Source organism: Lissotriton vulgaris, chromosome 5 (assembly GCF_964263255.1).
Source record: "Lissotriton vulgaris chromosome 5, aLisVul1.2, whole genome shotgun sequence".
Taxonomy (NCBI): Eukaryota; Metazoa; Chordata; class Amphibia; order Caudata; family Salamandridae; genus Lissotriton; species Lissotriton vulgaris.
The window spans coordinates 950667978-950740066 of record NC_141693.1 but is presented as its reverse complement, the minus strand read 5'-3'; positions in this window follow the sequence as shown (position 1 = coordinate 950740066).

The following is a 72089-nucleotide window of genomic DNA, read 5'->3' as shown; positions in this document are numbered from 1 at the left end:
GGGGCGCAGTGTGCAGGGAGTGTGCCAATAATTTGACAGCCCAGGGGCGGCTTGTGTGTGGGGCGGGACAGGGAGGGCTGCGGCTGATGGAAATAGAATGCACTATTCTCAAGGATATCCGGACTCACGTTAACTTATGGGATGAGCTCTTACTTTCCCCCGCATTGTTTAGTTGAGTTCAGGGGAGGGGGGGGTGGGGGTTTGGTTTTGCCACTTGGGTTCGGAGGACAGTTAATGGACAAAAAGGAATAAAAAAGCAGATGCCCGGATGGACACTATGGCCACCTTCTATGCTAGGGCGGGGCTCCGCCTAAGTGACCCGGGTGCGATGGCGATTTGTTGGCTGTTTTTTTCGCAATGTTGAGAGCAGGGGGTCTGATGGGCCTCTATCTTACCGGTGTAGACACTGATTACTGTTTGCTGGACTGTGGAGATGTATTTTTTACATGTATCTGTGCATCTGCAATAAAAATGTTTTAAAAAAAAAAAAATCACACTTCATGGGGCGATGATGACCGAATAGCGATAGCACCCAATGGGTTGATTGTCAACATCATACCCAGGATCTTTTTGGAAGACCCAGTATTTAAGAAATACTGGTGTACGGTGTCCTTGAAATGTACCAGAGACCTTCCAGTCTTGATTATCAACACCGCCCAAAGGCTAGCAGATGCCCTGCTGGCTAGGATCCAGACATCTGAGACTGCCCTCAAATCGGCATTACAATCTACCCCTACAGGTCTAAATTGGCCGAAATCAACATCGAAATCGCAGAAAATAAGGAATATTTGCTGAGCGTAAATTTACTAAGCTTCAAAAGGACATTCAGAAATTCAATAAAGTGACTATCTAGCCTTATCTCAAAGACGACTACACCACGTCCAAGAATAGATATTCGTCTGATGAGGGTACTGACAGTAGCAGAAGGGGCTCCTCTAATAGTGACTACAGCACTGACAGTAGAGGGAACAATACCCAGAAGAGAAACTACAATCGTCCAAACTACAACAATGCACCCCGATACCAAGGGCCACTGCCACCCGACATGTCTCTTTTTGGCAGTTCCCCATGTACCCGCAAGGCCAACCCCAATATTACCCCTTTGAAAAGGCAGAGGTTGGGGCAGAGGAAGAGGGCACAACAGAGGGGCGCCAAAAGGGGGGCAATGGCAGGACCAGGCAGTCCAACCAATGGAGACCAGGAGCCGCTCCAGGGGAAAAAGGTACTAAAGGAACTAGTTGTGAACATATCGCACAGGACCCTGACGGAAACTGAACTGAGAGCTTTGGAAAAAGGTCTTGGCTATGTACAAAACTACAAGGACTGATAAGTTTTGCGATATCTGAGAAATCCAGGAATTCTTCAGGAAAATCTGTTTGAAGGCATTTTTCCATGACACCCCGTTAATGGAGAATGATGCCTCAGGTTTAAGGAATCCCTCGACTTTTACACCCAATAATGGAATGGTACCACCAGAGGTCATTACTTTTGAGAAAGCAGCACTCAAGGACCTGGGTGAGATTCCATTGACCAGACCCTTCCACAATTTGTCAAAGGCTGAACAAACAGCAGCTAAATGCCTTGCCGAGGACATTAGCATTACTATTAAGCAAGCAGACAAAGGGGTGCCTCAGTGATTCAATACAGTGACGACAATGACTGTGAGTGTAGACGTCAACTGAGCAACACAAGATACTACACTCCAAACTCGGTGGATCCCACCACTAGACTCAGCAGTGAGATTAGTAGCATGGTAGTTGAGGCGGAGCTAATGGGTGGATATCAAAGAAGGAGGCTGACTTTCTGGTCACCAGGGATCCAAGAGTGCCTTACTTCTACACACTCCCTAAGATCCACAAAGGCACTACCACGGTTCCTGGGAGGCCGTTAGTATCTGGGATAGGGCCACTCTTGGAGCCCCTGTCCAGCTTCTGTGACCATTTTCTACAGACCATCATCAAGAAAACTCCCTCATATGTGCGGGACACCACAGACATATTATGTATAATAGAGGGGATACAAGACACCAAAGAAATCAATCTTCTCCTGACCCTTGACATAGAAGCACTCTACACAAACATCCCCCAACAAGAGGCACTCAGTGCAGTAGAGATGTAGCTTAGGAAGGAGGACTGCAGCTCCCCCACACCCATCTCCTTCATCATGTGATGTGCCACTATGGCATAAACTGAGAACTACTTTGAGTACCAGAAACAGTTGTTCCACCAGTCGCAAGGTACTTCCATGGGGAGTACCTTCGCTCTAAGTGTGGCCTGCTTCTACATGGCCACATTTGAGGAGAACACCATCGGAAACGCCAGCAACCCATACATCAATAACCTCACCTTATGGAGGAGGTTTATAGATGATATTTGGTGTTCTGGAAGGGCAACAGTCCCACCTGTGAAAAATTATGTGAATGGATCAATGCACAGAATCAGTACCTTAGGTTCACCCACACCATTTCTGAAACAAATATCCCGTTTCTAGATCTCAATTCACAAATGACACCAACGGGTCTGAGCACTAAATCTGTACAAAAAACCTACTGACAGGAATAGCTTACTACTGTATCAAAGCCACCATCCAAGGGCCCTTAGAGACAACCTCCCCTTTGGGCAGTTTTTGCGCCTTAGACGCAATTGTAACTCCACTAGTGATTGCAAGATGGAGGCCAAGGCACTTGAAGGCAATCTTAAACAGAGAGGCTACCCCCGCAAAACTGGTCAAGGATTCCGTTAAGAGGACTCTGAATAACCCCAGAGAAGCACTCCTGCAGAACGCACAGAAGGAACCTACAGAGTCTTTGACATGCGTTACATCATACACATCCAATTCCATGCACATAAAGGGGATCATGCAAAAGCATTGGGCCATCCTTAATACGGGCGAACTAGAGTTCACCCAACCAAGATTTGCATTCAGGAGAACGAGCAATCTGAAAAATGCAATGGTGCAAAATAGGCCCCGCAATAGACTCTCTGGGACCTCCCCTCTGTCATGGGGCATTACCCCTCTGGCAACTGTGTGGCCTGTGACCAAAAAAAGGTGGTGAAAACAATAAACCTAACTGACTCGTTCACATGGACTATGAAGAGATACACTAACTGCAATACACCTAGATGCATTTACCTGATCACCTGCCCATGTGGCAAAATGTATGTGGCCATGACAATGAGAGCTGAGAAGATTCACATTGCAGAACACAAAAGTAACATCAGATGCCTAAGGGTCACAACTAAGATGTACACACACTACGGAGAACAGGGACACAACCCAAAATCACTAAAGTGGATGGTATTAGAATATCATCCTGCAATCACCCAACGAGCACTATTCCATCAATACCTTTATTGACCACCACCTTTATTGGGGAATAGCATTGCCTTTACTACATCTCTGGTACTTGCCCCTACCTACTGGCCAATGGGGTTCAATTTGCACTCACCAACCAAGCTAACCCACTAACTAATTGTATTTAATGAACAGGGCAGTAGTTACCACACTGTATAATCCCCCTACTATGGTTCATGCTCCGCTATACTTTTTGAGAGCCTTATTCGCCCCGCATTGTTTAAGCCTGAGAACTCCCCGCTTCCTTAATTGACACCCCGCTACACATTTTTCCGAGGCTCATAACACCGGCTATGAATACTCACGAGACCCTCCTTGTCTCAACTCAACATGGCCACCGCTACGGGCCGCAAGGGTGCTCCAGTTCACTATTTTTAAGCCGCTGGTCCCGTGGTCCGTACTCCGCTCGCCCCCACCAGCCTGCACGTGACTTGGAAGCAGGTCTTCTCCCTGCTCGGAAGTCACTTTCAACAATCCCGTTGCAGTTGCAGAGGGTAGGGGAATCGCCGTGATCCAACGACGTACTTGTGAGTACTTGCTATGAGCGGCTACTGTTGCTCGGAAGACCCCCTAGATTTTTGGCACAACGCGCCGCTTTATCGTGCGTCTATTTGTCTACGTGGCTATGTGCCGCGCTGCCATATGCCGCCCCCTGACACTTGGTGGAGTTCCCAGGCGACAGTGCGAGTACGAGGGCTGCCATCCCATCCTCACTAATGGCATCACACACGCATGTTTCTTGGGGGCCGCCGGTACTTGTGGGCAGGCTCTGACAGAGGAGCAGCGTTTCCTTGTTGACAACTGCATGCATGATTAGAGGGGAAGTTCGTTTTGAGATACACGGAGGTCTATGGCTCAACACGCTACCTATTCCATGTGCGCTTTTTATGTTTTTCAATTTTATTTTAATTTGCAGGACACCATCCCCTGATGTGTCTTTCTAACTCACCGGCTAAGGCAATACTCTGACAACTCGGAGGTGAGTTTCTCCGGGGCTTACCAACGCCACCCACCACTCTGCAGGCACTTGAACCGTGGTCTCAGCATGCCTCACACCGTAGTGTCTGTTTGCTAGTTTGTGAGGATGGTTTGATTGTTGAAACTCATGAACCACGCAGCAATGACGTGTGTCCGTGACTAAGAGTTGTATCTATTGTTGTACGGTGGATCACCACCAGGATTGCCTGATGTAAGGTGGACCACCTAAATATATATTTTTTAATGTGCACTAGGGGTTCAATCATTGCCCCTTTTCCATGCTAATCATGTTGCACTTGCAGGCAGTCAGTGTCCGTGTTTGCTTTTCACTTCTTGTTTTTAAAGCATCTATTAGGAGGCCGGATGAACACATAGAGTGACCTTATAGGGATATTCACATATTGTTTGCGATAAACTGACATCCGTATTCCATCCATTTTTGTTTCTCCCTAGGTACTCATCAAGCACTACTGGAGAATCTGGAGGTAGTGCCCTTCCCTGGTGGTAGTTAGCATTTAGCAGCACCATGTAGTGTAGATAGATTTTCACTTCTTAGGTCCTGATGAATTGCCACGGTATTTCATAACCACAAGGCAAGAAACATGTTGACCACAGAGAGTTGAGCATAGCTTCAACTGAACCCTCACATCCGGGGAGCTGCCACTCCTCACACATTTTTAATAAGGCGGATAAGCAACCTGAATAAAATTATCCTTTGGAATATCCTACCCTTTTTTAAAACGCACTCTCTACACTTCACTGTATCTACATTTTCATTGGCCACACACCCCCACTTCATCAAACGGCAAAGGAACAAAAGATCTCTGATAAACAGCCCCTTTGCGGGTGCCCCTTGGGTATTGTAGCGCCGACCCAACGAGGAGCAGGTCCAGATGATGAAGCATGACACCTAGCTTGCTGGGTGTATGAGGACCCTAGTCCCACAAAAGAGGGATTCCCTGTGTTTCCCGGTACCTCCTAACATTTTCCCCCCACCTTTTTACCTTCATCGTCCTTTGATGGATGGTACAGGCCTACTGCTCAGGCTTTACGAATAGAGGAAAAGCACCAACTTTTGACATTAGGATTCACAGGTTGCAGAGTCCAGCATCTGAAGAAGAGTTGAAGGACGTCTTTGATTGCCATGAGACTTCAAGAACAGGGGGAAAGCCAACAATCCCTTGGAGAAACTTTGGGCCAAGGATGTAGCAAGCCACTCCAGACCTTCTCACTCCGAGGCAAAAAGCAGCAGCCAATACAACAAAGTAGCAAAGTGGGAGTTCTTATTACAGCACAGTAATCATCAGGCAGCAGGCCCACACAACAAATCAGTTAGCAAAGTGGCAGTCTATCCTGCAGAACAGCAGCTCTTCTTCCAGGTAGAATGTCCTTGGTTTCAGCAAAGTTCTCATTTGATGGTGTCAGGGGCCCAGTACTTATACCCAAATGTGTCTTTGATGTGGGGGAGACTTCAAAGAGACCTTTGGAGATCTCATCGCCAATGCCTTTCTTACCCTGGCTCACTGTAAGGGGGTATGCAGCTCTTTGTGTGGGAACAGGCAGCCCTATTCATGGGCAAGTGTCAGCCCCTCCCTTCCAAGCTACGCCAGGAAGGCCCATCAGCCTGGTGATGGGCCATCAGGATGTGAATTGCACCCCCAGCTCCTTTTTTGTGACTGTCTCGAGGGAATGCATGACTCCCAGCTGTCACCCAACCCAGACGTGTATTCAGAGACAGGCATAGGGACAGACTGGATAAAGTAAGAAAATGGCAACTTTTTAAAAGTGATATTTTCAGACTTACAATTTAAAACTTGACTTCACCAAAAAGTTGTAATTTTAAGTTGTATTCCAGCAACACCAAACTCCAAGCATCTATATTTTCCCAATTGGAAATTTCACTTACAAAATCACAATGTTAACATATGGGATAGATAGGCCTAGCAGTAGTGAAAAACGAATATAGCAGTTTTTCACTACCAGCACATGTAAAAGTCAAAAATACATGTCCTACTTGTAAATACACTGCACCCTGTCCATAGGGCTGTCTGGGGCCTACCTTAGGAGTCCCTTTTATGTAATAAAAGGGACAGTTTGGGCATGGCCAGCAGGCAAATGTGTCAGGTCGAAATGGCAGTTTAAAACTGCACATACAAGCTCTGCAGTGCAGGCTTCAGACATGTTGGAGGGCTACTGAAGTGAGTAGCACAATCAGTGCTGATGGCCCACTTAATTTACAGGCCCTGGGCACACATATTACACTTTACCAGGGACTTATAAGTAAATTAAATATGCAAATTGTGGATGAGCCAATGTTACCATATTTTTAGTACAGAGCATATGCACTTTAGCACTACCTAGCAGAAGTAAAGCCAGCAAAACAGGAGGCCAGAGGGAAACAAATTCAGAGGAAACCACGCCAAGGATGCCAAGTCTAACACATTCAAACAAAACAGTTGGATCCAATTAACATGGTAGCATGAAACATGGATGAAGGCATGTCTGCTGTGATTATTAGCACTGACAATTTTAATGAAACGTTTTAATCATTACGTTTTCGACTGCTGAAAAGACACAGTTAAAAAAAAAAGACATTAATATGTTGTATTTAAAATGGGGCATTTTAGAAAATAAGTATTGAAAAATTGGTAACTGCAAAAGAAATACTCAAACTTCCCAGCATGCATATCCAAAAATAAATTTCATACTAAAGCAAGGATGTTGCAAAAATTATTTTGGCAGGTTACATCATGTCTAGAGTTTTTGCAAACTATGCCTTGTGGTCAGGATACCTGTGCTCTAGAACATGAAGAGGCATCTAGCATTAGTAGTATGTCTAAGCCGTGCTGCCCAGGCTGCATTGGCAGTCCCCTCCTTGTGCATATATTGTGCAGCATAGCACACACTTAGTCAATCTTGCATGCCACTGGAGGTAAATATTAGACTACTCCCCCACTCTTGTGAAGGCAGCACAAAAGTGCACTCTAAACAGCCCTTGTTCGCTTGTGGGCGATATTGCACTATCATTAGCTTCTTGTAGGTGCTTTGCAGTATGGGTTCATTTTCCACATGTGTAGTGCCTACGCACTGTCACCTAACACAATGAAACACATGAAATATAACAATAAAACCACAACTATACAATATTGATACATTAAAATGAATGTTAAAAATCCTAAATACCTATAAGAAAATTATTCCCAAAGTCTGCTGTATATGGAACAGGGCTAGAAAACATAAGAGACATGAATGGAACATGGAATTTTTTCCAAAATGTCAGTTATTAAAGAGTTAGCATTACAAACTATAGGAAAGTTTAGGGAGTGCAGGCACATCTGATTGCTGTACAAAAACTTCAGTAGCACTCAGAGGACTAAGTAAGATATATATTCCTTCAACACAGCCTATAACCTTTGGGAAATATGCGACAGGAAAAAAATCTAATTTCGTTTGCTGCAAGTCTTGTGGAGAGCTTCGCAAAAATACATCATGAATGTTTGGAAGCTTTGCATCTAAAAGCTTACTAAAAGAACGTGAAAATGCACTTTGAGAAACCCCTTCTGCTGTAGCAACAAACTCTGATAGCTTCCGGGGGCTAAAATGTGTAGGCTGCAAGGAATCTGAATGTGTGTTGGCAGTGAAACAATTTGGTGTGTGCCCCTACACAACCAAGCGTCTAATTCAGCAATTAAATCCAAAATAACAGTGCTGCTGAGACTACACTTGTATATCTCCTCTTCAGTTTGCTGAAATGAAGTCACCCTAACTTTGAAAATGTGCTTCTGTCTTTGCATTCTCCTGTGCTGGTATGGAGCAAGCAGCCTCATCCTCCTTGCTGTGGCATACAGAGCAGTCAGTGTGAGAAAAAAAACTTCCAACCCTTTTAAAGTTTGCACCTAATTTCTACCATTCACAATTTGCAAACCAAGGGCCAGATGTATCAACCATTTTTCTACTCACAAAGTGGCCAATTCGCAGAATCGGCCCTTTTGTGATTGCAAAAAAAGCTTTTGCTCTGCATCAAACCCAATTTTGCGATGCCGTAACCTGTTACTGAATCGTAAAATGGTTTTGTGATTCACTATTTAAAAGAGGTGTGTTTAGGGTGTCCCTTCCAAATAGAAAATCCTAACGGTATGCATGAATGTTTTGTGACCGTGAATGCGGTTGTAAAGCATTCAAAATGTTACCACCTACTTCAAGTAGGTGGTAACCCATTTGCAAATGGGAAGGGGTCCTCTGGGACCCCTTTTTCTTTGTGAATGTTTGTAAAAGCATTTTTAAGAGCAATAATGTGGTCCCACGGACCACTGCCGGCTCTTAAAAATTTTTTTAAAAAACTTTTGTTTTTTGTAAAGCATCTTGTTTTCCTTTAAAAAAAGGGCTGATTTACAAAAAAAGAGATTGCTTTATTTAAAAGCAGTCACATACATGGTGGTCTGCTGATCTCAGCAGGCCACCATCCCTGTGATTTTTGCGATTCCTAGGGGGTCGCAAATAACCACCTACCTCATTAATATTCATGAGGTAGGTCATTTACGACTCGCAGAAAGTGTACTAAAACACTTTCATGCATGCCATTTTGTGATTCCCTAATTGAGACTCGCTAAGACTTGCAATTAGGGAATCGCAAAACATTTTTTTGATACAACTGGCCCCAAAGGTATATTTAAAAAAAAAATGCTAACTGATTTAGGAGTGATTAATGAATCGCAAACGGTTAGTACATCTCGCCCCTAGATAGCACTCCTGGTTAACTTAGCTTTTACATTCTGCTGCAATTACTGTTGTTAATCATTTCTTCCTGATCTACGCTGCAGGTTTCACTCCACCGTCTATTTGGAGAACCGGAGGAGCCATCAGATATTTGAAAAGGCTCATCCCCTGATGAGTTTAACTGACAAGAGAAAGAATAAAAATGCTCTCCTATGTCAGTCTCTAGTGGCTCTACTGCTTTATTTCCATCTGTTGTTGGCTCCTTACCACCAGGCACTATAATAACCTCTAAATATTGTTTATTGACATCAAGGTCTAAGGATGCCACCCCTGATATAGTCATTGTATCCTGTGATTCTTGCCCCCTCAGCCCATCAATCCCTGAGGTAATCAGTAGGGGGTTGCCCAAGAAATAATCCTGCCCCCCTTGATTCATTAGAGTCCCCACACTCTGTCCCGAGGCCCCTGAATTCCCTCAACTTACCTCTTCGGGACCTGCAGAAAACACTACCTTCTTCAAAGACTCTCCATCTTGACCCGCATTCTTGCCCCTTCTGGCCACCAGCGATCTGCTGCAGCGATTGCAAATGGTCCAGAACGTGGCGGCCAAATTTGTTTTAGACCTGCCTAGACGTGCCTCAGCCACATCCGCCAGAAAATCGCTACACTGGCTCCCCATTAAAGTCCGGATCCTCTTTAAAACATTGTGCATGACCTATGGAGCCTTGGCCAGAGGCAGCGCCACTGGGATCGGATCCATCCTGTCTGACTATTGCCCCCTGAGGAACCTTCGCTTTAGCAACAAATCCCTTTTGTCAGTGCCCCGCATCCGTAGAGGGAAATGGGGCGGCGAAGCCTTCTCTACCCTGGTACCTAAGTGGTGGAACACCCTTCCGGGGGACCTTAAGTCCCTTCCCACCATGCAGTTATTCAGAAAGGCTCTGAAAACTCGGCTTTTTGCGAAGTTATACTCGTAGTTGTGTTCTGCCTCTCCATGTTTTGATCTGTTTTGTTAGGCGCCTTGATGCCTCCGGGTTTTAGTTGCGCATTATACATTTTATTTCATTCATTCATTCAGAAAGATTGCTGGAGCAGTTAATTTCCCTGGGCCCATGGAGCTTGCCGGGCTGCCACTATCCATAGTCGCTCCACTTTGTTGTTTTGCCTGGGCGATTTTCCGGGGGTTTGGCCTAAGCGGTAGTGCCTCCTGTACCGTGGTGGTTCCACCGCTAGCGTTCTTTGGCGGTATCCTTGTCCAAGCCGCTCCACGCCAGTCCCCAGCCAAGCACCGAAAAGCTCCACGAGGGAGACGCCAGAACAGACTGGAGCCCGAGGCTCGAGAGCCATACGCCGGTGAGCAATATATCGCTAATAGATCCCAGAGCATTTCACGCTATATTTTCTCCAGCATTACATCGTCCTTTTTAATTTTTTTCCATAAACCACAGTGCAGTGCTCTTCTTACGAGGGTTTGTGGAGGAGACAGATTACGAACCCTCACTCGTCCGACAGATCGGCCGCTATCTTGTCTCTTGAGTGTGAGGAAATGCAAAGTGCTAATGTTGGAAATAGGCCACCAAGTTATGATGGTGAAACTGAGGCAGGCTCAGGTGTGAGCAGTATTTCTGTGGCTTAGCCTGCTACATCTATGAAAACTGGAAGCAAAGTTTTGAAGGACAAAGAAGGCATGACTGGTGTTTCCCACAAAGGCCAAGTAGTGGTCGTCATAGGCATAAATAGTGACATAAACTTTAGCATGACTTGATAATCGATTTCTTTTACCTTTTTTATTTAAGTTTAAAGAAGACAATTATTGGTTATAAATATAAGGTATAACAGAGGTAAAATACAATCTATAATTAGGATATAATGAAAAAATGGCATATAGAGGTAAAAGATCGAGGAAGAAAGGGAGGGTAAAAAGGGAGGGAGAAGGATACATCATTAATGAAGCCAGTCTTACAGTTAAAATGCCACAGTTGAGATACAAACATTCCTTAATAGTAACTTATGCTATGAGAAAATATGAAACAAGTTATACAACAGTTAATAGACAATAATATCAAGGAGGTTTGGGTACTTCTTCAGTGATAGGATTATGTAAGGGTAAGAATTGTGCCGACCCGTTTAAGAAATTAGTAATAGGTAGCCACAACAAATCTCGTTTGATAGCAAGTGAAATTTGGTGAACGTAAGCTCTGTCTAATCTATGATTGTAACAAACACTATACCACCAGACCTGGAATAAGACATTTGAAGCATGTTTCCATGACTTAGTGAATTGTTGGAATGCTACAGCAATAAGCAAATCAATATTGGAAGTGGAAGTAGTGGAGGAGGACCATACCTCTGAGACACCACCTAGAAAAATATGTGAAAAATAAAAAGGGATATGGGTAAGAAAAATGTTGTTAATCTGTTGCCATAATTTGATCCAAAAATTGTGATGGGTAAGTAAAAAGCATATGATTAAGATCTGCTACAGGAGTCAAGCAAGACCAACATGTAGAGGGACATTAGGGTCTATGTGATGTAATTTACCTTGAGTGATCAGAAGTCTATTATAAATGAAAAGTAAAGTGTGTGTGATGTTTGCTGCTCTAGAAGGCTTCCTTATTTTTGTCCAAATCTTGTCTCATATTAAAATGGGACAAGATTCAGCTAAATCAGTTTCCCAGTCACATTCCACTTTGAATTTGTTAAGGGTGATAGAGGTGTCATTTAATTTCTTATACATTTGGGATGCAGAAGGAGAGGTATTTAAGAATGAGAAGACTGGTAATGGTAGAAGAGGACTTGGTATATACAGAATAGGATGTGAACGTATCATAGGAAGCTTGGACGGCTGCAGTCAACAACATATATTTGGAATAATAAGAGGGAGGTAGAGAAAAGCGAGTTTAAAGTGTAGAAAAAGGAATACAGAGTTGATGAGTCCATTTAAGACCGAGATCTAACCAATCTTTTCAAAAAAGCGTCCTATTTTTCATTTTAATATATTTATTATACCAAATTGGGGATTGCATAAAACGGGAACGGTCATCAAGACCATCTAATATGAGAGGGCAAAAGACTTTACGAGTATTCTTAAGAATGGGGAGGAAAAATCTGGATGGAGTATGGGAGATAGAAACAAACTCTTCAAAGGTGAAGGGATAAAAGAAGGAAGTTTCAATTTCTACCCATACAGGAAGGGAATGAGAGTCAGTTATATTCTCGGATAATAGAGAAAAAAAGTTTCAGAAAAAATGAGGTATCATACGAAGAGAAGTCAGGAAAATTGACTCCACCCATATGTTTAGGCTGTTTAGGTTGGAAAAAGACATCCTAGCTTTTTGGATTTGCCATAAAAATTGTGATAAACTGTTGTAGATATTTTTTGGGGATATTGATTGGAAGATTAGATAAGAAAAATAAAATTATTGGAACTAACATAATTTTTATAGAATCTAATCTACCCCACCAGGATAAAAATAGAAGGTGCCAACGTGTCGTATAATTAGTCAAAGTTAATTGTAGGTTTTTTAAATTTAAAATGACAGTATATTTAATGGAAGGTGTGAACCATAGGCCTAAGTAATTGATGTTAGTTGGGTTCCAGTGGAAAGAAGAAGCCAAGAAATCAGCATGGAAACAGTGTTATTTTAGAGGAAGAATTTCACATTTATCAACATTCAGTTTATATCCTGAAACTAAAGCAAAATCTGAAACTTCTGATAAAGAAGCCGGTATAGATGCTAGAGGATTGGAAATAAATAAGAGAATGTTGTCTGCACATGCTGAGATTTTTAACTGTTTATCAGCAAATGGAGAGCCAGTAATGTCATTGTTCAAGAGAATTCTTTTCAGAAAGGGCTCTAATGCTAATATAAATATTAGTGGAGAGAGTGGACAACCTTGAACAACACCTCTGTACAGAGGAAATGAGGAAGATATCTGGCCATTAGCTAAAATAAAAGATCAGGGAAAAGAATAAAGTAACGAGCCATAGGAGAGGAATTTAGAGCCAAAACCAAACCTATCAAGTGTTGAAAAAATACATTGCAAGTTAACTCTATCGAAAGCTTTTTCAGCATCTAGTGCTACAGCTGCCAATGAATGATGATAAGTTTGGGATTTACTAGGAACATTGAAAAAGAGTCGGTATTATCAGATAAGTGACAGTGTTCTCTGACAATTATTTTCAGTAAAATATTATCTAAACGGAGGACAAGAATTTTCCCAAATATCTTATATTCTAAATTAATTAACGATATGGGTCTATAGTTCTTGCACAAAGTATGGTCAAAGAATAGCAACACCGTTACGCTTCCCTGAACCTGGTGATGCAAACACATGGCCTACCCAGTGGCATCTTAATTTGTTTATCTCAATATCAGTTTTATGAATTTCTTGCAATAAAGCAACATGCCTTTTTAGACCTAGAGATATGAAGTCTTAGTGCTCACCCCGATGTTTTATGAGGTTGGCAGACGGTGGAGCCAGAGTTCCGACTCATATGTTTGCAGTCTGGGGCCCAATAGTGAAGAAATTAACCCTGGAGGCCCTCCGGTGTCTAACGCCGTCACAGAGCTCCCCCGTTCTGCGGCCATCTCCAGAGGCTCTGAAGCCACGCCCCTCCTATTTCTTTTATCTTTAAAAAAAAGTCAAATCAACATTTTGATTGCAACCAAAAATCTAGTTGATTTCTTGTCCATCTTCTGCAAAGTCTGTGAATAAACAGAATAATGTTTGCTTACTATACATCCAATTTTGAGGTATGTTTTTATTTACATTTGTAAAAAAAACAAATGTTTATTGTTAACTCATAAATAGTTATTAGTCTGATCATCTCAATGTGCATATACCTCTGTGGTCTTGTGGTATCTGGTCTAGGAGATGGGAAGCAAGGGGGACCTCTGCATTTCCCTCTTCAGAATCATCACTTGCTGATTCAATGGTTGCAAAATATGCTGGGCGTACTCATGACTCTTTTACATTTTGAGACTGTGGACTATATGAGCAGCTATCTAGGGGACAGTTTGGAGACTCCTGACGGCCCTGGAATATAACTCCATATTTACAACCTACTACCCCTAGACAAAGAGATGTAATCCACAGTCTCAAAATATAAAAGAGTCATGAGTACGCCCAGCGTATTTTGCACCAGGGTCTGAAAACAGAGTTTTTTAAATTATATTTTACTTGTATATTTATTGGATATTGGCTTTTTTTGGTTACAATACTTATTCTATGTCTAGGGTGGGCAAATTTAAATATGAGAACTGTCTAAACAACCAGGTTCCTAGGGAAAATATACAACTGCAGAACATTTAAATTTGAAACTCTGTAACTTTACAAGGGTGTCAGGGAAACAAATGTTTTAATTTTAGACTGCATTGCCTCTACAAAATTACAGCAAATAAACAAGTTTGAGAAATGCCACCTGCAACTGCCGCAGTGCATTGGTAGCCACCAGAAGTTAGCAGCTGTAAACTAAACAATACCTGAATATGTGTAGGTATTGCTGCACTGCACTGGCTTGCCATACTTAATACAGGTTCCAAATCCTTATTCAAAGTAAAAACAACCTCTTTGGTAAACATGTATCTTTCATGCACCTCCACATCACTTGGAGCAAACAAAGTAACCCTTTAGCTGGATATGCGTTCTTTCCTCCCCTTTTGCTGAGCTCTTAGGATTCAAATCCTCCTCACTACAGCATAAACTGCAACTATGTGAAAGATCACAATGGATTCTGCGTTGGGTTCTGTTTTATACTCTGCACTTGGTTACTACCTGATTCAAATCCAGGATATGTTGCAAATGAGAAATGCAGTGCTTTAATGAATTTGCTAACTGCAAATGTTTCGTAAATCAAAATAGCGAGTAACTATGTGAAAATCGCTTGTAGTGGTTCATTAAGTATTCATTCAGATGGGTTATGAGGGAGAACAGCAATCTATACACATGTTTAGTACATTAGATAGGGTATAGCTGTTGAGATTATGATATCTAATAGTAATTCATATGCATTATCCAATTTTGCTGTTTGCAATATCGGAGAATTAATTGATAAATGACAAGGCCCTATTAACCTATGTTATTCAAGTTCAATATTATCTTTTTATATCGCACATAGCCTCTGATTTAATTAGATACTGTTTTATACATGGTTCATCTCTTACGGGAATATTATGTGGATTTCCGTCTTTGTCCCAGCCTTTCTGATTTGTATAAAGTTTGAGGTCTTGTGTTAGAGTCTGTATCATGGTAAATGTATCTCTGAGAGCTGTTGCCAGTACGGAGGAGAACTCTTAGGTATGAATGACTTCTTCACCTCTAGGTGCTTCAACACCGAAATGAGGAGACCACTCTTCCTCAGCTAAGGTAATATTATAATAATCAATCGAAAAATAATACCAAGATATTATTTGTATGGATATTTCTATATCTCCTTATGTTTGACTTTGCACATAAAAATCTGATCAGATGTATTAACATACCCATCTTGAATCTAGACCTCGACAAATGACCAGAAGCGCCTGGAGATTCTGTTGAACTATTGGAGATGCTGCTGCACTGTTTGGCAGTGCAATTGCCCAAGTCTGGTCTGACTGCATATGTCTTTTTTAATAAGGCACATTGTATGTATTATTCAGGCAATCTGGACTAAACCCATATTTTTCTTCTAACAGTCAACTCCTTGTCTGGCTTATAGTTTTGTCCCTTGCCTGCAGTTTTCTCACATTAAGCTTGGTCACTTCTTTGGGAATCTGCCTGATCAACCCTTCAGTCTATCTGAATGAATGCTATGCCCTTCTTCCTGTGGATTTCAGGAATAACGTTCATAAAAGTGACATCCAAAGGAGTCCCTGTCATATTGAGTTTCAAATTACCTAGCAGGAGATTGCCCATGTTCTTCACTGTATCATTCCAGGTTTTTCTATTCTACCCCTTCTATCAGTGGTCATCCTCTATTTCAGCCATATGTTTAAGATAAGGTTTAAGGGGTCAGGTTTGTAAGGTGTCCTTTCCAAAGGAGGTGTACACCGGAGATATTTTTGCAGGCAATTCCGCTTCTCTTTATGCCAGCCGAAAATTGTATATGCGTTTAGAGCTATCCCTCTGTAGGTTAAAAACACTGGTTCTCTATGTTCGAAAGTATTTGTTCCGCTTCTTTTACCAGTTTAAAAAGTTATGAGGGCCTCTTAACCCATGATGCTTCCAAGAAGCAGGTATTGGTGGGCTGCCCCAAGTTTTATGCTTTATTATATGTCTTGCATGATGCAGTATATGGGGGTATTGATCACCGGAAGGACTCTATTGGACCATCTGAAACACCAACCATATATGAACTCACTTTGGGCCCTGATTCCAAAGGATGCTGCTGCAGAAACATAGAACATAGTTATTACAAGAAGATTAGGTTGAAAACTATGATGTGGGCATGAAATGTATCGAGGCAGGTGAAGAGGAGAATAGATGACTCGAAATTCAATCAATAAACTCCAAAATGGGGTCCCCTATCTGTTCCTCTATATTCTGGGACAATGTTGCTAAAAGATGGAAGTAGAACAGGATTGCCAGATTGGGGGACCTTTTCTGTGTTGAACAGTTAGATTCATTCATTGAGGTGAAAGGAAAATATGGTCTTACTAGGAAGTACTTTTTTAAATATCTGCAGATCAAATATTTTATCTGTAAATTGACCAAGAAGCAAGTCTTGAATATTAAAATGCCAATTATAGATGCTATTGAAGGCGGAGCGGAGCTAGGATTGGGCAGATTTATAATCTATCAAAGTTAGGCTATGCCGGGTGATTTAAAGGCTCCGAAGTCTAAATGGAAAAAAAAGTCTGGAGGTAGAGGGGCCGAAACTCAGAAATAATTGTAGGTTTAGGAAGAGGCACTACTGACAGCTGGGTTAGGAGTCAACATTTCAAATCTGTATTCGATTCAAATTATACTCCCGGGAAATTAAGTAAGTGAAGGAGGAAACTTGATGCCAATTGTCAGCGATGTAGAGAAGATCAACTTAAGTTCTGTACATGTCTACGTCTAAACCTGTTCACTGAAGGAATAAGGGCTTTCATTAGCACAGTAGTATGTGTTCATTTAGAAACTACCCCATGGCTGGTGTTGTTAGGGGTTGATGAGGGAATTGGGTGCCTGAAAGAGCATGTATGTTTTATATTTGTGATCAGCAAAGCAGAAAGGTCTCACGATCCTTGTAGAATTTAATACACAAGAGTGCTTTAATGCTGAGACATCACAAAATATCTTAACAACTTCTCACTCTAGGTGGTTACTTTCTCTCTCTTGCTTGGGGTCAACTGCTATCTCAATACACTTTAATATAATTCATACGTCTTTCCTTCACAGCCTTGAGGAAGCCCCGGCCCAAATCGCCAATAGGGGGCGAAACACGTGTCGGCTGTCCATGTTCCATCATCAAATAATAAAGATGTTGCACTGCAATCTAAAGTAGCTCTGGTCTTGTATGACAATTGCAAAGAACGGATATTAATCCAAACAAGTACTTGTTGATTTCTTTTGGAGTACACACTCTCTTCTTTCAAACATGTTTTATATTTGTGGCTATGGCAGTGGTCCGCTGTTGCAGGGAGTCTGCACTAAAACAGAACTATGCGCTGGACTATAGAACCTTGGTGTCAGGGGACTGAGTCATCCCACCACTTTAGTATCCATGAGCCCAGGACTGACTTGCTGTAGTGTCTCACTTGCTCTCCTACTCACTCACAGAGAAGCAAATGATTAGGTACCCCAGAACACAACACTGCCAGATCTCTCAGGAATCGCAGTAACAAAACACACCCTTTCGCTGGCACTCTCGTACTCATCCACAATAAGATCTGACAGAGTCATGAAATAGTTTAAAATATTTATTTTAACTAACATGCATTAACATGCAGTATACGTGCCACAACAAGCAGGAAAATGCATAATACAAATATATTCATCATAGCAGCTAGTTCCTAAATCATGAAGAGATATGTCATTCTCCCTCCCCTTATTACAAGCAGTATTATTATATATTAGAAGATCTCTGGGTTTTGTCAACAGACCCCATACCTTAGCATATAGATGATTGATCCACATCAAAGGTACTGACTCGCTCTTCTCCCTGGAAAGGTCCCTCTCCAAGTGTGTGTCACCCGAATTGTGTACCCCACTGAAAAACTAAAGTATGTTCTCCAAACGACAGCTGCCTCAGTATGTTTTGTCTAAGGGCTAAGGTCTGGCCAGAAGAAAAAAAACAAGGAGCATTGTTGTTCAACCTTGCAAATAGTGTTCAGTCAAAATCCCAGGAACATGCAGAGAGCGAACCCACCGATGAGTTCCCATGTGAAAGCAGTCAATAAAATATTGCAAAAATAAAGAGGTGTATTAACGTGGGCAAATGCAGCAGACAAACTGCAGCGTGCTCATGCTAAGTTAGTATAAATTGACAATGCTCCCACGGGCCACGTAACACACTCCCCTTGGCCATGTCATTAGCTCTATGCTAAGACAAAATGTCTAAGAAGCAGAGGCAAAGCATATAAGTGGTATTCCAAATAGGACAGTTATGAAGCCGAATAAAAAATCGGTGCTTTGGAAAAACTTTGCCAATTAGGCACTCAAAAACCTTTGTCAATCCATTCATAGGTACTGTTCGAAGTCGAAAATACATGTAGTTTGTGAAAACCGACAATGTCCCCACAGGCCACGTGACAATGCAAGTATATTGCATTAGTCTGGCTGAGCATAGATGCTCCGTTCTTTCATGTACATCAATTTACCAACATTTCAAGGGTAGCGGAAGTGACTTCACATGGCCCTTGACCTTCAGTTTCACTCATACATGCATATGCTTACGCATACACACTCTTCCTACACATGCACACACATTCACACATACACACACTCTGTCTTACATAAACACACTCAAAACTACAAGCACTCACACAACATACATACATTTAAAAGCATTTTTTACCTATCAGCTGGCAGGTAAAGTCCTATTCAAGCTATTTAAACCCCATTTGTTATTTAACTAAAAGCCTAATAATTTAATATTATTCACTATAAGTATACTACAAAATTTACAAAAAACTAGTGAAGTCCCCACCAATGTCCATAAGGATGAGCTGCTTCTGTTCCTACTACTGATTTTGCCACTTCTGCTGCTAGGGGTCGCAAAGGTTGCCAAGGGTTACCAGGGGCATGCCAGAGGTCACATCAGTGGCACCTCATGCCCCTAAATTACATCCATGCTACTTTACCAGATTGGCCAGCTTTTATCAATGTATAATATCAAGAATAGTTTGTATGGGTGGAGGCCTCAGCACACTCAACTGATAGCTATTAAAGCTCACCATACTAAGAAAATTCAACAAGAGGCTTCAGTATATGGTGATAAACAATAGAACATTAGACCAATGTAAAAAAAAGTATAAAACGACTTAGGGGCCCATTAGGATGTCGGGCGGATTGCCTCCACCAGGGTAGCGGTGGCCACCGCCACCCTGGCAGAGGCAATCCGCACGACATCCTTCCCTGCATTCCCCCCGCCATATTACGATGGCGGAGGGGACCGCAGCGGTGGGAAACACCGCCCGCCTGTTTTCCGCCCCGGTCGCCTAGCGGCCGGGGCGGGGAACCTGTAACATGGTGGCGGTGTCTTGTAGACACCGCCCGCCATATTACAATGTGAATTTCACAATGCTTTTCCGTGGCGGCATTGCCGCCACGGAAAGGCATGCGAAGCCTCCCTGCGGGGGCCCCTTGTGGGCCCCCTGGGAGTCCGTGGCTTGGGGGGTGCACATGGGGGGTACCTATGGTACCCCCCACATTTCAGAGTGCAACATGGCAGGCACCGCGCGGTGCCTGTCATCTTGCGCGTTGACTAGTAAAACGTGCACTTTTACCATTGCAGTGGGGGGAGATTCCTGCACCGCCCGCCGCAATGGTAGACATACAGGATGCGCCCGCCTGTGTGGCGGGCGCATCCTAATACAATTGTCGGGACCCCCGCACTGTTAGCGGGTGGTCCACCTCTCCGTTAGGGTGGCGGGCCGCCCGCCATCCTAATGGACCCCTTAGTGTTATGTAAACGGTCAAGATTCAGAATACCTACGTCCTCTGCAATGGTTGAAATATGCAGCTTGAAGGAAGTCATGTGATATTGCTTCTTATGTAGTGCACAGGCAAAGAATTCTGCTCAGGGATATCTTACATGAATATACCTTATTGTTTAGAGTAATTTGCAGTCTTCAGCAATTACACAGCTTTTATGAGGTTACTAGTAGTGATGTTTGAAATTCTTTAATTAGCTTTTCTGTATTATCATGAAAGTTTGAGAAAACTACATGAAATCGTGCATACTTATGCAACATGCAGGTCCGCCATTAGCGTTACATTTCGGCAAGAAATAATTTTTGACACAGGGACATATTTTATTCTAAGAAAAGCACAAAAAACACAATTGGTTCAAACAAAAGCCACTTTCATTATTCTTGTTCAAGTTGTTTTGCTGCAAATGGTGTTACAATTACATAATATTGCATACTAGCGTACTATCAATAATTGAAAATTCCATCAATTATGCAAAATTTAAATTTCGTCCAGGCCTAATTCCTAGACTGGAATGATACCTCTCCTTGGGCTTCTAAGATCATTCATTTTGACCATATCTGGCCAAATAATTTCTTTTAGCCTAGGATTAGTTGAGAGAGGGTTCAAATTATGTGTGCCTTGAGTGTTTAAGCTTATTTTTTAAAATATAATTTGACGTGCCCATTAACCACACACACATTGTGTCATCCATTAGTGAGGCATACTACTCTTAGGGAATCAAAATTATGACACCCACTGTGCTTAGGCTTTTTTGACCGAAAAGTAGATGCTTGCACAGATATTTTTCCTGAGACATCTTTTTTGAACTAGGATAGAGATGTTTGCTAGGGACCTGGGATACATGTTTAATTTTTCCTTTGAGCTTGATGATTGCAAGCTGACCTTGAATTTCTTTCACCTTTTGATTCAGTTGTATTCAATATAGGTTACTGGGATACAGTAGTCTGCATTTAATGTAATTAAGAGGGTAGTAACCTCTGTAACTCCTTTGGAACCTCTTGATCTCTTTTTCCTGGGGATATACTAATGTCTGAGAGATTTTTAGGAAAGAACTAAGAGTATAACTTTAGGTATAGGTATAGCAAAGGGTTGTTCCTTGTTCTTAGAGGATTTCCGCACATTTCAATGGATAAGCCTTAAAGAAGTGAGATAGTAGGGTCTGATCCTATAACTTGATAGCTGGTAGATCCCTCCACATGGGTTGGCCTCTAAGGAGGATAACAGATATTTATCAGGATGTTACCATAATAGTGTTCTATCCTCTTAAAACTCTTCATTTCTCCATCATCCTGTGACCTTTTTCTAGGAGCAGATGAATTCTTTATTTACTTCTCTGAGGCGACTCTTTCAAGTAATATAAAAAACCTAAAACATTTATACAGCACCATCATCTTGGTGTTCTTGGTTTGAACAGGTTATTCTGCTCGATATGTACAGTCCTCACATTTACCTCCATTTTAATAATAAGACCCAAATAATAAGACCCCAGACAGATAGTTCCTATCTTCTTTATTTGGAATGTTTTGAAGCAGCAAGCTCAGGACCATTCTTTTGTGTCTTCCCTACCCACCTTCTGGTGGATTGATCAAGCATATCATTAATCTTTATCTGCCTTCTTTTCTTGTTTGAAAGGGTTAGTTTCTTGGTGGTGGAGACAATGTGTGGTGGGGGCAGAGGAAGCCTAGCACTTCATTGGATGTTTATTCCTCACAATATAAGGTCTCCAGAGTTAATTCTAAAATTGGTCCCAGCAGAGCAGATTTTGGTGATGGAATTTGAGTAAGAGAACAAAGTGTGTATCTTTACAGCTGATTTATCTTCCATGACTATAACTGAATTATCCAGAAGCCTAATCCTGTTGTACTTCCATCAACATATTAGGTGCAATCAGAGAACAGTGAGAACATTCAAGAATGGAATAGTAGGCAAGAGCAAGCAGGAAGTTAGCCTGCAAGCACAGCTACATGACACTTCGTACATGAAAGAAAGCAAACACATCCTACGTCCTCATGCACCCACTATCCTACTCAAATGTGAAGGTATACTGGAAAGGAAACACTTTGGTAATTTAAGGGCTATCAGCACCCAGTTCTCTTCCTCTTACGTATCAAAGGACAGCATATATCTATACTGTTCCCAGCTACTTAATTTGCTAACAGCCAGTCTAAAGCTCCAACAAACATTCTAACAAGTCAGAAAATACAACTTCCTATGTAGGGCTCCATAATTGCTGTGAGGTGGCATCATAAATGCCACCCTTTCGGAGAGTAAGTGCTTTATAGCCATCCCTGGGACTATCTCTGCCAGTTTTGGCCGGGTCTTAAGGATCTCTTAAAATCCTGAACTGTCTTACTCCAATCCCAATCTCTTTCAAGTCAATTGAAACATGGAGCAACAGAGCAGTTCAGATATCCAGTTCACCAGCAACCTGTCGCCACATGCATGCACACCTGTACATTTGACTAAGAGGCCGAAGAAACATGTTGAGTGGCCCTTGGTATGGAATCCCTGGTATATGCTACATTGAAAGTCATTGAAGAACTACCAGAGAGGTGGTTTTCTATATAAATCAGCTGAGATCTCTTTTCTAGAAAAGAGATGAGCAAACTCAGAACTTCTCTGTACAATCCCATGTGCTGAGATAAATTAGTTATTCATAATCATGTGCAGCAGAAGCAGATGAAAGACTGAGTATGTTGTGAAGACACAGACCCTGCTATTGAAAATATGTTCTAATTGCAAAAACTGGGAAACCACCAAGTGATCCGAATTCGTATAGGCCTATTTCGCTGTTAAATTGCGATTATAAAGTATTTGCAAAGATAATGGCGGATAGAGTTAGTCTGGTTATTCCTAAACTAGTGCAGGAAGATCAGAAGGGCTTTATTAAAGGTAGGTTCCTAAAGGAACTTACTTTTTCTCTAATAGGTACAATAGATTTGGCCTCTACACATAAATTTCCATTAGCAGTAATAGCACTTGACGCCGCTAAGGCTTTGACTGAGTAAATTGGATATTTCTAAAAGCACTTTTGACCCATTTAGACCTGGGTTTATTTTTTACTCATACACTTTTATCACTGTACAATTCTCCCACCTCTAGAGTATTGATTAATGGGATTCTAACTAATTCAATTAAAGTAATGCGGGGCACCAGGCAGGGTTGTCCCTCATCCCCTTTATTGTTCGATCTGTATATAGAGCCTTTGGCCTGTAAGATTAGGGGTTCTGAGAAGATCCTCCCTTTCTCGGTAGAAGCTTGGTCCAAGAAAATAGGTCTATACGCTGACGATATTATATTTTATACTTCTAACCCTCAGCAGACATTGGAGAATATATCTGTAATAACTAAAGAATTTGGAGCTGTCTCAGGGTACAAAATAAACGAGGATAAAACGGAAATTATGAGTTGGAATTTGGATCCGGGCCCTATAAAATGCAAATCAGAAATGAGGTATCTGGGGGTCAGGATTACTCAGAACTTGGATGACCTAGCAAAAATTAATTTTGTAAGAGTTAAGAGAGAAATAGGAGGAATGCTTCGAGGATGGAGTCATTTGTGTCTTAATCTGTATGGCCGTACAAATCTGATAAAAATGATGGTTCTTCCAAAACTAACTTTTCTATTTGAGACAATCCCTCTTGCATTCGAAAGAGAATGGTTGAAGAAGCTTCAGAGCGAAGTCAGTACATTTATATGGGCCTCAAAAGGATCTCGTCTCTCATGAAAGACTGAGTATGTTGTGAAGACACAGACCCTGCTATTGAAAATATGATAGGTATACATTGTCTAAAATGTTTAGAAAGGCCATCTCTGTTCTTTAACCGAAAGCCAAATCAATAGTTAGCAAGCTTTGAGTCTCTAATCCTTAAAACCACATGTAGTAATTCTATATTAATTATTTTGTTTCGCCAGTCCTGTTCACCATTAATCTAAAGCTAGAGTCAAGTGACCAAAGTAAGTAGCTTCTTTATTTAACTGGGTGAAGTAGTGTTTTAACCATGGGACTTTAGTAGGAAATGACAATACTCACACAAGGCACTGCCTAATATGCACTTGGTGACACTTGGCCCCATGAAAAAAGCCTCATAACATCTACAGCTCGCAAAATTAAAATATGTTGCTGATCCAGAAATGCCTTCTCTACACCTTTAAAACCTATCCACTACATCTTTCAGTTTTGTGATTTGCGAAAGGGGTACTTCCTTCGTTTGATTGAGGTATTATGATATATGTACAAGGGAACACTTTTGCCTGCGATACTGTGATGTTTTACAGATGAGGGACAAAAATGCGATGGCTAAATGCTTGAGGTAATCTCAGCCACTGGTCCTTTCTTGGGGTTGCATCCCAGTCAAATGTTTTGTTGCTAACTGTGCCTCCTCAGAAAGAATCAGCTATATGGGAATCAGTCTTGATCCTGCTTCAGTAGGAACAGGCATTTTAATTCCTGTGTGACTCCTCTGAAGGCATTCAACGTTTGCTGAGTGGCGGTCATGGTTCATGCTGTCGCTCATGAAGCATATTTGCTGTACAATAGCAAACTCCCACAGCAGGAGTTTGTTTTTGTAAAGCAAAAAATAAATGACCCCGACACCCTAGGAGTTTTCTCCTAGGGTGTGGGGGTAATTTTTCTTTTCTCATCTTGGAACTGGCAAGCTTTTCCTGGCGGTCTTGAAGAGAAATAGTACATCAGATCTTCTGCACTAAATAGGGCAGCCTGGTTTGCTTGAACCAATGCCCCCAAGTCTATCAGTGAATTGTTTCTGCTGGCAGGGCCAATGAGGGCTCCCCAGCAGAAACATGGTAGTTTTCTGGACTCTAAATAAAGGGAGATGACCATCAATTCACATTTGTGGCGAAGTAACCATTACATCAAACCCTAAAATAGGCCCATAACCAAGGAAGATCTTGGGGGGGTGAATCACGTGTGCCAGCTAGAAAGTCTGTATTGTAGTAGGAGGCTCAATAGTAATTCCCGTGAATATGCATTTTGGTTAGTACACATGACTCAAATAACATGCTCCATATCGCCATATTCAAATATCTTACTCGTAATTCTTACAATGCTGTTCTGCTCGTCCTACTTTATTTTAAAATATTAATTTCTCCTACACTAAAGTTAACAGCAAAATATTTGTAGATTTTCCTCTTAATCAGTCAGACTGTTTTTTTATTTGTTGAGCTAGGAAGCATCATTCTTTTCTGAATGTTTGTGATATAATACCCGTGTGAGAACTTTAATTGCTGCATTATGTCAAGAACTAGAGGTAATTATTGGCACCTTTGATATTCTTTACCTATAATTGCTCCAAAGCAAAACAGTGTATTCAAGCAAATAAGTTCAGAGTGAAATTCACTAACTCAGACTTTGCTTGTAAGAGGGAATGGAATCATTGCGCCAAAGACAGAAGCTAAACATATCAAGGTCATGCATTATTTAAGGATGTCAGCACACAGTTTTATAGAAAAAAAAAGTCAAAATTGATTCAACCATTTTACGGAAAAAACTCCCACAAATCTTTATCAGAGAGAACTATAGAAAACGATTTGGATTTTAAAAGTTCTGTTCTTACAACCGCAATATAGGCTTGTTCGACAGGATGTGTTACTGCGTCAGTTTTAAGAATGACAATTCAATCAAAACAAATACATTGGGCCTGATTAGAATGGCGAGATTGGGACCGCTCAACATAGTGTCGCGGTCCCACATGCCCACTTTCAATTCGACCACCACTGTGGCGGTCGCATTGTGTATGTTTTTCTTTGCAGAAGGTGCTGTTGGTTGCAGCACCCACCACAATGGAAAAAATGCAGGTTTTGTATTTCCCTTAACTAAGTAGCAGGCACTTTGCGGTGTCTGCCACATAGTGAAAGGGAAATGTAGGGGGCACCATAGGTACCCTCCAAGTGCAAAACTAAAGTGACCATGGTCAAGGGGGTCCCGAAAAGTCCATCTCCACCAGCCTTTCAACGGCAGATGAACCGCCCTAGAAAGGCTGCCGGGGATCCAGCATCTCAATCTGGCGGACGGTGCCTGCTAGGCACTGCCAACATTTTGAGGGTGCGGGTGGGTCTGAGAGGCAATCGTAAGAATTGCCTCTGTCGGACCCATGACGGATGCGATTTTTGCCCACCGGCACCCCGCCTGCCATTCTAATCTGGTGGGTGATAATAGGCCGCATGATGGTGGTGAGCTTGCCACTGGCAGCCTGCCGGTGGCAGGTGCACCACCATCATAAACACCCCATAGTGTTGATGATGAGGTTAAAAGTTGAATGGGCTCACCATGTCAATCCCCACTTTAACCCATGATCTATCTGGGAATTGAATCAGTTTTAATGAGAGTAGACCTATTTCTGAATTGCCACAAACAGCACACTCCCTGACACCTGAGTCAATCTCTATGTCCATAAAGGGCGGCTATAATGAGCTCTTAGCCTTCAGTTGGTAAACTGCTTCATCGACCCACCACTTTATCCTCATCACTAGCACTCTTCAGCTATACTTCAAATCAAGCTTTCCAATTTAAAACATCAATAAATACTATGAAACCATTTTCATCAGCAACATCATCTAAATCATTGTTTCGCAAACTGTGGGTCGCAACCCACTAGTGGATCGCCAGCCAATATTTGGGGGGTTGAGAAAGTCTTAGCAATAAATAAAGATGCCTTCAAATTCTGTGCTTATCTTTCACATTTGGTGCTTCAGAGACAGAGGTCTTCTGACATTGATGCTTATGGAATTTATGTTTACTTTTCTTTCTCTAATAAAGTGTCACTCCCTGTCAACATGGCCTGGAAATTAAATGCTATTAGCGGGCTTGAAGCACTGATTGTGTCACCCACTTACGTAGTACTTTAAACATTTGCAGCTGGTGTGTGCAGTTTTAAGCTGCCATTTTGGCCTGGCAGAATTAACCTTTTGCTAGGCCTAAACCTTCCTTTTTAATACATAAGTCTCCCCCTAGTTTAGGCTTTGGAAAGCCTAGAGGGCAGGGAGCACTGTATTTAAAAAGTTGGACATGCACTTTTCAGGTTTATATGTCCTGGTAGTGAAACAATTTTATATTTGTTTTTCACTAATGGAAGGACTATCTCTCTTATAGGATAACATGGGAGTTACCTTATTACATTGAACACATGATCATTTCTGAATGGGAGCAGGTGACTGGAGCATGTTTGATGTCTTTGGAAGAGTAATAAAATGTTCTCTCTCATGATGAAGTCAGATTTTAAATTACAATTTGAAAATACCACTTTTAGAACGTAATGAAACAAAACCTAGAAAGATGTCCTAGACATCAGGTGCACTACAAAAGGGTCACTCTACGTGAGTGTTAGCACAATGTAAGACAAATAGTTCTCAAATTTAATAAACCAATAAACTGTGTTTAACGTGGTGACACATCAACAATGATCAAAGTCCATCATATGAAACTAAACAAAGCTTGAAATATTGATTGTTCAGATATTTATTGAACTGGTGAAAACTTCAAAATTCTTGCATGGATAGACGATAAATATTCCTTCGATGTAACTCCCAATGCATTTTAGGCTTCAAAGCACAGCCCTTTTTCAGGGGAATCTATAGCCAGTAAAATGTACTGTCACTATACATACTATGCGATGCTATAACTACATGCAACATGAATAGCCGTGAGAGGAAGTGTAAAGAAATAGTTAGGGATACAGGCTCCTTGCAACTATAATGTTAAAAGTCATACTGGTAGAAGAAACAAAAAGCCATGAAAGCAGAGGATATGAAAGGACATGCAAAGCACAGAGTTCCCTGATAAACCATTGCACCTCACTACTTTTGGTGTATATGGTTGATTTTGTTTACTATTATTACACACAAGTGCATCAGGCTGTATTGTTTATATACACTTTTAGGAAGTAAGCATTTTCCTGCCTTAGCCATTTAGGGCCAGCAGCCTGTCTCTAGGTTACATAACTTAGTGTAGCAAACAGTCATGCTTTGTGTATTTCCTATTAACAGCCACACACAATAGAAATTTTTGGGTGGGCCTGTCTGGACCATTAGTGGCCGAATGGCAGGGTGGAACCATACAATCACTTCAATAAGCTGTGTCCTGGCACCAGACAAAGGACCATATACCCCACGTAGTTCATCTGGAGCCACAGCAGGGTAGGTAGAATGCCTGTGAACTTAAAAAGGAAACCTCTAGAAGCTTCTCACATTTCAAAGGAAGATCCAGGTGTAAATATAGGACCTTAGACTTTACTTCTTTAGTACACTTCAAGACCTGTGGGTACTCTGCTAAGAAGAAGGAGAGCTGTGCTGCTGAAAGGACTAACACTCTGCTGGACTGCTGATCTGATGGACTGCTGCCCTGCTGTACAGACCTGCTGCCATCTTACCTGGGTGTTGAACCAAAGACCCCCAAGTGACTCCAAGTGCTAGCTGGCTGGCCTCCTAACTAGAGCCTCAGGTATATTAGAATCAAACAACCTTGAACCCAGCACCTGGACTCTGCCATGTGCGTTGACTGTATCTTTTGAAAACATGTGATGTGGGCTTAACTTTTGACTTCTAGCCTAATAGATAATGGGACTTTGGGCAATATGCCTGTATATGCATTTATTCAGAAATCATGTTTGAAACCTGTTTTTTGTATCACCTGCATGTGATATTCTGGGTGCCACCTTAGCATAAGTTAAGGTGAAGTAATAGGACTAACAGTTTTTAGGGGACCCCAGTGAGTGTGTTTGTGAATAATGTAACACCGGTATCTGCACCGGTTTACATACACATTTTAGGGTGAATATATTTGACCCCATTTGTGATCGGTACCACGAGTAGTATTCATACTGTTCTTAAAGTATAGATTCCCTGATTGGTGGTTGTGAGTCATGCCATGGATGATTATATGGGATGGAGATGCCGAGTTGAGTCACAACCAGCATGGTGCACGAGTTGAATATTCCTTCTCTTTGTTGAGTGAAAAATAATACCCGTGAGGGAAAGCACATCTGATTTTTAGCAAAAGGATAGCCCATTGCATCCAGAGTTTTGAATTGGTGAAGATGTGGTAAAAATAAAGAGTCTTCAAGGAACTCAGTCCTGCCCATACTTTGCAGTAAAGAAATTTATACTGACAAAGTTAAGGGAGCCTCGTAGGCAGTAACATAAACAAGTCCAGTGGCAGGAAAGCCTAAAACTCTTGGAGTAAACAAGCTGGAGCGGCTGCTCCAACTCTAGAAAACAGAATATCCGGTCCATTTATATGAAGCCTTGATGATAGTCCCAGTACTATTCGCCTGGGTCTTGAAACGCGTTGGCCTTTTGGGAGGCACTCAGTTAATTCTGAATGCAGCGAGTGCTGAAAGAAACTATTGGATAAAGGATTGATACACAATTCAGATACTCTTTTGACGCTGGAGCTGGAACTGACATTGTGTGAAGCTTCACCATCGCATGTCCTTGCATCACATATCTCTCATCGATGGCAGTCTCATCAACGATACAGGTTCTCACATCGCAACTCTGCAGCTCTTTGCAAATGACGGATTGCATTGCCTCGGCTGTCCATGATGCACAATTTCAATCACAAGCCCTTCTCAACAGAATCCTTGATAACAAAGCAGGACCTCGCATCACAGCTACTCATAACCGAAGCATGGCCTCAGCTGTGCAAGTATCCTTGTCATGGGACCTCGCAATATTCTATATTACGGACGGCCTGAACCTGTGACTTTGGGCCATATGTATCAACACATTTCCCCATAGACACAGAATGGGCAAAACCCTTTGATACATCTGGCCCTTTGTCCGGCGTGTCCAAATGTTCACAGTTGGCACTTTGCACTATATGGGACTATATTCACAGAAATCTTCTGTTCTACTGATCCGATGTTTGTTGTTTTGATCTTGATTTATTTACAAATATGTACCCTTTTTTTCAAAATTAGTGTGGAATTTTTCTTTTGTTGTGTTTTCACTTTACTACTGTTTGAAATGCTGCATAAATTCTTTACACATTTCCTCTGAGTTAAAAATGACGGTTCTGTGCCAAGCTACCAGAGCATTGAGTACAGTTTAATTTTAAGTTTGCTTGTGCCACATGTTGGCAAGGATTGTCATTGCTGCTTGAGAAGGGTTTCACCACCTTAAATCAGTAACCCAATTTCTCATATGAATTATGAGAAAATCTTGGTGGAGTACTGAAAAGTGTGATGTCCTTTTGTGAAACACAAAACAAAATGTAGATACCTGTAAATGAACCGTATTGATTCATCAGTTAGGAAAAACAAAAACTAACCACCATTTTTGTCAAATAGAGATTTTGATAGGAAAATCAAATCAAGACAATTTAATTGGTGATGCACAAATCATAAATATTCACAGCTACCCAATTCCCACACACTAGCATATGTATGATTATAGTTTTATTAGTAAAACAGTATTTCTGTGCAAAGTTAGGGGCTACTTCAAAATAAAATCTGTTGTCTATATATGACAGTGTGCAGCTACACATTGCTTTAGTTACATTCAAAAATGACCCCTCTTCATGTCCCTTAAAGTTAAGTGGGTCACAAAAGTTTATCTGTCTAAAAAGTTGGTCATGGTTCTAAAAATTTGGGAGACACTAATCTAGATATAATGCCTCCAAGTTGTCTAATGGCAACCTCGTCAAAAATCGGCTGTAGTATTAACTTCTCATGGTTATTGTGCAATATTGCAGAAGCTTAGTAGTAAAACAAGCGTTGCTTGGAGGAACTTGGTTGATATTAGCACCATTCAAAATATATATCAGAGGTTTATGATCTGTCTGGAGAGCAAACCTTTTCCCCCACACATAACATCTAATCCTCTCTATGGGCCAAAAGCAAGCTAAAAGCTCCTTTTCTAGAACACAGGAGATTTCAACTCTGGTTCTCTCTGAACCCTGGAAGGAAAGCTAAAAGTGACCTCACATTTGTCTGTTTTGTTGCGTAAGTACAGCACCTAATCCATACTTGCTGGCATCTACAGTAGAAAAACACAGACAATTAGGCAACTACACAAGTTGAGGGGCACAGTTCATTGAAATATAAAAGTCCAACTACTTGGAATTATATAATGCTCAAGCATGTTTCATACATCTTTTATAGACACTTGTTGTACATGTGAGACAGCAAAACCAGTCCAAGTGGTTGGATTTTTATATTTCAAGGTACTGTGCTCCTCAACTTCTGTAGTTGTATATATTGTTAAATTGAGGTTCTATAACGGTAGACATGAAGAGAGAGCGCTACTTAGATGCTTAGGACAAACAGTGTGCAGGTGAATTTTAAGCCACAACCATTTTGCTATATTTACACAGCAAATTAGGGTTGCATGACATTTGTGTCACGGTGCTCAAGTTTCAGCAGGAACGTCAGGCAAGGATGATAGGTCCAAACCTCCAGAGACCACTGGATTGCCCAAGAAAGTCAAAGCAAAACAGTGAAATCTGGGGAAGAAGGGAAATAGGAAAAAGACACAAATAAACATCCCTTGTCATAACCCCTTCAAGGACAGGACCACACAATCAGGAAAGCCCTAAATAAAATAGGAACAAATCAGTGGAAGTACTAATACTACACAGACGCTATGTGTAGTTACTATATCATGTTGTAAATGAATCATAAGTACCTATGTATTCTTCTTCCGCTAAGTAAAAATAACTTGTGTAAATGACGCACCAGTATAAATCTGAAAGAACAACAGGAAACTAGGTAAGAGCGTAATCCTCTTGATAGAACCTAGTATTAAGTCTAGACAGGTCTCCTTATACCCACCTAACACTAATAGTCTTTAGCTTTTTAAATAACAAATGAAGATAATGCCCCCAAACACCTATGTAACTATAGGAACATATCCTTATAGCAAGGTGGTGATTCATGACATCAGGAACACCATGGGGCAATCAAGAAACGCCAAAAAAGAAGGACGAATCTCCATGGACATGTCGTCACACCAATGAACAAATGAAGAGGCGGAGTGAGGGCACCGAGGGAATATGCCTAAAGGAACTATCTCCATGTAAATAAAAGAAGCGGAGACGTTATATATTTGAGGCAAAAAAAGAATGCACCTACTGAGGATTCACTTTACCCCCAGGACTGCGGGGAACCCACGCAATGCCAATCTGAACCTCGGTGAATGCAGTAAAGAAATATGGACGCCAACAATCAGCACAGCCTCGAACAGGAACAGTCTCAGGAGGACGAGGAGGTCAAGAGCAGCGACCTCGAGCCGGAATTGGAGCAGGGAGACAAGGACGCCAGGAGCAATAGGGGCCCAAGTGATTCAGGAACAGGAAGCCCGACGGTGAACCAGATGTTCTATGAGGGACCCGGAAGTAAGGTAAGGCCTACACGCTAAAATGCGAAGCGGTCTAGTGCGGAGTCGGAGGGATTTTATAGTTCTCTGTCTCTGTTTACACCCGCAAACTCAGACAGACCTGACAGTATGTATGTATGTATGTATGTATGTATTGGCATACTTGTATAGCGCAATCGCTGTCACCCAACGGGCATCCTGGCGCTCAGACTGTTATAACACATACATGATGTTTCCAGCTGCCGATCCATTTACATTATTCTAGGGAAAAGGTATGTTTTGAAGGCTTTCTTAAAGGAGGGGAGGTCACCCAAACCCCTCAAACCCAAGGGAAGGGAGTTCCACAGTCTCGCTGTGGTGAACCTGAAAGACCGACCACCCATCCGGGACCTCAGAATCTTGGGCACTATTACCAAGTAAGCCGAGGCCGAACGGAGTGATCTGGACGGGGTGTACCAGGAGAACAAGTCCTGCAATGGAGACGGACCTTGTCCGTGAAGAGCCCTGAATACCAAGCACAAAGCTGTAAAGTCAATCCGCTGAGGGACTGGCAGCCAGTGAAGGTCCCTGAGTGATGTGGCAGAAGAATCAGAAAGTCGGCGCGAAAGTGCTAGTTTGGCGGCAAAATTCTGTACGCGCTGCAATTTTCCCACCAAGGTCGCAGGCGCCCCCAGAAGTAGCGCGTTACAGTAGTCAAGCCTACTTAAAATTATGCTCTGCACTACCTCTGGTCTAACCTGCACAGGGAGCATGGGTAGAATCTTCCGCAGCGAACAAAGCAGTGCCATACAAGTGGCCACCGTTTTATTCACAGATACGTCTAGCTGCAGGCTGGAGCTAAACATCACCCCCAGGTTTCAAACAGATTCAGCAGGCAAGCTGGTACCCTTAAAGTCAGGAGGCCAAAAATCCTCTGGAAGAGGCCTAGGGGTACGATCCATAGAGCAGTGCAGCACCTCGGTTTTGGAGCTGTTAAATTGCAAGGAATTGTGGCTCAACCATTCGGCCATGGTGATCATGCAGCAGTGGAAGATTTCCTGTGACACAGCCTCCTTACCCTCAAACGAGAAGATGAGTTGGGTGTCGTCGGCATAATTGGTGACTGCTATGCAAAAGGATTTTATCAGCTTGATCAGGGGGCGGAGGTGAAAGATTGAATAGGATGGGGTTAATGTCCGACCCCTGAGGCACGCCCTGTCCAACCCTCCTGATATTAGATTTAAAGGGTGGCAGGGCTACCACCTGGTGCCTGTTATTAAGATAAGAAACCAGCCAATCAAGGGCCCAGCCAGATACCCCAACCTCCTCCAGTCTCCTGATCAAGATCGCATGGCTGACCGTATCGAACGCGGCCGACATATCGAGCAGCACTAAAAAGGCTGCTCGACCCTGGTCGGCACGCGTCCGAAGATCATCAAGAACAGTCACCAATGCCGACTCTGTCCCATGGGCTGGTCTAATGCCAAATTGGGCCACGTCCATGCAATCAGTGGTCTCAAGGAAGTTGGAAAGATGTTTGTGGCCAGTTTCTCAAGAATTTTAATTGGAAATGGCAGTAGAGAAATAGGCCTATAGTTAGCTGGGCAAGTGGGATCCAGGTTTTCCTTCTTTAGCAGTGGGGAGACCACAGCCAGCTTCCAGCAATCCGGGACCCGTGCCGACCTGAGGGACTAACAGCAAATGGAGAAAAGTGGGGGGAAGAGCTCTTCCCGGAACAGTTTCCAGAATTTGGGTGGAAGAGGATCATGTGGTGAGCCCGAGGAAACACCGTCAGCCAATACACAGAAGTCCTCAAAGGACGGCAGAGGAAAGTTGTTCAGCCAGGCTAGCTTGGCACCATCCTCCATGGTCTCAGTCGAAATGGGATTGAGCACGGATTGAGGGACAGGGCCTGATGAAGAGGCGAGATTGTTCAAGATGGTGGCGATCTTGTCCTCAAAGGCCTGTGCCAACGAGTCACAAAGAGCTTGGAGGCAGGGATGTCATTTGTAGTACAGGCAGGATGCGCAAGGTCTAAATAGGGCCTGAGACTTGTTTGCAGCTGCCATCAGCGATTCTTCTAGAAATCTAGCTTTAGCAAGCTTAATCTGGACTTTATAGGTCGCCAATGCCTGTTTAAAAAGGACTCTGTCTGATTCAAGGTACTGCTTTCTCCAGGCACGCTCAGCCCGTTTACACTGGAGTTTGAGCTGCCGAAGTTCTCCTGAGTACCGTGGCATAGCAAGATTAGTCCTGGCTCTAATTTTTCGCAGCGGGACCAAAGAGTCCAGAGAAGCTAGAATTCGCTGGCAAAGGGTCTCGTAGCTCACGTCCACACTGTCTCCCAAGGTGAAGCCATCCAAGAGCAATGTAGGTAGGGTTGATTGTTTAAGGAGTTTAGACCATTGTCTACCCACCTTAGTGACTCCCGCGCTGCCTTTCTTTACTGTAGCGGCTGTAAGTGAGAGAGAGAAAAGGATGAGCGCATGGTCCGTCCAGCACTGGGGTAGGACATTCCGCAAGGTCGCTTGACATACGTCAGCGAAGATCAAATCAAGGATGTGACCCTTTGAATGGGTTTGGGAGAGTACTAGCTGCTGTAACTCAATGTTACGGCAGGCCTGGACCAGCTCTACAAATGCAGAGTCCGTCGGTCCATCCGGCCATAGATTGAAATCCCCTAGCACCATAAGCCTTGTGTGAGAGTAAGATAGATCGTAGATTAGGTCTATAAGCTCAGACATGGCAGATAGCGTGTTAGCCGGGGGTCTGTAACATAGCAGCCCAGTGTGTAACACACCACCCTGACTCTTAAGGGAAAAGCCCAGCAGTTCACAGCCAGGAATAGCCTTAATGTCGAGCTGGGAGAAATCTAATGTCTCCCTAAAGATTAGCCCGACTCCACCTCCTCTGGCCCCCACCGAGGATTGTGTGTTATTTTAAAGCCGGGGGGGCAAGCTATCCCCAATTCCACCATGCTATTCGCTCTGGTCCAAGTCTCTGTCATGAAGAGTACGTGTAGATCATAAGACTCAATGAGTAACGCAATTTCTTCACACTGCTTGCTGAGAGATCTCACGTTCAGCAAGCCACAGGACAAGGATTCTAGGTGCCAACAGATGGTATTAGGCTTACAACTGGGAATGGTGCCGAGATTCAGGCTTACAAGTTCATCACAGGAATATGATAAAGCGGCTCGATGCAGAGAGGCAATATTTCCGGCACCCGGCGCATCCTGTGCGCGAACGGGTGCAAACGGGCTTACCTCTGGTGCACAGTACACCCCCCTAAAGCCCCCCCCCCATAGGTCTAGGCTTCTCAGGGTAACATCTGTGGAAAAGGTGCAACAAACGCAGGGTGTGTAAATGACTAGCTGGTTCCCAAATGCGTTCCTCTACACCATACCCTTTCCAATAGATTAGGTATTGTAATTTACGTCGCACTCTTCGTAAATCAATGATAGCTGCCACCTCATATTCAGGTTTGTTATCAGTTAATACAGGTTCGGGGGTGGCTGTCACATCAGTACCAGGCACCAACGGTTTCAATAAAGAAACATGAAAGCCAGGGTGTATTCTCATAGATGTTGGAAGGTCGAGCTTGATGGCAACAGGATTAATGACCTTACAAATAAGGGTGGGCATGAAATTCCATTCCGTTCGTGGAATTGGCAATATTTTGGCATTTTCTCGTTCTGCGACATAGCGGAGATTTTTTTCATGTTCGCGCTTTGAAAATGCATTCTCGCATGCCTGGTTGACTTACCGGGATCCATGCATTTGCTGGCGAGTTTTTCGATCCGTTCGCGTGCTTCACGAGATGTTTGGTATCCAGTCGCGCTCTCCCGCCAGAGTTTGCTATCACAGTCACGTCATTCGCCGCGCCATCAGACAATGCGAGAGCTTGAGATCACGAACACGTCATTCACCATGCGAGAGAGAGAGTGAGATCGCGAACACATCATTTGGATGTGCCATCCGACATCCGGCGGTAGTGTGGTAAAGCTCGCGATCCGGAGCACGTGAAATTTACAATCTGGAGAAAAATAATATCTCTAGCAGCATAAAACCTTCTGTAAATGATGATTTGGATAAACAAAAAACTCCTCAGATTGACATTTGGCTGTCCTTTTTTGTGCAAGGAATCCTTTATTTTTTAATGAAAAATCTTTTTGGGGGGAGAGGGAGGAAGTGCCACAGAGCCTCCAACTTCCTGTTCCTGTCCAGCAGGCTCCTCCCAGTGCTTTGTCCATCTCCTTTTCATTCTGCCTTTGGATTTTGAGCTGGAAGGATCACTCTTTGTGTCTGCTGCATCATTATCATTGGATTTATTTTGAGGACTTTTGAATTTGATATTTTGCTAGTAAGTTGGTGTTGTTGTTTGTTGAATTGGGGCATTGCAGTTGCTGCAACTACAAATTTTGTACTTATCATTATTTTATTTTTAAATTGCTGTGGGTAGCCAGTAGGCCCAGAGCTAGTCATGGGTGGGTGCATGATGAAGCAACTGTTCCTTTGGTGTGTGTTGAATTTATTTCAAACATCATTTAGGGCATGGATTGCATTGGATTGAATTGCAAAATGTGTTTTTTGAAGGCATTTCTGTTTTTGGGTGTGTGTTAAATAAATGCCTTTGTTGTGTATGTGGTGTGATGTTGTGTACCTTGTAGCCCTATGCATTTATTGCATTAAAAAGGCAAAGCAGTGTGGTTTAGCATGCATCCTTTGCCTGGCTATTATAGGCCTTTTGTCAGTACATTGTTTTCCAGGCCTCCTGCTTGTTGCTTGTGATTTGTGAGTGTCCATGTGGCTGGTGGCCATTTCTGGTGGGAGCTATTAGTGTGATGCCTTTGCCATATAGGCCTGCATGGTTTTCCTTTTGGCTTACTGCTTCCATCCACTACCTTTGCCAGCAGCAGCTCCCTGAATGATGTGATGAGAAAATAGATTAATGCCAAACAGGGTCCACTTCTAATATATTTGTATTTTTGTTGTTGTTCTTCTTCTTTCCTATCCTTCCTGAGAGTGTAATGAGTACACAGTATACCATGAAAACCCTTGTTGACAAAGTCTCACAAATGGCTACACTAGGAGCCCGGTGTAGGTAATTAGTAATTACCGATTGGTAAATACCGAATTTTACTGCTTCGGTATTGACAAATCGGTAAATGCTATGTAGGTATATTTACCGAATAAATAAACGATTCGGCAATATTTGGTAATTACCGAATCGGTATTTACCGATTCGGTAATTGCATTCGAATCCTATGGGCCTTGAGGCCCATAGGAACCAATGGCAATTACTTAATCGGTAAATACCGATTCGGTAAAATTACCGAATTGACAAGGGGGACAGGGTGTCACCTTGACACCCTGTTGCACCCCTGAGTCAGGCTTATGTGCCATGTGACACACATACATGCCCTTAGGGCATGTATGTGTGCCACATGGCACAGGTGTACATGCACAGATGTGCATGTACACAGAAATTCGTTATTTACCATCAAATAGTATTTGATGGTAAATAACGAATTCTAAAGGGCCTGTGGCACTGTTTTCAGTGCCACCTACATGTAGAGGTACCGATTCGGTAAATTTACCTATACGGTATTTTACTGAATCAGTAAATTTACCAAATCGGTACATTTCAGGCCCCCTACATGTCACAAACCAAATACCAGTCGGTAACGGCCGAAATCGGCCGTTACCGACCGGTATTTGGTGAGCTACATCTGGCCCTATATCTTTTATTCGTTTGTTTGTACTAGTAGTAATTGAACCACAAACAACAAATGCAACATTTCACTGATGTTCATCTCCTAGCTTCTTTGTTTTTAGATGCACAAAAAGACAGAGGAGGAGGCGTCATCATCATCACCCTTCGTGCTGCCAGACAGAAGTCCTGCTGCGTACCACGTCACGTCCAAGTGTGACCACAGACATCTCTGCAACTTGTGGACCTGCGTCCTTTCACATCTTAAGAAGATGGGCCCAAAGAAAGGTAACAAGACATCCAGTACCTAGAAAGTTGTCAGTAGAAGAAGAAGAAACAGAAAAAGGAAGTGGCACTTACCACAACTGGTATGCCGCCCCATGTGTTTTTTTTGGGAAAATAAATTACGCCTGCAGCAGCGTTGTTCGGGGACCAAGCTGGGAGCAGCACCACCGCATCAGTGGGATCAACCCCACTAACCTAGGCCCAAGCCCATGAGTATTGCAGAGGTAGCCAGACAGCTAACGAGCAGCGATGTTGAAATGTCATTATCGCAAAGTAGTACACAATCAATGCAGGCGGAAACTCAGCAGATAAGTGGGCAGTAGCAGGTACAGCAGCCGAAAGAACAGCAGCAGCCGCAAGAACAGCAGCAGCCGCAAGAACAGCAGCAGCAGCAAGTACAGCAGCTGCTGCAAGTACAGCAGCAGCTGCAAGAACAGCTACAACAACAGCCACAACAGCTCACAATAGTAGTTGTTCCTCGTGAAGTGGGGGCATTTCAGGAAATTGAGCTTCCTGCAGACACAGTGGAGCAAGCCACTGTTTCCGAAGATCCATTGTCTTCCAGTCCCCCAGCAAGGAAAAGGAGGGTTAGTCCATCATCTTCTTCTTCAAGCCCCGCTTCTGATGATCAAGAGGCCACTTGGAAGCCACCAGCTCAGTCTGAGAGTGATGCACGCCACAAGACAAGGCTAGTGAAAAGGAAGGTTCCAGAAAGCCTAAGAGTTATGGAGGTAGATGTACAAGAAGGGGATGATGATGATTATGATGAGCCAGTCATCACGAAAAATCATTCCTGGCCCAAAGGAGATGTAGACCAACATTATTACCCAATCCAAAATGGCTGCAAGGGATGTAGCACAGACACCACCAACACAGGTAACACCTCCACAACCTCCAGCTTCCATATTTGCATTTGCAAAGGCCCAACAGTGACCTACATCCAGCTCAACCACCAGCTCAGGAGTGAGTGTAGCTGCACAGAGACACATCCCAAGCCTACCCTTCAGTTCATCTGGTTTTGAAAGCGGCATCTCCAGCAGCGCCAGAAAGTTCTCCTCCTCAGTTTGGGACTTCTTTTTGGTTAGCAGTAAGGAGGAGAACATTGCTATATGCTCAATTTGTCGACATGCTCTTTAGCGGAGTAAGCTTGGTACAAACTATGGTACCGGAGGCCAAACAAGCCATCTCAAAGTACCCCACAATATCCACTGGGAGACTCACCTACTTCGCTTAGAAAAAAGTAAAATTCAACCCATTGCTGTTGTTGGGCATGAAGAATCAGGGGAAGATATGATCGCGGTGGAAGGTGAACAAGAGGGAGACATTTATAGCCCTGTCCCCAGCAGTGTAAGGGTACTGCCTACATCCTCAGGAACATCTCAGTGGCACTGCAGTAAGAGCCATACTCAGAGTCAGACTGAGACACCAAGGCGACCGAGTAGTAGTACTGAAATGAAAATAAGTGCACCGTTGAGCCTAACTGGGTTCAAGAAAACATCTGAACCACAAAGGAAAATAATTCAGCCTACCATTGAGAGGATGCATAGGTTGGAGGGGCAGTAACAACGCAACTACCCAATGGCACGGTTGTACAATGCGAATCTGGCTAAAATGTTAGGGCGGGACCTTCTCCCTTTTCCATTTGTGGAAAGGGTGAGTTTCCTTGAATTTGTGTCAGCCATCTGCCCTAAAAGGATGGTTCCCAGTCCTATTCGCTAGAGTTCCTGTTCCAGCACTACATCACGATGTTCTGGAATTGGTTGGACAAGCTTTGCAGCCGAGTGCTGTTCACAATATCCACCTGACAAAAGACATATGGACCAATTTCCGAAGACACTGATTACATGTGCATCACTGCACACTGGGTCTATTTTGTGGGGGTTAGAGATAAGCTATCTGAAGTAGGTGCTGTTGACACTGCTGAGATTTTTATTGCTGCTCGGAAACATGCAACTGCAGCCATGCTCGCCATGGAGAAATCTCATACTGCTATAAACATTTTGGAAGAGTTTTACAGCAAGGTCTTTGAATGGCTGCACCCAAGAGGGCTTAAGATTGGTTTTGTTTCCACAGATAATGGCTGTAATGTACTTAAGGCCATGGTGCTTGTTTCCGGTTTCAGGGTCCCGTGTTTGACGCAGTGCATTAACAATATATTTCAAGACTTTCTGAAAAAAGAACCCATAGTCAGCAACTTACTAACACCCTGCCGCAGAATCTGCACTAATTTCAGCCATTCTTTTAAAGCCCGGAAGCAGCTGAGGATCATTCAACGTGACTATAGAATGCCAGTCAAAACACTCATCCAGGAGGTGACAACACTTTGGAACTCAACATATTACATGCTTGACCGTCTGTTTGAGCAGAACAGACCAATCAATGAATATGTCATGCGAAGGTCGGATGCTACTGCGAAAGGCATGACCCTTCAGATGGACCAATGGTGCCTAGATAAAGGCTTGACAGAGATGCTTCTTCCTTTCGTTCTAGGTCTTCACATGTGAAGTTAGCAAGGAGGACTGTACTATGGGCCAAGCTTTCCCATTTTTGCACATGCTAGAGCAACAGCTGAAGGAGGTGTCTGAAGTGTACAAAGGTGTAGAGGAAAAAAAAGAAGCATATGAGTTGGTGTAGAGCTTATCCTGTCGCTTATCTGACAATACAAGTGTGCAAAATAAGATTTTGTTATAAGAACATTACATTTGTGCCACAATTATAGATCCATGGTCCAAATCAGCAATGAAAAGTAAGACATGAATTCCTTTTTCAGAAGTGGATGTTGCCCGGCAAAAAACTTGGATAGCTGAGGCAGCCAGTAAGTTGGAAAATAAACGGCTCACCAACACTATCGACAACAGCAAGAACCGAATCATTAGCCCCAGTAAAATCTTTAAAGGATTGGTATTTACTGCAAGGACTTGGTAGGGCTAGTGCTGATGCAAAGACAAAAGAGACTGAACAAAGTGAAGCACCCCTGAACATTGAGCAGATGGTCCAGGCCTATCTGGACGACCGAACAGAGGTGTACATTGATCAACACCCATTGCGGTATTGGTATGGGAAAAGGGGCCAATGGACACTCCTCAGCAGGCAAGTGTCTATTCTGAACGGGTTTTCAGTGCTGCTGGTTCCATTGTAACAGTGAGAAGGACCAGTTTCTTGCCCAAAAATGTGGAGAGGATAACCACGATCAAAATTAATCAGCACTTTATATCACCGAATTACACAATACATGAATCAACGGAGGAAGATGAGGTCAGCGGCTCAGGTGACGGAAGTAGTGTGTTAGATGATGATTACCTACTTCTGGTTGAACCCCCAGAGTTTGAAGACAAGCTATATTTCCTGATAAATAGGCTTGCACTTCTTACTGTCTTCCTCTCTTATTTAGTTGTATTTGTGTGTCTGTCTTTCTGATTAGAAACTTAGAATCACGACAAATTCCTCACCACAGTCTTCTAGTCTTTTAATTGCCATATATGAGTTTTAGCAGTCTGCATTTCACAGTAACTTCTCCGAATCCTGCTCCTCCATCTTCCTGAATCTCGCTAAATCCATTGCCCTCAAGCCAGTTGTCGATTGGATGAAGCATATTAGAAGAAAAAAGAAAATCTTTACACGTTGAGTCCCTCCAAAAGAAGTGGAACATGATGATGACTACTATAGCTATCCTCCTTTCTGAGCCGAGAGAGACTGCTCATTAATTTTGTACTATTATCTAATCTACACACTAAAAGTACCTCAAGGTAATTTATCCCTTCTTGTATTTTTAATAACAAATTAGTACTTCTACAGCAGGCCGATACATAGCATTTGGAATATAGAAAGGGGACAACACCATGATGATGAAGACCACAGTGGCTTAATATCTTCGCAGTCGCTCAGTAGGATTGGAGACGATTGATGGAATCAGTCAGGGCATTTCATGAGTGGCATAAAAGGTAAACAAGTCACACAACAACCACAGCAGACCTAAATGTCTGTGTAGCGGTGGAGTCGAGTGTGGTGTGGTATGACTGACAGCGGTGTATTGATTTAGTCACTTAAATTGTAAAATGCTATGTTGCTGGATATGTGCTTTGTCAGACTCTGTCAAATAATGTACGCTAAATTGAGGATGTGCAAAGGGTGCCGTCACCATGGGCCTGCTCTGTTCTGTTGTTGTTGTAGGTTAATGCTGGAAACAGACTAGAGTAGACATGATGCATCCATGCCGACTCTGAAAGTGTTCTTGTTGCACTACACCGTAATTTTTTTCTACTTGGTTTTTCAATATCCCTTTTGTTTTTCCATCTACAATTACAGGCCGGCCATTACCCTGTGCTATACTTGGGAAAACAACGCAGACTTACCTTACCAATGAATCTATATCTGCCACGCAGGCAGTGGCGCAACCCAAGATTGATGGACGGAGCATCCATGGAAGGGAGGACCAAGAGGAATACCGAGATGCAACTCCCCATTTTGACCAGGATAACACAGTAACAGTATCATCTTTCATCTTATTTTAAATCATTTTATTCGTTTTTTGTCTGCAATCATTAGTACTGTGTGTTGTTATTATTATTATTATTATTATGTTTGCTCTCTGCTTATTATTCATCCCTTCAGCTATTTTTAAATTTTCTTTGCTATCTTTAAAAGCAGGCCCGGTAAAACAGAACCCAAACTGTATGTAACCCGGGTCTCTCTGAGGGCAGACAGGCAAGGCACATTGCATAATAATAATATACTGCTGCCCTGTACTGTCTAATTGTCTAGTAGTAGTTAGTAAGTACCTACTTAGTACTTATCATTAACCATAAGGTTATCAATCATCATCATGCATGCATTTCCTTTTTTTCCCTTAACAGATTTATGGATATGGTAGTCTACAAAGATTGTGTTTTGTTGTTTAACCATGCTTACTGTTTTTCTTTATCAAACCTTCCCCAAACCTCCCTTCCCAGCCATTCATCAAACCCTAATCCTCTTCCCCCGGGCTGTGTAACTTATTGAGGTGTGACTCAATTAAATGTACACCAATAATTTATAACGCACTAAATGGAGTAGAGAGGAAAAAAGACCCAGACAAATCATGCAGGGGCACACATAGTGTTAGTAAAACTGCCCTCACTCACACACAAACTTGTGTGTGACATGATATATCATCAGGTCTGTTGCTTGCTGGGGCGTATGTTGCAAAAACAACAGTAATTAAATTTCAAGGCAGGGCGAGGATCTTCTTCTGCTTGCCCACCCATGAGCAGTATATTTGCGAGGTAATTTTTTTACCAAAGGAACCTAATCCATCAACATTAATTGCGGTATCAATTAGATTTGTTGTCATCCTCCTACACAGCACTAACGGTTACACTTGTGTCGAGTGTACTATAGAACTGGTCGAGTGACTTGCGAGTCGCGACACAAGTTTAGAGTTTGTTGTAACTCTATGTACTAGGCTATCCCTGCCACCTTTAAGTTTTATTGTATGTTGGCATATTATTGTTTGGCTGTAAGTTCTGTACTGTACTTCCTTCTACTATTGCTCCCACAATCCCTCTCAGGCGACTGACTGTCTCATTTTCTTTTTTGCAAATGCTACTGCCAGTGCCTACTACTACTATCACCACAACCATGGCATGTTGGGAAAGAAAAAAACATCATCACCATGCAGCCATCGCTGTGCCTAAGTGAAACATCAAGCACAGGTAAGAGAAGAAGTAGGGGTGAATATAGCACTTCATTCTAATTCAAATCTCTCCCGTTCACCAGGAAAAGGGATAGACATGGCCTGCCAGGCAGACACTCCTGTCCTAATATCTCTGGACAGGTTGGGTGGGCAAGCACATGCCGGTTCTACCACAACTCAAGAGACAAGGGACTTGAGCGCCAGCCATCAACAGGCAAGCATGAGTGCTAAACTTGCTACTAGGACCTCGACTAAACTTACCCCAATAAGGGTTAGAGACAAAAGTACCCTCCTTTTACCCGGGCCAAGTGGGCACCTGAGCAGGCAGGCTTTAGTAGGTGGGACCAATGTCATGCCTGAAACTGCCAATCTGACAACTATAAACGTATCCCCTGCCTGCTCCCCGTATGTATCCATATTGGCAGGAATCCCTGAAATTGCTTCGAATAAGAGGGAAACACAACTTGATCGCAGAAATAAATGTCTCTTCTGGCTAGCAAAGCGCAGACTGTTTGATTATAGTAGGGCGGGGGAAATCTTAATGGTTCGTAGAGTAGGTTGGGTGGGAAATTGACAAAAACAAGTTCATGGGGACTGTGTAGTCATTCATTTTAAAAATCCCAACACTGTGACCAACCTACTCAACCAGATTGCATATCCCCAGGATCCATCAACAGGAATTACACTTTGCCCTCTGGAGTTCTTCTATATCCAACACCAAACGCCATCAAACGGTTATATCCCCTCCATAACCCTGAGATGGCAAACAAAACCACAAAAGGAGGGTGGTTGGAATGTTTCCCTCAGGCCCACTACTATTTAACATCGAACCCAACAACATGTACGGAATCCAGGAGGAGGTAGATTTGACAAGAGGAAGTCCAACTGAGGGATGGGATTCCTGGAGCACTGGGGCATGATTCTAGATGGGTAAAGAGCAGTAGGTCAAGGTCAGATAAAATAGCTAATATTATAGATACAACACAGATGGTCGAGCCTGAAGGTAGTAGGTCTCAAAATAATATGCCTCTTGCTACCCCACTACTTGCCACGGTGGATCAATTATCCGGAGATAGACAATCTACAGGGCCTCTAGACTACCAAAACTTGATTATAGCAAGGGACATTGAAAAAAGTAGCACCAACGTTCCTAAGGCACTTATGGGCGACAAAGGGCAAGGCAATGGTTTGAGGATTCTATCCTGGAATCTGGCGGGACTTAAAAATAAACTACCCTGCACTGATTGGGGGCTCTTTAAGATGAGCAGGATATCTGTATGTTCCAGGAAACCTGGGCTATGGAAGACTTCCAGAGGTTGGGTTTTGCAACTTTCAATATCTTAGCCATCTCAAGAGGCAGAGGCAGACCGTCAGGGGGCCTATCTATCTGGGTGAGAACACAATTGGCCTGTAGAGCCGAGCAACCCCCAACCCCCTCGAGTGACATACAGTGTGTCTTGCTAACATTCCCTTCCAAGATAAAAATTGCCCTTATTAATGTTTACTCTCGACCCATTCCCACCAGCCAAGAAGCTGCTCCCATAGACCAACTGGGCCTTTTTCTTCCTTCTATTGAACCAGCCATTTGGTTGATCGTTTGGGGTGATTTTAATTGCCAATTTGAACCCCTTACTGATTCGAGCAATACCTCCCCTTGTGAAGAAGACCAACAATGGGTAATCCCAGACCCAAAAATTCAGCCTATCAAAGCATGGACCCCTCTGGCATTGCAGCTCAACTCACTCATTCTAGTACATTCGTTAAGGGCGTGCAATGGCCGAACAAGATCTTATATACCAGGGCAGACAACGTTCAACAGAGTAGGCCAAGCTTCTCTGCTGGACTACATTCTGGTGAAAACTAGATTATGGCAAAAAGTCAGTGATTTCCACGTTACTACGAGGAAGGATAACAACCATAATGCCCTGATTTGGTTTCTGAAGTCACTGAATTTGGGTCTCTGCAACTCCCCAATGTACATCGACACCCGTGAATTAAAAAAAAAATAATAGAAGGAAAGTCAGGTGGGATAAATTCCAACAGTCACCCTACAAGCTGGCAACAGTCTACCAACTAATAATTCCATGTATGATAGAAATGTGGGAAGTAACATCTGCAGAGGGTCCGATGTTGGATGCTGGGAAAGTTGCCATAATTCATCAAGAGCTAGCATCAAAACTGGAAGACATATTCTTCCCAACAGTACGATGCAGGCCAAATACATAGCCCAAATGTACCTGGCTTAAGTTAATACCAAATGCTGCACAGCCAAGCAGGCCTTATTGGACACTGTGAAGGCAAAGGACAGGCCACGCAGTAAACTAACCCGGGCTCTGTACAAAGAGATCACTCACCAGGAGAGGACAATGTGGGAACTGGACAGATGGGACAATCTCAAAATTGCACTATCGAATAAGGACATGAGGTCCTTTTGGGCCATTGTGAGCACGGGAGACACCCAAGAGAAGTCTGCAATTGAGCCGAATATTGCCTCCGAAGTATGGGAGGAACACTTTCTTTCCCTCTACTCCAGTTATGAAAATGAAATTGAAGCTCCTGTACCTCGAAAAGTAACTCCGAGTCATGACAGGGGGTGGTGGGGGAGATTACATTATCTGAAGTGACAAATGCTATAATCAAGCTCCAAGGCAACAAAGCTCCAAGCCTAGATAAATTATCAGGAGACATATTTCGAGAGGAACCAACAATCTGGGGACCATATCTGTGAACCCTATTCAATGCCATCGTGAATGGCATGGACCCCCCCGATATTTGGCGTGGAGCACAAATTGTCCCAATTTACAAAAAAGGTTGCCCCCTTCTTCCCACTAACTATAGGTTGATCGGTTTCATCGATATATCCCAAAAACTCTTTGCGCTGGTTCTCATTGATCGCCTCCAGGCATGGATGGAAGAAGAGGAGATATTGAGCCCCTACTAAGCCGGCTTCAGGAAAAACACCTCAACCATTGACCAGATATTCAGACTCCAACTCATTTTCTGGAAAATGGTGGTAATAGACGGTGGCAGCCTCTATTTAATATTCGTAGACCTGAAGTCGGCCTCTGATCTAGTACCCAGAGAGAAACTTTGGTAGGCACTCAAAGAATTGGGGATTCCATATTTCCTCCTTAACATTCTGGTGAGGCTCCATGAAGAAAACTTTGCGCAAGTGAGATTTGGGAAACATGGCAAACTACCTCCCCGCTTTCCGGTTAACAAGGGGGTACACCAGGGTTGCGTGCTAGCACCAACCCTGTTCTGCCTATTTGTTAATGGTCTCATTGAGCAACTCAGAAAAGTTCAGGATAATGATGCACCCAGGCTAGCATTGGGCAAGGTCCCAACGCTGATGTTTGCTGCTGAAAGCCTCCTCCTTTTAAAGACACCAATGGGAATCCAGCTCATACTAGAATGCTTTGATACCTTCTGTAAGACAAGGGGGCTGGAGATAAACACTTCAAAAACCAAGTATATGATGTTTAATCCTGTTGACACATCGCCCAAATCCACATTTGAATGGCTTCCCCCTTGACAGAGTGACAGTGTTCGACTATCTAGGCGTCACTTTGACTAAGCATCTAGAGTGGGGTCCGCAGATGGCTAAGGCCAGCCTTAAGCTAGCTAAGACACTGGGAGGGCTTCTGAAACAGTACAGATCCTCACCATTTAAACAAGTGGGGCCAATAGTTGATGTATGGGGCAGAACTGTGGGGGCATCGCCCTGGCACTAGTCTGAACAGTGTGAGAATAATTGTATGAGACTGCTTCTAGGTCTTCCACCCAGCACACCTCTCACTCCTTTGTGAATGGACCTGGGTATAAGGCCCATCAACAGATAGCTGGCTCTCAGACCTCTGACTTTTTGGCGCAGTCTTTGGGTCACCCCAGAATTGGCCACTTATCGTTCTGAGTTCAAAGAGCTCTTGGGCATCCCTGGCTCTACCAAAATACCCTATTTTAAGCATATTAGGGATCTCTGAACTCAGCTGGGGAAAGCAGACCTATGGAGATCACCGTAGGAGTCTTGTCTCCTAGTCCGAAGGTTGGAATTGGTAAGAACCTATAGATCTCATAGGCTCTCTGCCATCCAGGAAAATCTACATTGTGGCCGACTAACAACAGAATTTTTATTTATTTAAACCAACTTTGGGAAACATCAACAACCAACCTAACCTTTAAAAAATTAGTGTGGAAGACGGTGAAACTACTCTCATGGCTGGAGGACAAGGCCGCACTATCAAAGAGAGCCCATGGATGGATGACTCTAAATACATACACAAAGCCGGGTGCCCAAGTTTATTTTAACCTGGGATATGAAAAAAATATAAAAATTGCCTTTATGAAATATGATTTGGACTGCTCCCCTGTGTGTGCCGATTATTCGGAACGGCTCGGGAAGACCTGCTGCATTTACTATGCTCCTGTAAAGAACTCCTCAAAGAACGAAAACAATTGCTGAAACAACTTTTCAATTTACGAGGGATTAGAAACTGGAGGCAAGGTCTGTTGGCATGCTTTGCACCTAGTGATCCACAATTTAACTGCAGAGCAGTAACGTTTTTGAGACTGTGCGGAAGCAAAATGCCAGAATTTGAGACATTAGGAACCCAGACAGAAAAAATACATGCAAGGCGCGTTGAGGATACTTTTAACATATACCTTAAGCAGATAAAACTGACAAGTCACTGTGTTGCTATATTTGCTCAAAACTAGCAAGCTTTTTTAGCGTGGTTTTTAGATATAAGTAACATGAAGGAATACGTTTTATGTATGTATATGACAGATTTTTAATTGAATACATTTGTTTTGTACTGCAACGGTTGTAGATAACTATGCAAATAAACTACTTGACATTCAAACTGAATTTCTATTGATAAAGGATGAATATAAACTGGAATCTTTTCTGGATGATATCCACCTACCCTTGGCTAGGAAATTGTACATGCAGCTCAGATTAAGGACCTTGCCTCTCGATGCCAACACAACCAAAAGGTCCAAAACTCATTCTGGTGAATGCATCGCCTGCCACTAAAAGAAAGAAACTGAGCTACATGTTATTTTCTTCTGTCTTGCATGTGTCATATCTCGCCGGCATTGGCTCATTCAACTTTGCAAGAACCTGGACTTTGTGCATGGTGCCGAAGAATATAGAGTACTAAATAAGAGTCCCACGCACCAATTGTTTTTGCCGTTTCCCGCTTTCTTAATTCTATGTGGCACGTGCGGAGAACTATTATAAGTTAGCGACGTTTTACCAAGGTAATAGTCTACCTACTACTTCCATTCTCATCTTCAATTATTTTAGTGGTTTTAACTATTTATTACAAACATTTGCACTGTAATGAAGTTTGAAGATTGATGTTTTTAGAGACTACTGTAAAGCATTGCAGAATTGAACTATGATTTGGCCCCTAGATAATACACTGTTTCATTATACCATGGGTTGTGGGGTCCCCTGGAAGTGATTTGCCTAAACTGCAATGCGGAAACATGTTCTCTGCTGTGCAATATATATGGTGAAATTGTATATATTTTATTGTGTATTTTGATATGTGCTTGTATGGTCTTTGTGACCGAAATAAAGTAGTTTGGAATGGAATTTTGTATTTACCTCTTTTTAATGTGCCCCCTAAAAATGATAAAATACAGGGATGGTTGGCATACCCTTTGGGCTTGAAATGATGTGTTTTTCAGCAGCATAATATCCTCCCTGCCCCCATCAGCCCATCGCGAGAGCGTCTCCTCGCTCTGTGCTCCGTAAGTCGCAAGGGTAAAACAAAACATAACTGCAACCTCTGAGGTGAAACTGTGCTCGAGCCTATTAAGGAATTACCGGTTTTTCAAGAATGTACAGGGATGTACACATGGCACATTGAACCAGGCCTTGTATGGAATCCCACACATCATAATAATAAACAAGCATTTGCAACGCAATAGCTCTTGAATTTACGCAAGTTTGAGCTATTGGCATTGTAAATGACAATGCCTAATATTTATGTTTTGGTTTTTAAAACATAAATAAAAGGCATTGTCATTTACAGTGCTAATAGCTTAAACTTCCGCAAATGCGAGACCTATTGCATTGCAAATGCTTGTTTAATAGAACCAGCCAGAACTCAGCCTCTTCTACTCTGGCACACGATCTGGACAGCAGAAGAGACTGCTATCAGTGGAGAGATTATTAGGGCTTGTCTTAATTCATCTCTTTTCCTTCATATCGCCTGGCTGAACTCTACAGAATATCTGTGTTATGACCTTGGGCTCCCTTAGGAGCAGATTTACAAGCCCTTTGCGCCACTTTTGCGTCACTTTTTGCATGTTAAAAGTAACGCAGAGTATTTAATCAGAGGTAGTCATGTTTTTTTCAGGATTCTGTTAGTATATTAACTTATTGACTCAGGTGTTGTACCCATTTGTTATATATTTAACACATAATTCTTTTTTTTAAACATATTAGTTTTATCTTTTTAGTCTTTTTATATATATATTGTATGTTCTTGCGTTCATGAATGTATTATACAATTCGAATAAAGCTTATTTTGATTTGATTGAGTCTATTTTTCCAACTTTTTCCGCTTCACAAATATTTCCAGGAGTATGCTTGGAAAACGGTGGTAGGCAGTCATTTCAGGAAAACTCTTGTAAAGGTCGAGAGACTTTCTCTGCAGTATCCTATTTCTGCTATGTAGGGTTCTCCATACTAGAGTACTCTGCACCAGGGAAATAAGATTCCCCTGTATAAACGAGCGTGTTTTACATTGTCTTGTTGACAAATTATGTGTCCCTGTGGGAAGCTCTTCACATACACCCTCAGCAAATGTGGAGTGATCCATCTCCTTACAACCTTGTTAAAGGATTTTCACCAGCTCTGTGCTAGTGTTAATTTCTGACCCTTTCTAGCCTAAAAAAGGAGATGGATAAGAGTATGCAAATGGAATTCAGCCATAACGACGTGGCTCTTTCCATGCATGCCATTACAACGCATGCGTTACAACGCATGCTCCATTACAACACATAGCCATTACTACGCATTTTTTTGCCATGCATATGCTTTTACCGTGCATGCCTTTACAATGAATTTCGTTGTAAAGGTATGTATGGTAAAGGCATATGTGTAGTAGTTAAGGCATATGCATGGAAACAGTTGAGTTGGTAGGCAATCCACGTTGTTAATGGAAATGGAGAGAATCTTCTGCTTCCTCACAACGACGTGCCCTGCCCCTCAGATGAGCTGCCTGCACGAGGAGAGAAGTAAGGGGATTGGGCCTGGGGTGTGGGGCTACTATTTTAAGGGTTTGGGTAAAGAATGTCTGGGTGATGGGTGGAGTGTAGGGGTAGTGTTTTAGGGATTAGGGTAGGAGAAGGGAGGAGGGCCTGGGGAGCGCAGGGGTAGGGCTTTAGGGTCTAGGGTAGGGGAAGGCCTGGTTGTCAGGGAGGTCATGCAGGGGTAGGGTTTTAGGGTTTTGGCAGGGAATGCGCTGGGGAATGGCTGGGGGCCGGAATGGCTTGTCCAGGGATAGGTTTTTAGGGTTTAGGGCATGGAAAGGGTATTTTTTAGAAAGATTGGGGGTGGGGGAATGGGGTATGCCAGGGACCGGAATTAGGGTTTAGAGTAGGGGTCAGGGAACGTTTTGTCACGCAAATTCATTAATTTTAAAGGCATGCATGGTAAAGGCTTGTTCATTGAAATAACATGTGTGGCAAAGGTTTGCGTTGGGCTATTCACATTGTAGTGCATACGTGGTAAAGGCATGCGTTACAACAGAATTCGATGTATTGTCACACATCCTTTGGAAATGCCCACATGTGTTCATTCACATGTGTGGGTGTTCCCAAACCTCCAAACAATCTACACCACAGATCACCTACTTTGCCACCCTTTGAGTGGGATTTACTGGTGCGTAGATCTGCCTAAGTGAGATGGAGATTCCTGCACCCTTAGTGAACTCCTGACAGGCATTAAAAAGGTAAATTCAATCATAAACACATATTAATGGCCATATTTACATTTGTGATTAGAATCTCCAGTATTTTAGAGCGAATTCACGTTACTTCCTTGGTTATTCATTTAGCAGCAGAATCTCTACTTATTTATTATCAATTCCTTATTCTTATAGCGTCTTAGTATATCCTGTATTAGGATCCTGACAACTTATCACTGATGTATGGGAAACCTTCAAAGCATCAATACATTAAATCATTCAAGTCGGTTTTACTGTGGCTTATCTGCATCGAACATGGTTAAACGATCTAGTCAGTGCCTTAAAATATATTCTGAAATGCTATCCTACGAAAAAACCACGCACGTTGTTCTATTTATTTTTATATGTCTTTATTCTTTGTATTTAGCCAGTTCATGTGGCAGAGCAGGATAATGTAGGCTGATGGGGAGTTTTCAGATTGGAACCTGTATACACTTGAAGGAGATAAAAGGCATGTCGATATAGAATAGCAATTCCTAGGCCCCACTGCGATCACACGTTATAGATTTCCTGCAGTGTACCTCTAATTGGAAAAACAAAACCTGAACGATTCACGGAGGGCATCAATGGATGCACAAGCACTGCTCGAAAGACTTAGCAAACCTTGATGAGACCAACATTATTTCTGAGGTAAAATGTGTATATTTCCACAAGGACACATGTAAACAAGAAAATGCGACTTATAAACTCAAGATTGCTTGGTCGAGAGAAGTTTATTCTTAGACGCTACAGCTCATCTTTCCCTCGCCACCTCTCAACTCAATACACCACAATCCAAACCGAGAGCGTGTTTATTTTCACTAATTGTAAAAGCTCTCGACATGACGTGCTATTGCAAGTATATCTGGACCAGTCGTCGGTAAAAGTAATTTTACCAGATGCACAGCTGCACCTGGTAAAATCAGGTCCTGCGTTTCCGCACCTGGTAACTTCAGGTGTGGAAACACAGGCCCTCTTGTGGCTAGTCATGTCCCCCGAGGCTCATAATTGGAAACTTGTGGGGCCTCATTTATGAGGCTGTGCGTCACTTTTACGCCGCCGGTGCGTCACATTTTGTGACGCACCAGTGGGGTAAAAAATGCGCCTTGTTGCGCCATATTTACAAAGTGAAGCATCTAGGTAGATGCGTCACTTTGTAAACCCCTGCGCCACATTATATATGGCAAGGGGGCGTATTGACGCAAGGAAGGGTCAGAGAAGTGGCGCAGTGAAATCCATGAGATTTCACTGCGTCACTTTTTGGACGCCGTTGCGTCAAAATCTTGCGCCTGCCTCACAGCAGGCGTAAGACTGATGCAGGCCCTTTCACATGGGGCAAGCCCCATGTGAAAGGATGCATTGCTGCAGTTGCGTCACTTTTGTGACACACTCCAGCAATGCGTCACTTTTGCGCTTACAGATACGTCAGAAACACTGACGTATCTGTAACTCCTTGCGACATAATGCGTCATACATTAAATATGACGCATCAGGAATGTCGCAAGGAGTGCGCACTGAGAAGTGACGCATCGCTGCTTTCACGCAGCGATGCGTCATTTCTCATAAATGAGGCCCTTGCAATTAGGCACCATCTGCGCATGGGGAGGTGGAGCTTACATTCAAACAAGATTATGGAGTCGAAACGCCGTGTTGCTTCTTATTCACAAATTAACACGAATCTAGACGTTAACACGAACTATTCTAGCAAAGGTCTTTACCTTGTAGAGTGATATCGTAGGACTTCATCTTCATAAGACCTTTTATTACTTATAAAACCAAGAAACTCTTCGATGTTACCCTCGTCTTATCGCAGTGATATCTTCCTACCAGGAATGACGCCTTGTCCTATTTAACAGCATCTATGGTTTGCGTTTCTACTATGAATGCCTTATTCGACCCTTGTTTTTGTGTCGGATGGAGCTTCTGGCACCCTTAGGGTATGGCCTTTGTCAACATTTCATCAATAATTAATTGAATTGAATAATGAAAGACAGAAAATGTCGACAGCGCCGTCTGCCCTGCAAGCTTTTATGTTTCATTTCCGTACTTGCAGTATTTGCTTCAGGTTTTAGAGAAATGCACTGCAATATGAGAATGTACAGTGCCTTTGTTTATGAGTTTTTTTGCAATAAAGTCCATGTTCTGCTGTTTATTTGCAGTTAGGCACTTTAGTGGAATCAATAAAGTAGACACAAAGATTGCAAGAGTTAGCTTGATAGATATTGACTGGCTACTTGTGGCATTCTGTTTTTGTATGTTTTGTTCCTTGAAGCGTGAAAACAGTGAAAAAAATGTGCTAAAATAAAATGTTGACTTTTTTTATCTAGAGAATGGAAAAGCTCTGTCATCCATCAGCGATATTGTGTGTTACTATACAAGGCTGATGTGATGTTTCTCAAATAACAACCTCAGGGACATTTAAGGAAAGTCAACTTGTTTTTGCAACCGAAATATAAGAGTGGATCGCAGTCCACGTTTCATTTCTCTGGTGCTTTAACCTGATCAGCTCTTTCCTTAAAAGTTATTTGGGTCGGAGTCTGTGCATTGCAAACGCAATTTTAGAGGAAATGGAAACAGAAGAACTCCATTGCAAACAAAAATGATATGTTATTGCAGTTCTGCGGGCAGTTTCTGCTCCAGGTTGCAGTAAAGTGAGCCTCTCCGTCTCCTTGTTTCAGGGGAAAATGATTGAATACAAAGAACTGTCATAATTGCTAACCTGTTTATTAAGCAGCAATGGCTCTGTGTCACCCCATCAAAAATGCGATGATTTAAGGATTGCCTAAAACTGTGGTGATACATTAAGAGAGCACCCTAAATTATGATTCTCCTCCACTACCTGACATACCAAAAGCAGTTTGGCTTACTTTAGTACATTTATTTGTGTATTTGTAAGCATTAGCATATTTCAATTAGGCCTGGGCGGACAACTACGCTACGCTCGCCTAGTTTGCGAAGTTTGCGCTACTTCGCTCTAAGCAAATTGCACTTAGCACAGTGCAAACACGCGTAGAGTAGTGCAACAGTCATTTTTTGCTTGCTCACGGTCCTCAACGACAATTTGGCGACAGCGAGCAAGCAAAATGACATCCCGGCGAGACTTTTTCCTCGTTCGCGATCAGCAACATCCAGTTGCCGATCGCGAGCGTGGAGAATAAACCTCCCGGCGAGATTCTCAACGCCGGGAGGTCAGGTTTCTCATTGCAAGTGGTCGTGTTTGTTTGCAGCCGCTCGCGATGAGAAACTACCAGTCCATGTTGAGAAAGCTGCCGCTCAAGTAAAAATTTACTCAAGTGGCAGAAAACGACAGCTTGCACTGAGCGAGATGCCCTTTTCAATGATTGCACCGCCCGGATAGGCATTCGGCACTGTGCAATCACTGTGCCAGCATGCTACTACCCAGTTTGCGTGGTTCTACGCCTAGCTCGCATAGTGCGAAATGCACTTCGCGTAACTACACGTAGCGCTACTTCGCAAACTACGCCCAGGGTTAATTTCAATACAGATGTGATCAACGGAGTATCAATAAATGCAGATTGAAAACCTATTATGACAAATTATACATAACTGAAGTAAAAGGGAGCCACAATAGTCTAGGAAAAGGGTGGTTGTTTCAAAAGTATTTCATGAACACTTTTACCCACACCTCTACAGTGGATACCTTCACTGTTACAAACATTTGCCACTGGTACTCCATATCCTCTATATTGGTACCAAATTCATAGTACTTACAACTTGAATACATGTGTTTACAGCAAAACTGCATGCTTACACTACTACATTCCGTGCCCAAAATACGAGACCTTGTTTGGCTCTGTTTTGGCTGAGGAAGCATTTTGCTTCTATCTGTCCCTCATCTGCCTCCTTTTGAGACCGTATGTAAACCCCCAGGATCTCATTGCCTCCTTAACTGTCATCACTTTCAGTGCCAGCATTGAGCCTGCAAACTTCAGAGAACCTGCAAGAAACAAAGCCATTTCCATCATGGAACCCCTGCATCTTCGCAAGACAAAGAAAACAATCAGTTAATGTACCAATGGACATTAGGTCAGAGTTGACAATAATATTGATATCAACTTTGAACTATTCCTCATCCTGCTTGGAAGAATTCTGTTTCTTTGAATCGATATACAGAACAATTCAGGAACCCTAAACTCCCCAAATGTTGCCACCTCTCTAGGATAACCCTGATGGAAGGGTCTTACATGTATGTGCTAGTTTTGCAAGATTGTGAGTATCCTATTTAGTGACAATAAAAACGACAGTGATGCCAATGGTTTGTGTGACTGGATATCAACAACGTACGATGAAGTAAAAGTTCTCTTTTATGTATGATTAATGCGCTATGTCTCCAGCACCAGTCTGAGTCCAGAAGTGGTCTGACAAAAAGGCCCCGGCAATCAGTTAACGAGAAGAGCTCCTGGAGGTGTTACATGGTCCTAATGTTAAGGATCTTCTCTTTCCTTCCCCCTTCCCCTCCATGACAACAACTGATTTGGGGTTTTATGCCCTAGGGGAGCAGGATCTTGTGGGAGAGCAAAGGCTTAACATCATCCCTGCATACCGCTAAAGGGCCTGGCAGAAAGCCTTGACATAAACCTCACCTTGTCTGCTTGGACGTCATGAATCCACGTAATCAAATAGAGACCCATGACCTAACGTATGCATTGACGGAAGAAGGCCCCAGTGTTTTTGACTTTGCTCGAGCCCTGTTGGATAGGCAAACCGAGATACAGGCCTTGCAACAGCAAAATCAGACTCTTCGAGATGAGCTTGTTCAGTATCCCCTAGAAACTATCCTTTGTTGGGCAATGTGGGCACAATACCCAAAGACAGACACTCCATTATCCATCCATCCCGTTGGAGAGTCAGGTCATGTTTCAGTTCCTTCCCCAACCCTCAGGGAATATCAACCCTTGAATGTGACAGTAACACCTACTACTCTTGTTCTATTGGCCCCACCAAGCGGTTCTTTGGAGATAACTTCAAATTAGTTTCTTTCTGGAGCCAATGCCAGTTACAGTTCCTGTGTAAACCTGGGGCATTTCCTTCCAAAGCCACCAATGTTGCATTTATCATATCCTGACTTGGAGGAAACGCCGAAAATTGGTCGGTTCCCCTCATCAAAAACAACAACCCTCTTCTCTATGATTTTGAAAAGTTCAAGGAGGCTATCTGACGCTTGTTTGCAAAACACAACTTCATTCAAGCTAGCAATAATGGGCTCTTAAACTCACAACAGGGAGGTAGAGATCTGATAACATACCTCAATTCTTTCAATAGTGTAGTTGTGGAGACCCATTGACCAGAAGAAAAAAGAACCTCTCTTTTAGAGGGTGGCAAAGGATGACTTGAAGGATTCACTTTCCTATTTTGTTTACTGTGCTGAGTTTATTGACCTGGTCATTTGGATAGATCATCGTTTGATGGAAAGGAAAGATGAACAGCCCTGGGGAGAACCTACATTTCTAATAATCAATTCTGAGAAGAAAGAACCAGTGAGCAAAGTACCTGACACTGTGGAACCAAAGCAAATCTAATAAAGAAAAGGAGCAATGAGAAAAACGAATCTGTGCCTCTTTTGCAGTAAAGCAGGCCATTTTGACCAGGACTGTTTAGTAGGACGAAAACCGTATGGGAGATGCAGCGGACACCAACAACCAATGCTCAGAAAACTAGAAACCTGAACTGGTGCAGAGGTCATCTTGTTGAGTAGAGATAGTGAAAAGACCTCTCAACATTTGGCCAGCACCTTTCATAAAATTCCCTGTCACTTAACTATTTTGGTCACTCAGATTATCTCACCACAACAGCAAAGATATTGCCAATGTTATCTGGTTCTGGGGGCATGGGTAATTTTCTGGACCCCACACGAGCAGCTGCTTTCAAAATTCTCGGGATCGACACAGTTGAGCCTGTACTGGTTCACGCTGTGGACAGATCATAGCTCTCTTCTGGTTTAATCGAATACCAAACAGTCGGCTTTCTTTCATTTGCGTGAAACCGGTGCACAGCAAATGCTAACTTTGGATCTCATCGACTCTCCTACATTTTATTTTTTATGTATTTTTATTTTGTGGCGTGGCTCACTGGTTAGAGGTGGCAGACCCGGAAGCAGAGGTCGCACCGGGACCAGGGTTCGATTCCCGATGCGGCAGGGTCTTGGGCTATGGTCAGCGGACTCGATAATTCTCGCCTCGGTGCCTACTCCAATCATGGGTCCCACTCAGCAACTCTGGGCAATAGCTTGCTTAATCTCTACTAACGGCCCCATCAGCACCGGGGATGCTTGTCTTCACCTTGGAGATGCCCAGGAGGGACCATCTCACAGGGAAAGGCAGGATGGGTTCCCCAGCGGTATACAGCGCCGGGATGCCCCTTTGCTGGGGCAGCTGTGCGCTTTACAAGTATACGAAATTTAACATTTTATTTAGTGCAATTTTATATAGTGTGAACTTTACCCAAAGGTTGCAGAGCGCTTTACAAAAGAGCCAGTTTCATTACAAAAGGACTCCGGAGTACATGAGTTACATGAAAGATATAAACAGAAAAACTCTAAATTCACATTAGAATGGTAGTAAGTACATATGTCTATAACAGATACTAGTGGTTAGAGTTACATATCTACAAGTTGCAAATTTACTCAAGGAAAAGATACAAGCAGAAAAACTCTAGATTCACATAAGAATGATAGTAAGTACACACGTCTACAACAGATACTAGTGGATAGAGTTGCAGATATACAAGTTGCAAATTCACTCAAGGAAAAGATACAAACACAAAAACTCTAAATTCACATAAGAATGGTAGTAAGTACATACGTCCACTACAGATACTAGTGGTTGGAGTTACGTATATACAAGTTGCAAATTCACTCAAGAATACATTTTGAAAAGCGATTAGGGTTGGACAATTACATATTACACATTTACAGAGCATGAAATTCTTGCCTTCGTTCAGCCAGGCGTTCAGGTGTTGTTGCATTTATGGGTGGTGGTCTTGCATCTGTAGGGATACCCGAGGTGGAGATGGCCGTAGGGGTAGAAGGCCAGGTGGTAGTGGTCGGAAGCAGCATGCTGGATCCCTGGGCTGATCTTGAGGTCATGCTGGGCTCCATCTTGTGGAAGGAGGAAGACGCACAGGGCAGGCAGATCTGTGCCACAAAGTCAGGTCTCCCGCCTGGCTCCAGCACACACAGAAAGGCCCAGGAAGGCTCAGTGCCCCAACACCGCATTCAGGCCGCAGGGCTCCTGGTCGGTCGCCAGGCTTGCTCCGCCAAACAAAGGTCCCGCTAGGCCCACTAAACTCCCCTCTCTCAGTCATGAGGGTGATCTGGCCAGGAAGCCCCACCAGGCTCCTCGCCTCGCAGGCAGACAATCCGGTGACCACATGGACGTAGGCACTTGTCTGCTGTCCAGGACTTTAGCGTTTGCTGCCACGGCAGGAAAACACATATCTGCTTCGGCCCGACTGCTGCCCCTCCATGCCACTGGTAAGATTCCCACTCCAGCCAGCAGAATAAGGTGGCCCAATAGCGTCTAGGAATGCAGGGTAATGTCTGCAGGGGCACAAGATGGTGACGGATTTTGCTAGGTGGAGGCCGGAGCTCAGGCCGACATGCTCGCTTGGGCCTCCATGCGTGTTCATTCATGCATGGGCAAAATGCGATGTTTGGAGCAATCTTAGGAGTGCCTTGGTTACAACTCCCAAACCCTCAAATTGACTGGGCTCTGCGTCTTGTAACCTTAAAATTCTTGCAATGTCGTTCCACTTGTTATCAAATCACTCAGGACCTAGTTTCACCTCTGATTTGTGCAGTCATTGACCTAGACTCCATCTCAGAGTTGCCCACTGAATATTCAGACTTTCAAGACATCTTTGATATAGAAAGGGCTGCTCAATTGCCCTCGCATTGGGAGTTTGATTGTAGGATTGCCCTTGTTCCAGGGCCCATTCTAGCTCACAGTGGATTGGTCTTTATACCAGAGAATTCCTGTGAATTGCGTGCCTATATTGATTACAGTGGGCTCAAAAAGGTTACAATTAAATCTTTTTATCCTTTACCCTTGAGTCCAGCAGGAAGCCTGGAAAACAAAGAAGACATGCTGGCCTATGGTGGAGGCTGACTCTACAAAATGTTCCCTGGCCACATGGCATGGGGAACAACAAAAGCAAATGGTGGACCATAGCAAACACACACACACAGACACACACACACACACACACACACACACATACACACTGGCCAGACAAAGGAGGCATGGTAACAAAGAACACAGCATTAATTCAGCAATGCCAAAAGCAAAAATTAACAGGGGTAACATTTTTCACACCTAAACATCCTCTGAAGCCACCATTACCCCGCCTGTTCACTGTATACAGAAAGACAAACGTGTAATACAAAAAAAAAGGCATTTTGCATTTTGATCCAGTGCAATCCTTGGCCTAAATAATGTTTCAATTTAACAGACAGCATGGAGACAGTTGTTTCATACACCCATGAATAGTACAGGGCCTACTGGCTGAAAGGCCCATTGGCAGACTAGGCCACAAAGTGCATTAAATCAGTATTGCAAATGTATTACAATACGTGGAGAAAATGTGGTAAACTGCGCAACATTTTTCCTTCACAAAAGAAGAAAAATGTAATGCAGGCCTCCATTAAAACTGCAGGCCACCCACCGAATTAAATATAAAAAATGTAACATAATTACAAATATATCCAAGTGCATGCCCCAATCAAACAACACTTGTATACACCAATTGTTCTACTTACTTGTGATTTCTCAAAAACAAGTTCCTTAACTCCAATGGTATATATATGTATATACCATTGAATTTAAGGAATTTGTCATTCCAGAAGATTTAGATCCCTGGAATGACCGGTCTTTCAAATGATAGCAATTCTATTCCACAAACACCACCTACTGTCATGCAACCAATCCCCCTAGCCAGTTCTTCCTCCGTGGCCAGCTCCTAGCTATCTACTTTCTCCTCTGGCACACTGTTAATAAGGTGCCCCCCACCCATGCCATCATACATACACTAGACACCATGGGCTCTGTGCGATACCTTCTTGAATGAAGCCATCCGAGAACATACATGAATCTCTCTGTTCCTCCTCAGACAGGTGTGGGAAGAGATTGGATGCCTGCTTCATGACTTAGAATGGGCATTAGCACTCAAGTTCCCTCAACGTACCTCCTGAAATGCACAATTGAAGAGTATGAAATACATGGTACTCCACTTTCAGGAACATGGCAGCCAGCCTACTTAAATACCCACAAGAACTCAAAAGGAGGCCCCAATGTGTCCTGCGTCCTCAGTGGAAATGCTGGCATTCACGCCCATCGAGAAGGCTTGGAATGGTGACTCCCATCAATTATAAGATTTAACCTTCTAGTCCTTTTTCTTTGGTATTGTGCTGATTGCTACAACACACATGCGCGCTACTGATATCACACACTTCAACTACTAAAGTTTCTCAGGAGACTAGCACTTCTCAAGCACGCTCACTCAGAAGAGATATTTTGGGCCCGTAATTCCGAATGTTTAAGCTCTACCCTGGAACATTGGGTGTTCACATTCCATAAACATTCACCATTTTTGGGATTAGTGTCCCAGTCAGTCAGAGCATTATTTTTTCACAAGAGTGAGCAGTGAGTAATGTTTCAGTCTAATGAAGCAGAACAGCCCATGGAGAAGTATGACAATTGTTCAGTGACAAATGGAGACCAGTAAGAAAAAAATGAGCAGAAAACATTCATTGAAAAATGCTGTATCAAAGTAAGGAAGAAGTTTAGACATTTACAGTGTTTGTATCTTCTAGAGACTTATGTCTTTTCTTTCAATTGTATGAGTCAGTTATTATTTAGAAGAGGACCAGACTATGTATATTCATGAATAGAAATTTTCATTTAAGCAATAACAAGTTTGAAGAAAATATTTATTCAACAGCAGGGAGAAGCTAGCCAAAAGTGTGTGTCCAGGTTAGACGTATAACTGATTGAATGAATGAATTAATAACTGAACTGTTGGAAGAATGCACACAATAGTGAAGCTTGTTATGTTTTTAATGTTTTTATTTAGGTGCAGTAGAAAACCATCTATTTATAAGATGTTTTAGGAAGATATTCTTCGAAAAGTATTACAAGAGAAAACAATTAAGGGCACCTGACTTTCGAGGTGATCTCTCCTTTTCTCTTTCAATTTCAATGTATTTATTAATGATCCGATTATTTAAAATCATTAAAGTGAAATATACACATCTTTTTCCCCCCCACACTTCGGATTTTACAGATGGAAAAGAGTAGCAAATGGAGATATCAAACCCCTTGTTGATAAGGACATGTGCTCCTGTACAATTGATTGTATAACTTAAAATGGGGTATGTCACATGCTAAAAGAAGTAAGAATTTTTTTTTTTAAATCCAAGTTTACTAACTACTGAGTGTCACGTTAGACCTACACTGTGCGCCCCTAAATGAGGCATGTCTTATCCTAAAACCCGTAAAAGAATATAGACTTAAAATTCCAAAGTTATTTAAGCTGGCAGTCAGATAAGACCCTTACTGAACACACACTCTAATCACGATAGAAACATACTATCCAACAACATTGAAGGGATTTAGGGATTTACAGGCCAATGAAGGACTGATGTTAATCTGTAGCAGCTCAGCAAGGGCAAACTAGTAAGTATAAGAGACTTGAAAATGTAATAATATTAAGCTAGTGACAAATAGGGCCCTTGTAACACACCCCTCCCAAGCATGATGGAAACATACTATGCTACCACATAAAAGCAATAAAATGTGCAGTGCACGTGAAAAGTGCAATGTATTAGCCTAGCAAAGGAATAGAGTTAATCTGTGGCAACTCATTGAGTGCTAATCTGATTAAATTCTCTTCTTTTGCTAGAATGCATGCTGTCATTTCCTTTAAGCGCAGGTTCGAAGCCTCCCTGCAAGTCCTAACACCCTCTGCCCTGAAAATACAGCAAAGCAGGCAGTGTCAATCATCAGCCACTTTGAGGCAGCAGCATTGCAGATGTAGTCAGGATTCTTTAAGGTATGAACATAGCCTTCAAGAGACAACATTAAAAAGAGTGGGGCCAAAAAGCAGCACTGTTTGAGCCCATTGTTTGTAGCGACTCTTGAAGTTACTATGTTAGGTCTTGTTTTTGAACAGAACCTATGTCCCCTGATACAAAGGTTTAATTGCCTTCAGGAGCTAAGGCAGGATCCCCCATGTAGTCAATTTCCCCCAAAGTCTGCCACGATCCACCCTATAAAAAGCGGTGCAGTAGTCCATAAAGCAGCAGAAAAGGGGTGGGTGCTCCTTCTTGACCACTTGTGTGGAAAGATATGCCAACGCTATGATGTTGTCCATGGTTGAGCAGTGTGGCCTAAAACCTGACTGGAAAAATGGGAGGATTCCTTTTTCATTCACCCATGACTCAAGCTACTTCAAGGGGAGTATTGAGCATCTCCAAGAGCACGGTGTTGTTGCAGTGATAAAAATATGATTAAAAGAGGGGTTAAAATGGATGCCCAAAAACCTTTGCCAGTCTAAATACTGTGGTGGGAATCCTGTTTGGCCCTGGTGCTCCCTCATTCCTCATTGTAGTGATGGTTTATACTACTTTTGCTGTCAGTGATTGAAGTGCCTTGGGAGGTGGCACAGACTGTTTTGAGCGACTCATTGAGGTTGTCACCTCCGTCGAATACAGATGTTGGACAAACCTTTTCCAGACGTATACGCCAACCCTGTTCTCCTTTGTCATTCCTGGGTTGTCAAGCTGATTAATGTGCCTCCAGAGCTTGAAGTGGTTATTCTCCTTCAACAGAGAAAAAACATTAAGGCATTCCGTTTCAATGTGCTCCCTTTTACTCTCCCATGTTTTGTAGGCTGACCCCAGAGCTGTAATTGAACGGCCATCAATCAATTTGCCACCTCTTTACTTGGCATCCAAGGCTCTGCACAGAGCGCAGTTGATTAGGTCCTTGGAACAGCAGGGAACATGTGATGTCATTATGAGGTTTTTACTCGGGATCTTGTGTTCTCTCCCTTTCTCCTTTCCCTTTACTGTTGTGGAGCTCAGGATAGTAATTCATTCTAAGTAAACAACAATAGGAGGGACCTAGGCTAGTGCATTTGCTTCAGTGTCATCTGTTATATAACAACAAGTGGTTGGGCCTATACTAACGGTCCAAACTGGGCCACTATTAAACTAGAAAAAGGGAAAGGGTGTTTTGGACGTGCACTCACTGATACTTTCTTCAATAATAACCACCTTGATCAAGAAGTGGTTATGAGGTTTTTATTACACCTTTTCTGATTTCACTCTTAGTGCAAACATGTTAGACATTTAATTCATGTCTCAGAGAAAGAAACTGTATAAGGTTGATGGAAACTAATAAACAAAAACTATTAAAATGTTTCAGACAAAGGTACATTAGAAGGACATATCATTCAGCATACAAATCAATACAAAAAAACACAATATGACAGACAACAAACCAGTCCTTATTTAATTGGCAGTGCAACACAATGACACTTATTTAAACATGCAACATGCCAACGACAGCTTTATGGCCGGGATGCCTGTCACCCCCTCCCAACACAATCCCCAAGGATGGGAAGACGGACGCAGTTCTGAACTTTTGGAAGGCGGGAGGGAGTTACCCTCCCGGCCGTATTTATTAAAATATGAAATAAAATTAAAACATTAAAATAACAGTTTCATATCATGTACAATTTTCCATTTATGACATTACGATGCAGACACGTTTATTGGCTAACCTTAAAAAATCTCTAATACAAAGGTTCTCCTAGCCGAGTCTAAACATCCTGCAAATGCATACTTTCTAAATAAAAATTGTACATCCTAACATTACGGGCCAACGGCAAGGTCGTAACCAGTGTCAGATCCCTACTACCAGAACTCCCCCCTCACGGTGTGAGGGGCGGGCGCACAGAAGACTGTACCTCTGTGCCAACTTCCAATTTCCCTTGTCATAGCGGGGGCCCCTTTAACTCGACGCCATCTTAATGGTCATCCGAGGACTCGTGTGAGGTGTCTAGAAGGTAGCGTGGACCCCCCTCCCACCCCACACTGTTTATCACATCCGCCGTCGCGGATATCCTGGCCCCGGGAAATTCGTAGGAGGGGCATCTAGCCGCCTCCTCTCCTGGGAGGGGCCTATGACCGCCTTCCCTTAGGCGACCCCATACTTAGTGGGTGCTGCCTCCCCGTGTGAGGGGTCAATGGCCGCCTCCCCCCGGGCGCTCCCATCCATAATGGGTGGCGCCCCCCCTCTAGGGATCTTGAAATTACTGCTCACTGATCATGACCTTACCGCCCGACCAAAAATAAATACGACGTTTTATATACCTATTGAAGAAAGAAAATAAACTTTACATTGCAATATTTATCCTCTTAACTAAACATTCAACACATCTTTCAATTAGACTGTGATACTCCGCTCCACTGGGGAAGAAAATGTTATGAAGCAAATCATTTTATTGCAGTACAAACATTTACATCTTTATTAACCACTAAACCAGGAGAGAAAAGATATTATCAAAGCAAATCAATTTTATTGCAGTACTAACGTTGCCATAAGGGGCTGGTGGGTGGGTCAAAAATTGCTCCTTGTTCCGTCGAGGGCTCACGTGCAACGAGAGGGTGCAGCTTCCAAGCACAGGAACAAGAGGATGCTTCTTTGGATTGTTGCTCCTTTTATTCCTCTTCGGGAGGGCATGTACCCTCCTCCGGTACGCCTACGGGGCGTGGCCAACGGTGTAGGTGTCTAGGACAACCCTTCTTGGGCAGGAAAAGGCGCGCCCCGGCTACGCCGCTTCGGGCATACCAGCCGAGACACGCCCCCGCCCAAAATGGTTTCCCGGGGGGATCCGGGCCCCCTACCATACGTTCGGGTGGACCGAGTGGTCGCCCCTTTCCATATGGCCGGGATGCCTGTCACCCCCTCCCAACACAATCCCCAAGGATGGGAAGACGGACGCAGTTCTGAACTTTTGGAAGGCGGGAGGGAGTTACCCTCCCGGCCATATTTATTAAAATATGAAACAAAATTAAAACATTAAAATAACAGTTTCATATCATGTACAATTTTCCATTTATGACATTACGATGCAGACACGTTTATTGGCTAACCTTAACAAATCTCTAATACAAAGGTTCTCCTAGCCGAGTCTAAACATCCTGCAAATGCATACTTTCTAAATAAAAATTGTACCTCCTAACATTACGGGCCAACGGCAAGGTCGTAACCGGTGTCAGATCCCTGCTACCAGAAGTCCCCCCTCACGGTGTGAGGGGCGGGCGCACAGAGGACTGTACCTCTGTGCCAACTTCCAATTTCCCTTGTCTTAGCGGGGGCCCCTTTAACTCAACGCCATCTTAATGGTCGTCCGAGGACTCGTGTGAGGTGTCTAGAAGGTAGCGTGGACCCCCCTCCCACCCCACACTGTTTATCACATCCGCCGTCGCGGATATCCTGGCCCCGGGAAATTCGTAGGAGGGGCATCTAGCCGCCTCCTCCCCTGGGAGGGGCCTATGACCGCCTTCCCTTAGGCGACCCCATACTTAGTGGGTGCCGCCTCCCCGTGTGAGGGGTCAATGGCCGCCTCCCCCCAGGCGCTCCCATCCATAATGGGTGGCGCCCCCCCTCTAGGGATCTTGAAATTACTGCTCACCGATCATGACCTTACCGCCACAGGCCGGATAGTTGACTGCTATCCGGCCCCCCCACACTCCTACTAAAGGTCATGCTTTTACAAACCCCTTAACCATGCTATGAAGTCTCCTATGAGTAAGACATTCCCTTCCCGGGACAAATGGACCCCATCTTCGAGATACATGTGATCCCCCCGAATACATCCATGCGGAATACAATGCAACTGTCCCGAGGGAAACAACCTACCAAGCTTGTTATTGACTTTCTTTACTGAATGATTCAAAGCTGATACAGAGAGGGCCCCCCGCCACACCTTCCTGGGAATCATGTGTGACCATGCTATCTTGCACCCCGGAATCCTTCTCGCCAATCAGCTAACAGTAGATAGAACTCGCTCGAGTAGTACTCGCCGACCGAGTGTCACCAAATCATTGCCTCCCAGGTGTACTATGATTACAGACGGCGGTGACCTTGTCCGCTCTAACAGTCCCTCAACAAAACATTGAAATTGGTCAATACAGAGCCCGTCCCTTCCGTGGAAGGTCACCCTGCACCCGTATTCCCCAGCCGCGTGAATCATGTCACCTGCTTTGAATACGTCCCCGGCACGCCTCACGTATGAGTGGCCCACGGCCCACACCACTCTTTCCTCAGCCGGTGATCTTTGACCGCTGGTCCCCAGGTGTCGGGTCGACTGCACAGTCCGCCCTGCATAGCATGCTCGCGAAACTGTAAACCAAACAGAAGACAAGAAGCGTGAGTGCATGACATTGGCTTCACAACATGTGCAACCGCACATACCTTTTATAACAGTTCGAGGACCATCGTCCCAATTGTTTCACCTTTTCCACACTCAGACCCCTGGCTGTAGCCTCTGTAGCAGCCCCTATCCTAAAGGAATGGGTCCCAAAATCGCCCGGGTCCAAGCCCGCTGCCGCGATTGCCATTGTTAGCACCTGCTGAAAGTGAATCCTAGTCAGTGGGGTGGCGTCGGTGTGTCTCAGCAAGCTTCCCCCCCATGCTACCGCCCTTTGCTCTAAATATTCCTCAACGCATTTCACCGGGCACATGGGGGACCCTCGCATGCGCTGGACAACAATACTGTCCCCCATAGCACCCTGATCGGTCTTGGACCTGGCTATTGTGACTACCATTGAATCACCCTTTATCAGAATGTGTTCCCGACACAGACCTCCCCTCATATCCTGCTTATTGTTTGCCACTAGCTCGCTCACCCGCATAGCCCCATGGAATGCTAATGCGAAAGCGGCCCTGAACAGCACTGCCTCGGACTGGGAGGAACATGTCGCGGGGAGTACCGACATCAGCAGGGACAACCTTTCTAACCCAATCGGGCGCCTCTCATCTACTCTATGACCCTCGAGGCGTTGCCACCCACGCAGTGCCTTCTTTACCAGAAAGGACGATGTGGGGTCCTTGATGCCATGCGCCTGTGCCATGAATGCAATGGCGGCCCGGTGCCTATTGGCCGTTGCCGCTGATCAGCCTGCCTTGTGGAGTGCTACTAAAAACTTTAGGACATACTCCTCCTGCCCCCAATTATCCCCTCCTGCTGGACCCAAAAATGCACAATAGGAACGAAACGCTCCTTCGTATGCCTTCCTTGTCCTGGGGGCTAGGCTTGCTCCCACGAGGTCCTGTAATCCGGGGCACCGAGTAACCAGAGAGCTTCTGGAAATGGTGCCGCCACTAGGTCCGTGGAAGGTAGATAACCCCTGAAGGCCTGCATGTGGGAACGAGAGAGTGCATCAGCCACCTGGTTCAGCACACCCGGCACGTGCCTTGCCCTAAACTGAACGTTCAGTCTCATGCAAAGTAGTACAATTTCCTTCAGTAATCTCAATATCCACTTGCAGCGTGCTGCCTGATTATTTATACATTCGACTACGGTCATGTTGTCGGACCAAAACACCACTGTGCGATCACGAAACTCATCCGGCCATGCCTTCAGAGCCACAAAAATGGGGAACAACTCAAGAAACCCAATGTTACCTGTGAGCCCACTGGTGTGCCACCACGTCGGCCATGTTTGTGCCGACCATCGATTACCGAAGATGGCGCCAAATCCCACGCTCCCTGCCGAGTCGGTCCACAAACCCAGCTCCTCCGAGGATGCTGGTGACTTGCTCCACACCACTCGACCGTTGAAATCTGCCAGAAATGCCAACCATATGCGCATATCCTGGCGAACCTCTGCAGACAGTCTTGTGCGGTGGTGCCCTTCCTTGAGACCGACCATGGCTTGTGCAATAGAGCGGGAAAAGGGGCGGGCCATCGGTATCACTCTAAGGGCAAAGTTAAGCTGTCCCACTGCTTGCTGTAACTGATGGAGAGTTACTTTTCCTTTGCTAATGCACAGTTCTAGAGAGGCCCTGATTTTCATTACTTTTTCCCTGGGCAAACGGAAGCATCCCTCCACCGAATCGGGCTCAATTCCAAGAAACTCGAGTGAAGTCGATGGCCCCACCGTCTTCCCTGGTGCCAATGGCACGCCAAACTGCTTCATGAGAGTGCAAAATTCCAGTAAGGCCTGTGCACATCCCGTGTCGCCGGCTGGCCCCAAGAACAAGAAATCATCTAGGTAGTGCATAACCTGGGTATAGCCCGTGGCTCTGGTGAACGCCCATTGCAGAAAACAACTGAATTTCTCAAAATAAGCACAAGAGATGGAGCAACCCATTGGCATACATCTATCCATGTAGTAGCGTCCCTGAAACACAAAACCTAACAGACGCTGATCCTGGGGGTGTACCGGGAGCAACCGGAACGCTGACTCAATATCCGATTCAGCCATCAGCGCTCCGGGCCCCAGGCGATTCAACATGGCGACGGCCTCATCGAAGGATGCTTACCGCACCGAACAGATTCCTGGATCAATCGCATCGTTCACCGAAAGACCCCTAGGAGCCGACAAGTTATGAATTAACCTAAACTCACCTGGGTCCTTCTTGGGGACTACTCCCAACGGTGAACAAACTAAATTAGTGACTGGCGGGTGCCTATATGGGCCAGCAACCCGGCCACGGGCAACCTCTTTTGCAATCTTACTTTCCACCACCGCCGTATTCTGCTGAACCGACAGTTGGTTTTTACACAGTGATTCCCCCCGAAAATCCCCCGCCGGGATGTGGAAACCATACGAGAAGCCGTCCCGCAACACCCCAGCGGAGACATGATCAGGGTATTCATTTAGCCAGGGGATCATTGCCATGATATCTACGGGGGTAGGTAGCGGTACCCCATGGTCGACATTAGACCTGTTTGGCCCCTGCACGAACTCTCAGGGTGTGAAGAGTGTCCGCACCCTGCACACTCATGCCTGAACTTACATGTCCCTTGTGGCCTCGTGCACTTGCCTTTGTTAAAGTTCCAACAAACCCCTTTTTTACCCCCGTTCCCACCACTCTTCGGTTGGTGGTCACCAGCGGTGCCTGCTCGAAAGGGCGCCGCCGATTGATGGCGGGAGGGCGCCGACCCATTCCCGCCAAGCGAAGACGACTTCGTCGCGCCCGGCAGGAGCTGCTTCTGCCAAGAGATGGAGTCGAGACAATCCCACGTCAGAGATGAATCGTGCTCCTTGGCTTTACGAAACTGAGTATCATAACCCAACCATTCATTGCCCTCATACGTTTCATAGAAATCCATTATACGTGTCTGATAGCAGGCCAATTCGGTCAAAACCTCGGGCTTACATTCCCCCATGATCGCAGTAAACATCGCAAATGCCCTGGCCCAATTTGAGATCGTCTCATCCACCCTGAATCCCGCCATTTTTGCACGCCACACACTCGGGTGCCACAAATCCTTCTGACTTTTAACATACTCCACCTCGTGATGGTCAGTCAAGAGAGAAAACATATTCACATACTTATCAGCCCAAATCAATTCTTTCGTGGCCAGCGGAATATGTTGAACCACCTTTTCCCTTCTTGAGGGTAACGTTCCCTCCCTCGCCATTGGCAATGGCTGCTTACCCGAATCCATAGCTGGTCCCGCTGTTTTTCCAACGCCAGACGCCGGTCGTTCTGAGGGAACCTGTGGGGGGACAAGAGGGAGATTCGCCTTCCCAGCATCTCTCGATTGCCGCAACTGCTTCATTAGTAACCTGGCCTCTTCGGCCGTGCCTCCTGGTGCCGTAGCACCCTCAGTATTTTTGCCGAGCCATGCGGCTAACTGGGCGGCCAATTCCGGAGGTATATCCTCCTTGTTAGTGGGCGTAACTACAACCGGTATCGGTTGGCCCGCGTCCGGGATCGGAACCGGGGCCTCCACTGGACTAACCGGGCTTGCCGGGGGTGCCTCGGGAACTGGGGCCTCCCCCCCTGCCGCCCTATTCCTGGCCCTTTTACCTCTCCCAGCGGGGACTACTCCCGGCAATGCTGGTCCGATGACTTTCTTCGGTCTGCCCGTATTGTTCATTGCCGCCATCTGTTTTTTCATGCTCGCCATATCCTTCATCAACATGCGAAGCATCTGGTCAGTCCCAGCCTTCTTTCCGGCCCTCTTGCCAGGCATCATTGTCGGATATTCGATCCTTGTTGCTCCACAAGGTCCTGGATCCTAAGGTACGGAGTCGCTGAAAGAGAAACACAAAAATTACAAGTTCTCAAAAATTGCTCCTTGTTCCGTCGAGGGCTCACGTGCAACGAGAGGGTGCAGCTTCCAAGCACAGGAACAAGATGATGCTTCTTTGGATTGTTGCTCCTTTTATTCCTCTTCGGGAGGGCGTGTACCCTCCTCCGGTACGCCTACGGGGCGTGGCCAACGGTGTAGGTGTCTAGGACAACCCTTCTTGGGCGGGAAAAGGCGCGCCCCGGCTACGCCGCTTCGGGTATACCAGCCGAGACACGCCCCCCGCCCAAAATGGTTTCCCGGGGGGATCCGGGCCCCCTACCATACGTTCGGGGGGACCGAGTGGTCGCCCCTTTCCAGATGCTACACAGATAACAACAGACAACTGTCTTGTTTGTTTATGGTGTATTTCCTGCACTGTTAGTACCTGTTACTAGCTGTGAGGGGGTCGACACGTTTCTGAACCCAATATGATTTGAGGATTCTCCTCAGGATAGGGACGGGGTCTGATACTATTAAGATGGGGTAATCAATTGTTGATTTAAAATCAATTGCTCGTATCGGAACCAAGTTCACAGTGTACACCATGTGTTCTCAACTTCAATTGTTTAATTGAAATTCAGATGAAGTAAAACGAGGTCGTCATGTTATGCGGATGGGTTCCAGCGAATCATTAAATGTGCA